We start from the raw sequence: 70,690 nt of genomic DNA on the forward strand, positions 1-70,690 counted from the left end.
TCTTCTGTTTAAATTTGCACTTTGTCAGATGTAATTTTGCAGATATTATAGAGACAGAGTTGAGGTATGGCTTAAATGTCTCTACTCACCAGAATGCTGTGCAGTCAAAATGGACCATCATCCACTTAGAAGGGTTGAAAACAAAAGAGTGTGCAAATTCAATGCCCTTCATTGACCAGCGGAGCTCCGGACAAAAGTAGGCAGAGCCAGCATACGCGGCATCAACATGGAGCCAGAGTCCCTCTTCCTCACCTGCAAAAAGATTTCAATTTCACTTCTAACTTCATCTTATGTATGCAAAGAAAAAAAATAAGTCTGACTCTGCAGTATGATTTGGAAGTAAAATTAAAAGACACACAGACTGGTCCCAGTTCCGATAGCTTATCGAAGGCACACGCTCCAGTAGTTCCCAGAGTTGAACACAGCTGAAAATGACAGAATGGGTCAGATGAGATCCAACATGCAACACGGGTTTGTTGTGTACTTTTGAAGCTAAAAATCACAGTTTCCTCATGATATGAGATGATATACAAGTGTCCCGATTAATGATGTACAACGTTTTGCTACTTATTTTCATATTTTTTTCCAAGTTTAAAAAGAAATTATTCGGACAACTTTTCAGTTTTAAAAGAAATGAAGCTGAACTTCAACTTCCAGACATTTGATTTTCTTTAAATGCACCATCAAAAAAATAGATTGTAAAACAGTTTCTGCATGCATCTGTGTTTGCCATGCAGCAGAAAAATCAAACAAAGGCACTGATTGGCTGATGCTACAGTCTGCCGATTCTGATTTTTATATACTGCAGCGTTAGTATATGCTTTTAAAAATGTGATGGGTATTGTGGCACATATTAGGTAAGCTACTAGATTCAAAACAATATGGGGATTCTTAAATTCTCTGCAGAAATGTCCCATTGAGGTTTCAAACACACATACCAGGAAGGGGACAAGTCCTCTTGCCCTGTCTTCTTGTATGGCTTGTTTCAAAGTGTCTCCTCTCAGAGACAACTCGTCATCGGTCGGCAGAAACCTGATCTTCACCAGTGAGATCAGTCCTGCCTTTTCAACTGATGAATGAGCCTATAAAAGCAACATCTGATCAGTTTTACGGTTCAGTTTATCAGGCTGATAGGAAGCTCCTGTGCAGCTTACCTGATCCGAAGCGTAGGCCACTAGTCTTGAGTTTATGACGGAGTCGTCCACGTCCTGGTCAAGCTCGGCCCGCAGCTGCAGGATTTTATCTTTCCTGGCTGCCAGCAGAGCAACCAGTGTGCTCTCACTGACTGTACTCTGACGAGAGAGCCAAGTAGGTCAGAAACACAATGAGGCCCCGAAAGACTGTAAACTTCGTGGCTCTAGAGCAAACAGATTAGGATGTTGCACACCTGCAGGATGCCTCCACCTCTGCTGTCAGGATGGTAGTGAAGAAAGAAAGAGGGGAGCTCTAGTGCTTTACACAGCCAGTCCATCACATTCATTTCCAGCTCTGTGCATGCTGGGCTTGAGGCCTGAAAAAACAAGAAAATAAGACATCACTGAAGCAGATGGTAGCATGTGATTGATTGTCTTTTTGGTCATTGCGTACCCAAGTGAACCCAACACAGTTGATTGCATCTGCCAGCATATCCCCGAGCATAGAGGGCCATGAAGTCAGACTGGGATAGTAGGCGTGCATGTGAGGGCTCTGCCAGTGAACCACCTGGGCAGAGAGATAGGAAAACACTCGCTTGCCATAAATGTATTTCATGATCATTTCAGTGAACTGAACAAGCAAGGTGAATTTAAATTGGGTTTTGCTGCGACACTTACCCCTGGCATGATGACCTTCTCAATGTCATTGAAGATATTCTCCCAGTCCTCCGGCTCCGTAGGTGCAGCCTCAGGAAGAAGCTGCCTCATGTAGCCAGGTTTCACATCAGGAATGACCCTCCTCTCCCTGATGGAGCCCAGGTACTTTGTGATGTAGTCCACCATCTCCTTACCTGATCAATAAGAGATCACTGCAAGTTATTCATATTCATTTTCTTTATTATGTGCTTGTTGGCATTTGAAGTTAAATATCAACATCATCCAAAATGAGTCCATGATTACCTCTGCAATTGTATTCCTCAGCTTGCATTTTCGGAGATGAGACCTCTTCGAGTTACTTTGTCGTGTGTAACAGGTGACTGCAGTGAGGCTTTGTGTATTTGGGAGCAGAGATTACACCACTATATAGATCCTGTTGTGAAGAACACGCCCCAAATTGGTGACGCATTTGAACCACAAGGCAAATGTCTTTCATGTATTTTTTCCATCACTGGCTTCACATTTGCACTAAATATTTACTTTCCTCTTGCAGCCGGAGATTTTATTTTTTTTCATATCCACGTGAAATGATACAGGATTAGAACAATATAATCAATAGTGTAATAGGTTATATAAAAGTTATGAAGAATTCTTTTTCACCATTACACCTGAATCCCTCTGTAATGCAGAAAAATAATTTATGTGTCAAATCAGATTATACAGAGACCCTTATATTTTCAAACTGGTGTTCAGGCCCCCTCACAAGGTTTCTGTTTTTTTTTTTTGTGTGCGTGTGTATAAATTATATATTTGGTGACATCTCTCTGACCCTTAATCTTTAGGGAAACACAATTCGATACAATTAACCTCCAGTCTCATTTCCTCCCCTCTTCTTACTCCAACAGGTTATGAATGATGATGGATCATGATGAGCGATATTTTCAATGTATGATGACTCTTCACAAAGTAATAAAAGTAAAAAAAAATAAACAAACAATAAATGTAAACACAGTAAAAGGTACTGGGATGATGAGGGAAAACCATTTATGTCATTAGCTTATTGCAGCCTTTTAAACCCTGACAAAAGCCTGAGCAGCACCTGGACTGTTCGCACACTGCACTGTTTACTATGCATTGTGCTCAGCATGTGATAGCTCTCATGTGGTGCTCTGGGGAAACCAGTCGCTGGATGACAATCGAGCCACAATTCAAACCTACAAAGCACGCATTATTGGTAAGTCACCGAGAGAGAGCAAGCACACTGAAATTAATAACATGTTTATCTAAGACATATGTAAACATATCTAATCAATCAATGAATTCATGAATCAAAAATGAATAACTGGCATGCAACAACGGAAGATTTATTTTTTTACTCTTTCATTTATTTTAATTCATTTGTAGTTATTTTTTGTAACACACTGTGCACGCTTGTACTTGATTAAACTTTACCATTAACCATTTACTGCTCTCTAATAATAGTATAATTCTTTCATTTAAAATGTCATTAGTTTTGTCACATAAGATGAAAAGAACCACACAAAGTTAAAGAAATCCATAAATGCACTTGCATCAGTGTTTATTCTATCATTTCCTTCATTAAAGCTGCGAACAAGCAACTTCGCATGGAAGCTTCTAATCAAATGTGCCTGGTTTGAGAGCAAGAAAAGGCTTCATCACTGAACTTCTCCACATTCCCAGCGTGGTTCCAGAGATACACACAGGCTGTTCTTTGCTGCAGGTACTGTGACACACTTTTAGTGGCAAAGGTGAGGTGGATCTTCCTAATTCTTACATACAACTGTCTGCTTGTGAATACAAGTATCTAATGAGCCAGTCACACAGCAACAACTCCATTTGACATTAGCATGACAGCATCTAATGGGAAAGAAAAGTGATTTAAATGACTGTGTGAGGGTTGACAGAGAAATGGTCTGAAAGAGGAAAATATCCAGTGAGGAGCACTTCTCTGGGAAAAGTTTCTTCACATCAAAAACTTGAAGCAGATGTGCTACAGCAGCAGAAGACCACACTGATACCCACTCCTGTCAGCTAAGCACAGGACATTGAGGCTACAGTTTGTACTGGATCACCAAAACTAGACAGCAGAAAATGTGAAAAGTGTTGCCGGGTCTGATGAGTAGATTTCTCCTGCCACATTCAGATGGTGGAGTCAGAACTGGGTGTAAACAACATGAAATCATGGCTCCTTGTGCACAACACGGAGCCTTTGGGGTCACATTTAAGTAGGTACTAGTAGGTACGCAGTGTTGGGAAGGTTACTTTTGAAATGTATTCCACTACAGATTACAGAATACATGGCCCAAAATGTATTTTGTAACGTATTCCGTTACGTTACTCAATGAGAGTAACGTATTCTGAATACTTTGGATTACTTAATATATTATCATGCTTTTTTACAACTAATGAATGTCCTGTTCCTGTGTGATTCATTACTATTACTGAAGGCTACTCAATAGCAACTAGATTTTTAAATCTTAATATAAAATGAGTAACAGTAGGGTGGACATTAGGTGAGGCTGCACTTTTTGCAGCGATCTCATATAGAAAACTATTCCGCGCGTATATAAAATAGGTCCGCAGCTCCAAACCGTAGTAAAGGGACCTCTGGCTAACACGTCGGTTTCCCTGTCGGGCTCGTAGCCGAAAACTAGCTTTACTTTGTTGTCTTGGTCAACTTTGCTGGCGAGAGACAGAGAGAGGCGTTGAAAGGCTGCTCCAGCGGAACTTATTGTTTCGGAGGAAAACAGGAACACAGTGTATACTCGAGTCTTAACAGCTTACTTACACCTGGGCTCGTCAGACACTCTTTTTTGGCTGCAGTGGTTATTATTATATTTACATGCTTCCAGCTCCCGTTTCTGCTCAGTGACAAGTCGTACTTTTCCACTCACCTTTTTTCTCCCTCCCTCGCTCATAGATACATAACGGGTATGGCAGTCCATTCTCCCTGCAGCACGGACTACACTGCCCATGAGGCTACATTCTTTAGGGCTATGCCTGTAACACTCTGCTATTGCCTTCATATTAAATCATTTTAAAAAATATTTCTTCACGTCATTATGAGACTCGAGATTGAGACACGGGCATTTGAGCCTCTTAATGCTGTTTTGTTTGGGTTTCCACCTGTGTGGAATTACAAAAAATAGAGAGGGCATAGCCTTACATATGAAACAGGAAAAGACCGCCGCGTAATCCCTTTATTTCAACAAAGTAACTGTATTCTAAATACCACCCCTTTAAACGGTAACTAACGGAATACAGTTACTCATATTTTGTATTTTAAATACGTAACGGCGGTACATGTATTCCGTTACTCCCCAACACTGTAGGTACGTACCTTTTCCAGTCTGCAGGGTTAATTTTGAGAATGGGTCTAGTTTAACCAAAATCATAATCTTTTCATGAGCTCAACCAATCTGAGAGTGACACAGGACATGAAACATGGTCTCTGGACTGGCTGCCTTGTGATCTACGTCACTGCAACACTATCTGCCCAATCTTTAAGTAACTGTTTATTAAAACATACATTTTTAAAAACGATCCATATGGTGTTACTAGATGAATTACAGTGTTTCTTAACCTCAGTTGCGAAGAAATGTTCATGGACAGTTTATAAGCCATTTATTAACAATTTTGTAAGTATCGTTTATTACTGTTAAAATGGTTAAAGAGTTTATGTAGATATATTTACATCTGACATCTGGTCTCCAAACTGTCACATAGGTTAACGATTCTTCTAAACTAGCCAAACTGGTTATTTAAATTTGATCAAGAACAAAGAGTTTTGATTTTATGTAGGAAAACTGGTAGCATGCAATGACTAATGGCAGGAGTGGGTGTGTTACTATACACAGAAATAAGTGTTATGTGATATGGAGCATAGTACACTGTGACTATTGTGCTCCTTGTGTGCTTTTAAATTTGAGAGGCTGAGCCTGATGAAAGCGGGTTTAAGCATTATTGTGCAATGAAGCCTGATCGCTGCCTTGTGACATCAAAGTGAGAGTGCTTCTTATTTGGTCTGATTCTGCTGCTTTTATTCAAATAAGCTGAAAATAGCTGTGCAACATAAGCCCGTCACAAAGAAAACTTTGAGCTTGATAATGCAAACCAAAAAAAGCAAAACAACAGCATGAAGAGCAGAGAGGAAAAACTAACGACTAATGATGAGACTGGCTGTGACTGAAGGTTAAAAAAAAAATTGGAAAAGCAACTAAGTGTCAGTTTAAACATGTTCCCCTTACATAGGAGGAATGTTGGAGGTAGAAAATAATGAACCAAATAAAAAATGTAATGCAGAAAGTCACTTATCTAATAACAGCTTTGCTTTTTTATTGTTTTGTTTCACTTTTTTAAAATCACTTTAATGTAAAACTCACAACTTAACAGGTGATTTATTAAATCATGGTATGAATGTGACAAAAGCAGCACTTATCCGTTCCATTTGAACCATTGTGTGTACAACAGATCAGACTGGTTTAACTGCAGACCAGTCTGGCATGGCTGTAAGCTACTGTTAATAGGGCAGTCCTAAGAAAATACAAGTACGCTCTGCTTTCAAAAAGAAAGATTCATTTTCAGTTTCAAAACTGACCATTACTACAGTACAGTACAATACATGATATACAATGTCCTTGATGTAAAAGGGAATTACATACTGTATATAGATGTGAATATATTCCTTTGTATGGGAAGCCCATCACAGTAGAAGAAAGAAAAGAAGCTGAAGGTCAGAGCCAACTTAGAAACAAGCTTTCTTTGTGTTGACTTCAACAGCTCATCATTTTCCTCTCAGCTGTCCATTTGAAGAGCAGGTAGAGTCTCTATGCAGCCTTGTGAAAACTCATTAGACCCCATGATTCAGCAGCTTGCAGAGCCCCCTTTAGCAGGAATATCTATTTTCTGTATGACTTTATTGGTCTCTCAGGAATTTTGACCCATTTTTCTTTACAGCATTGCTTCAGGTCATTTATGTTTGCGGACAAATATTTATTTTCGGGCTCTTAAAGTTCCTCCAGAGTATTTCAATCAAGTTGAGGTCTGGACTTTGACTGAGCCCCTGTAACACCAACAATTCTTCTAATCTGTGAACCAGTTTCAGCCAAGCTTGAGCTGTTTAGAAAGATTGTTAACTCATCATAATCTCATTATTAACTCCACAACACTTTGTATATGGAGTTCATGATTGATTAGTGAATGCAACATGCCCATGTCCTGTGGCTGAAAGTAAGTCCAAATAATCACCTTTCTACCGCTACACTGACAGTTGGTATGAGGTGCTTGTGGTGTTGTACATTATGGGCAAACATCTCAACTTTGTTTTTGTCTGTCCAAAGGTTTGTCCTGATGCAACTTTGTGAACCTAATCCTTACTGCTGTGTCCTTTTTTAGAGAGAAGCAGCTTTCAACATTTAACAAGCCAATGGAACCTGACATGTAGCCCTTGGTTTGTCTGTGCATTGCATGATCTGACCTTGAGTGAATTTACTGGGATGGTACTCCTCAGAATATGTCAGTGTAGCTTCTCAGTCATCCAGGTAATGGATCTTAAAAAGAAAAGAGACTGGACTTTATTAAGTCTCTTCGAGCCCTTTCGCCTTTCAACTGAGAAGCTTTTTCAGTTCTAAAACCAAATGGTGGGGAGTCCCAGGTATTTAAACCTTAGTGGGAGTTGTCCCTTAAGAGGGCTGTTGACCCACTAGTGATCACGTGCCTCATCGAACAAACCAAAGTGTGAAAAGGGGTGTGGATCATTATCAGCAGAGGTTTTGGGTGAAACCATCATGTGACTCATTGAGATTAACTGACACAAGGCTTGAGTGGGTGTTAAGGTGCCTGGGAAGGGTTCTCAAATCTGCACAGTAGGTTACATACAGTTGGTATCATTAACCACCCCCTGTAGTCAAAGATGGTGGTGCACAGTAGACATAGACGGCCTCTTTCACTCCTCTTTCAAACCATCTGTCCTGTCTGTCCAAAATGTGAACACTGGCATCCTCAAAAGAGTGAGCTGAGTCTCATCCTGCTGAGGTGGAGTAGCTGTAGTTTCTAGAATGTAGAGGTCTGAGTACTCCTGCTGCACTGCAAACAAATACTACGTGGTTTCGTTTCTGTTTGGGAGTTTTGTCATTGGGACAAACCAGTTTTTGTCTGACGGCGTGGCTGGGTCTGAAGTGCACTTTTTCACACGGCTCTATATATAAACAAAAGAACCAAAAACATATTAATCACTGGGCAGAATAAAACTGTTTTAACTATACAGAGTTATGGCAGTAGGATAGGATAGGATTCAACTTTATTGTCATTAAACATGTATAAATACAGGGTAACAAAATATAGTTTGCATCTAATCAGAAGTGCAAGGTGCATTAAGTGCATTAAGAGCAGATTATATACAGATAAGGGTAGCATGAAAGGTGGGAATAGTTATGTACAGATTATGTACAAATAAATGAAGTATACAGATGTTTATATAACTATACAGAGAGCAAATATACAGATGTACTGCGGACAAATGTATAGATGTACTGATGTATACATATGTACAGACATACAGATGAGGTGTATAGAATACAGATATTCTATATTGCTATACAGACGGGCAGATATACAGATGTAATATGAACTAATATACAGATATGCTACATATGTACATATGTACCAATTTGTGGTAAACAGATCTACAGAGTGCTATGAATATATCTACAGCAGTTGAAGAGTAGCGCTATAAACTATAGTAGTGAACAATGTAAGTACGTGCACTTAAAAGTCACGGAGCAATACAGATAAAATACAGGAGTCATCACAAAATATGTGGTTTGGCAGCAAAGATGTGGGAAACGGGTATCAGGAAAGAAAAAAATGACTCCAGAAGGTGGCGGTAGTGTGATAGTAAGGATGCCAACGTCTAAGAATTAGCTGAAGAAGAAGAAGAGAACGGGTTGGGGAAAAAAGGAGGAAGCGGAACAAGAAATCAGAATCAGCTGTCAAAAAGTGGCTAAAATGTAAGCAACGGATCATAAAGAGGTATTTTTTTAAACTAAATGTATATTGTCAAACTGTCAGACAGTAATATAGACCTCAGTGATATGGGGGGTGTTATGTACTCGACTGTCTCTGTTGTAGGGAAATAGTTCTCATAAGCTAACCTTAACGCGTAACTACGTGCGCTCCAAGCGCAGCTTGCTAACTGACGTAGCTAGCAGGCTAACGAGGAAGGTAACAACGCCAGGTGCACATTTAAGGGGCTAAATAGGTTTTTTATCAGCCAAGTAGTAGGTTTAAGGTTTAAACCGAATGCTGTCAGTTTAGTTGACCTTTAGCTGCTTCGTAAAAGCATCCAGCCGAGTAGTGGTTAGCGGCTAACATTAGCGAGAAAACTATGTTGTTGTCGTCAGTGTTGACATGCCCTGGGTCTGTTGACTACAGCCAAGCGCCGTGTCATAGCCAATAAGTGATTTATCTGCGAAGTGTCATCGTTTCGGCTTAGCCTGTCCTAATTCTAGACATTTCTAAATACTACACAACCGCCGACGGCACGGGAAAACTTTTTGAGACGTTTTTGCTAACCGTGGCTTAAATGTTCTTTTGCAGATTGAACTGTTCTATGAAACTAGAACAGCTGTTCTAGTATAAACGGCGTGTGTTTGTGTTTTTCTCTTTCACAAACATTTATCTAGAGATGTTCGGAGCTTGTCTACACCACTGACCCTTTTGCCTGCCAGTGACTTCTGACTCAACACATTCGCCAAGATGCCTGCAGTTTCCACCGGGGTCAAAGAGCTGTATTTGTCCACCTCTCTGGGGGACCTCAATAAAAAAGCTGAAATTAAGCCAGACAAGACAAGCACTAGAAAGTAATGTTACTATATTTTTTTTGGGCAGAAATTATTACCTAATAAAAAGACATTTGTCACTGATCTCAATTTTCTGGCTTCTGTGACTGAAGCACATTGCAGTCATGTGGAGATGAAAATCTTTAACTTACATATACTTTTTTCGTGTTTGTAGTTATGTCCAGAGTGCCTGCAAAATATTCAAGGCGGCAGAGGAGTGCCGTCTGGACAGAGATGAGGAGAAAGCTTATGTACTGTACATGAAGTATTTGACAGTATATGACATCATCAAGAAGAGACCAGAGTTCAAGCAGCAACCGGTATACCTAATATTTATAAGTTTGTTCATTCTTTTTGTATTGCTAACCTAATGTTTTTTTCACATGAAGGCAGATTATTTACTTGAAGTGTTCTCTGATGTGCACAGGAGTATTACGTGACTATGCTTGGGACAAACAGCTTTAAGAAAGCCATTGAAGAAGCTGAAAAGCTGTCTGAAAGTCTTAAACTCAGGTTAGAGGTTTCAGCTGTCATGATTATGCTCACTTTCTTAATTCAGACACTGTAAAATAGGATATTGATTTTGTTTCACTTAACTGATCTTTATTTCCTACCTATTTTGAACAGGTACGAAGAGGTAGAGGTGAGAAAAAAACTAGAGGAAAAGGAGAGACAAGAGGAGAAGAAGAGGAGGGAGGAAATGACAGAAAAAGATGGCGATCGGGGCTCTCCAAAAACGTCATTCACAAACAGGAAGGACAGCAAAAAGGTGAAGGTTTGAAATGAGTATACACACTGCTGCCAGTGTGTATACTCTTTGCAAAGTATATTGCTGGTTTTGGAATTATTTTTGAGGGCCCCATTTACGTAAGATATATAGGCTTTGCAATGGATTATTCTTCCATCCAGATGACATAGATGTGTCACCTTCTGGACATTCTGCACACATCACAAAAGGAATACTCAGATAATAGAGTTTGTCAAACTGGTCTGCCTGCATTCAAGACCTGTCCCCCATTGAAAACACTTGGACAACAAAACAGGCCAAAGAAGACTCTGAACTGTATGAAGCTGAACTCAGATAGTGACTGGAAAGCACTTTCCCACAGTAGCTGATCTCCTCAGTTCTTATTAGTTTTTTAAACATGAAATGTGATGCAAGAAAGTGGTGAATCTGCCACTATCCCAACTTTTTTTAGAAATATGTTGCAAATCAAAAAGAGTATTTTACTGTCTTATATGTAACTTTCCGATAGTTTACCAAATTTACGCTTACATAAAAACTGCATCGATCAATAACCCTCCCAAAAGGATCTAAACTAAAGCACAGTATAAGAGTTGAATTTTGCAGGTGGTTACAGGTATTGAGATATTTACTGCACACAGCATTTCTGTGCCTTTGAAAAATAAAGTGAGATATAAAGACTTCGAATGTTTTCTTTGCCCTACTGGGCATTACAGTGGATTTTAATAATAATAATAATGCAAACACCCGTAGCTTAATTAATATTTGAATGCCTGTATTGAAATCGTAATGATTCTTTTTTGTACCTTTAGTATAAGGGGAAAAATCCAGTTTATGTCAACATGCTAATGAGATGAGTCTTTGTGGATGTGTGTCGCAGGTGAAAGCTGAACAGAATGAACTGAAGAATGCAACCTCAAAAGGTAAAGTGGAAAACCTCAAAGCAGTCACTTTGTTTTTATCTTTGAATTTAGTTGATTTATTAGTGCTGAGTTATGAATTTTGTCTGACAGCTGCGCTGCCTGCTGGTGGGATCACGGCTGAGAAACTTTTCAACATGATGAAGGACCAGACTATCGCAATAATTGTTATGGATGCACGCAGCCATCGAGATTTTGAGGAGTCTCACATTCAGGTCCCGGCTCAAACCTGCATCAGCGTGCCTGAGGAGGCCATTAGCCCAGGGTGAGAAGCGAAGCTTCAAACTTGATTGAAGTTTGTTCTAACACACCATGTGTGATTCATTATCAAATAATAATATGAATGGACTGATCTTTCTACCTTCAGTTTGTTTTTGTGTCTGTGTTTTTTTTTTTTGGGGGGGGGGGGGGGGGGGGGGGGGGTTTGGTCAACCTGTGGATAATGAAATGTTTTGACTTTTCAGAATCACTGTGAATCAGATTGAGGCAAAGCTGCCAGAAGAGTCCAAAGAGCACTGGAAACGGCGGGGATTTGTAGATTATGTCATCCTCTTGGATTGGTTCAGTTCTGTCACTGACCTTAAACTGGGGACCACCTTGCAGAGCCTCAAAGATGCTCTTTTTAAGGTAACTGTGTCTGGCGGGTGGTTGACTTTATGCAGTAGCTTGTAAATATCAATACCTGTGTTTTCATGTAAAATTACAATGTTGTGTTTGATAACTGCACAGTGGGACAGCATCACAATCCTGCGTAGTGAGCCGCTGGTGCTGGAGGGTGGCTATGAGAACTGGCTGTTGTTTTACCCCATGTATACGACCAATGCTAAAATTAGACCACCTCGACAGACCATTACCAACACCCTTCCTCAGTGTGAGTATGAGTAGTACAGTTTATTTAAAAAATGGCCCTTTAATGCTATGTTTTCTCATTTTATGAGATAGAAAATAAAAACCACAATATACTTTATATAATTTTGTATTACTCACTTACTTCCTAATTGTGACTGGACTCTTGTCTTACATGTAGACATTTTCTTTGATGTTTTCAACAGTGAACTTTAGCTACCCATCCCTTGAGGAACCAAAACCTCCAACCCCACCTCCACCCGAGCCTGAAGTTTCACTTGAGCCTCAGGAACCATCAGCTCCTGTGCTGGTGAATGGGATCACACCAGCAGAACCTCCAACATCTAAAACTTCCATAGTCTCTGATAGGTTGCCCGACAGTGTTGATTTCTCTGTCACCGGCTCCACAAATTCAGGTCAGGACTTGGGTAAGAAGGCCCCTGCTGCAAGCACATCCAGCCAGTCACCTGCAACACCCAAAGCATTCCCTCAGGTATTGTTTGCCCTGATAACTGTTAAACCTTTAGAGAATGCAAAGCATTAAAGGACTCCAAATGTGTCTAAACATGACTCTTCTCCTGTCCCAGTTTGACCGTACCAAGAAACCTGAACCTAAGCCCAGCCAAAACGGGTCAGCAAAGGATTCTACCCAGAATGGCCCAGTTGTCCCAGACCGTTCAGTTAAACCACCCTTTGCTCCTAATGCTTCTCTTTCTAAAGAAGAACAAAGTCAGATACACTCCGAAGCAGTGGCATTGATGGAGAAAGCAAAGCAGGAGCAGGAGAAACGCATGCAGCAGCGTCGTTTAGAGGAGGAGAAACAGGAGTCGAAAGAAAGGCTAGAAAAGGAAGAAAGTGAGAAGAGAAAGAAGGAAGAGGAGGAGAGAAGACATCAGGAGAAGAAGAAACTGGAAAGGCAAAAAGCAGAAGATGAGGAAAATAAAATAAACAAAGCATGGGATGAAAAAGACAGGAGAGGAAAAGAGCAGAACTCTGACACACCCTCTAAGAGTATGTCTCTGGATTCCCCGGCTCCCAACCATATTGTTAGTGAGATTAAGGTGAGTCCTCTTCTCTGTCAGAGATAATTACTGTCACAAACAAATGAAAGTTTAAGGTCATCCCACAAGGTCCTAGTGTCTTAAATCATTGGTTAAAAGAAGATGTTAAAAATTCTTCGTCATAATTGCACATCCTAAACAATGTACTTTTTTTTTTTTAAACACACAATCCACTAAACTGTTTTAATGAGTTAAAGGATTAGAACCTAGTTTGGCTCCTAGAGCTAAAGTATAACAATTAGAGCCCAAATAACAATTATTTGTAAAGATAAAACTTCAAATAGTGTAATGCTCCTCATATAAAGGTGGCATGTGTAGGTTGAAACTTTAGATTCTAACCCCCCCATTTTTACTAACTAGTCCTGTTTAGGCTGATCGCTTCCTTCAGTTTAACCTGTCACTGTCAAAATGGAGGAACAGTTTGATAGAGAAGTGAAGCCACTGCTAAACAATTGTAGTTTGTCCTTTATTAAATTTGAAGTCCTGGACACTTGGGGTTAGTGTTGTCTGTCAAACTTAATGCGTTTGTTAGATTTCCGCAGGGCTGTGAGAGACTGTGACTCTCACAGCCCTGCTGTGACTGTGAAAGCCTTTACAATAATTTTTTTGTATGATCTTATTAAATAAAGTGTGTTTGTGTGTGTGTGTCTTCACAGAGGGAGCCTCTGACCCGAGCAAGGAGTGAAGAGATGGGTAGGAGTGTACCGGGTCTTCCTGATGGTTGGATGAAGGTACCAGATAACCAAACCTGAAATAAGTGATTCATTTGAAATAACTGAGGGTGAAAGTTCAAAGGAAAAAAAGTTTAAAGGTTTATGGTTAAATTTTACCAAATGCTTTTCTTTTCTTCCGCTTAATTTTCTTGGCTAGTTCCTTGACACAGTGACGGGGACCTACCGATACTACCATTCGCCAACCAATCGTGTCCACCTGTACCCTCCTGAAGTCACTGTTCCCCAGACCCCACCATCGACACCACCAACAGTCAAACAGAAAACACCACGACCAGCTGAGCCAGACACAAACCGTGAACAAGAGCAGGAGCAGTCTAAACTGAAACGCTCCTACTCTTCCCCTGACATCAGTCAGGACCTGAGAGAGGAGGCACAGAAAAAGGCCACTGCCCCGACCGCTACTGCTGTCATACCCACAATCAACAGAGAAACCAAGTAAGACACGCTGTGCACCTATAAATATGTTTTAAGTGAACAGATAATAGCTGCATATTATAAAGGACAATAGAAGCCTGCAAAATACTTCTTCTGGTATGAAGATGATGTGTTGGAGTGTCATAAAGGTGATTCAGATTGTGTTTGTGTGGATAGAAGAGTAGCTTTTGATAGTATTTCCTCAGGCTGTTTAGTTAAATGAGCAGAAAATGTGTGATAAGGTAGTAATTTCAGTGACTGTTCATGTTTAGTTTGAACCTGTTTTACAATTAAATATTATGCTTTTTGTGCTGTTAAAGCAACAATGGTATGTATGACCTGTATTCTTTGTATATATTACACTGTGGTACTTCCTTTGATGATTCATCTGTAGTAACTAGTCTGGCTCTCTTATTTTACTCTTTTCTCTTTCAGACCTGCACCTGCCAAAGTCTATTCTAAAGTGGAGATTGCGCGTCCTTCAGCAGCCAAAATTCGCAACCTCAATCCCACATTTGGGGGTTTCGGCGCATCACTGACTGGCCTTCGTAACCTGGGCAACACATGTTATATGAACTCAATCTTACAGTCTCTTTGCAACACTCCTGCCTTGGCTGAATACTTCAACAACAATTGCTACCTAGAGGATATAAACAGGTTAGATCCGAGATAAGTGGAATTGCTGGTCATAATGAGGTCTGTATGCGGGGGAATGTATAACACCGGAGCCTCTGTTCTCTTTCAGGCACAATATTCTTGGCCACAAAGGGGAGGTGGCCGAGGAGTTTGGTGTAATCATGAAGGCCTTGTGGGCTGGTCTGTACAAGTGCATCAGTCCACGTGACTTCAAGATCACCATAGGCAAGATCAATGAGCAGTTTGCTGGTTATGACCAGCAAGACTCCCAGGAGCTGCTGCTGTTCCTCATGGATGGGCTTCATGAGGACCTCAACAAGGTAGTGTGAAAACTTAATAAGGGGTATTCCACAGCCACCAGTGAGGCATAAACAAAGTCTTACAATGGTTACATGAAAAGAGAACCATTAACATCTAAATATTCTCACTCTTATTTAAATATTGACTAAATTAACAGTGCATCCTTTATTCTGTTGAACCACAGCTTTCTCAGGTTTCCTTTTAGTATCCCTGTATGTTGTTGCACACTTGCCTGTTAACAATGAAGTCCTAGTCTTTTTTATCATTTTCCTTCTTTCTGTTTTTTTCACTGGGTTTCATTTTGATGGCAAATTAGAGAGTAAGTAAATAGCTGTGTGTCTTTGGTCCTCCTGCAGCAGTGTGCGTGTGACGTGTCTGCATCTGTCTGGTCTGATGCTCTGTCAGAACCTCTGTGCATGTTGACCCAAGACATGCTCATTGCCTGTATCAACAGATGTCTTTCCTTTCGTTTATTTTGTTTTTACTGGCTTCATGTGCATTTAGATCAGGGGGGGATGACGACAAAGCAATTGTGTGATTGTATGTTTTTTTTACAACTCAGCTGTAAGAGGCTGATATTGTGGTCACCTACATTAGTGAAGCAATAGATCGAGAACGAGGTGATGTAAGACCTTAAAAATGATGCTGTATGTGTATGTACTAATAATCTTGGATACATTTGAATCTCAATGACCTTGACCTCAAGGTTAGAGTACTTCTGATAACTGTATTTCTGAAAATCTTGTGACTGCAATGACTTTTTGAAATTGATACCCTAGGTGTGTCTACTAGGAGGCTGAGGAGTCACCAGTATTTTATATTTTTAAACTTACTATAACCACAAAGGTAGTAGGGGTTTTTTTTCTGAGTTATTTTTCCTATTGAAGGTCTTTTATTTATACTGTTAGAGTATCAGCTGAGTGATACAGTGACAATTGTCTCCACCTGGGGTTAAGTTGCAGAAGTACATCAACCCATTTTCTTTTTGAGCATAGGATGCCAATTCGATTGTAGCAGCTGGTGATGTGCATTTGTCATCACGCACGCCATCTCATCATGTCCCTTTTGTGTGATCTTCTGACCTGTGTGCCATCATGCTGGCCCAGTCCCAGTCCACTCTGTCTCTCTGGGATAATTGATTATTTTTTTTTTTTTTTTGTAAATCATACTAATTAATAAGGTATTAATTAGCAAGTGTTAACCTGCCATATCTTCCTGCCTGTCATACTGAGAGTGAACTGGCTGAACTGCATGCTAATAAGCTGAACAATACTCGAGAGATGAATACAGAGATTATGGCTTGAAAATTCTTCATGTAGTTTTTAGTGAGTTTTCACTTCTCCCTGCAACGTGATATCGATAGGTGGTATAGTGAACATCTGCCATTATTCATTGATTTTTAATTGAATCACAAAGGCAGGTGTCTCTAGCCGTTAATTTGGGCTTGTGTCATTTTAAATTATTTTCTTTCACTTCTGGTCAGGCGGACAACAGGAAGCGGTACAAGGAAGAAGAAAATGACCATCTGGATGATCAAACGGGTGCTGACCTGGCCTGGAGCAAACACAAGCTTCTGAACGAGTCCATCATCGTAGCACTGTTCCAGGGGCAGTTCAAGTCCACTGTGCAATGTCTGACTTGCCATCGCAAGTCACGGACATTTGAGACCTTCATGTACCTGTCGCTGCCTCTGGCCTCCACCAGCAAGTGCTCCCTACAGGTCAGGGCATATCAAAGCATGTTTTTGCTCTCGTGTCAAGCACACATATTGTTATCTAACATATTCACATCGTGACAGCATTTGTTTCTCTGAATTCATTCGGACAAACTAGCCAATTAAATGTATTGTGGTTGTGTAGATCATATTACTCTTGATTAAATGCATAACTATGGTTAATAATTAGTGATTTTTCTACTTCCGGGTAGGACTGTCTGAGGCTATTCTCCAAGGAAGAGAAGCTGACTGACAACAACAAGGTGTTCTGCAGACACTGCAAAGCCCACAGAGACTCCACCAAGAAACTGGAGATCTGGAAGGTCCCACCCATCCTCCTGGTGCACTTGAAACGGTCTGTAATCAAAGCAGTAAAACAGTTTTTATCTGTCTATTTTCACTCCTCACTTTATAAGCTTTACAGGAGTGCTATTTTTGACATTAACATTATTTCCTGTTGTGGGGGTTCTTCCTGCAGGTTCTCCTATGAGGGTAGATGGAAGCAGAAACTGCAGACATCTGTAGACTTCCCTTTAGATAGTCTGGACCTGGCCCAGTACGTCATTGGACCCAAACAGAGCCTGAAGAGATACAACCTTTACGGAGTGTCTGTAAGTGAAACTGAAATGACTGCTGCTGTTTTTACTGCTCTGGTGTAAAAGATTGATGAAGTATTGTTGTCACCCCGCCAGGCAGGCGGGCTTCATGGACACCTAAATTTGTGAATGCAATAACTCGAGAATGTAGCTGTGAGTAGTGAGCAGTAGCTTCAAATTGATAACATGGGAACATGTACAAAAAAATCTCTTCTAATCTCAGTGACCTCAAACTAAATGTCAGAGGTCACATATTCTGAACATCTTTGCACCTGCAATAACTTGAGAAGTAAGTCACCTAGGGTTTTCAAACTGATACCATTGTGGTGTCTACTAAAAATCTTTGATCACTTTCAATCTCAGTAACCTTGACCTCAAGGTCAAATCACTGGCCTTTGCCAATATTTTTAAATTTATGCACTAAACAAAATTTTAACATAAACATTTTATTCTGAAATAACAGTCTGCTCAGGAACCCTCTGAGCCGATCTATATAAATATGATTTCCTGAACTGTATTAAGTTGAGGCATAATGCCAACGGGTCCTGTGACCTGGGCAGTAAATTCAGCAGGTACCACCATGATACCATTTCTCTATTTTGGTGAGAAAGAAGTGTTTGTATGTAGTTTGGTCTCGGTATAGCTGCTTCTACTGACAGACACAGGATTCGTTAAAGGTCTGGCTGAATGACCAAATTATTTATATATACCAATTAGGGCTGGGCGATATATCGAGTTTTTAAAAAATATCGATATATTTTCATACGAGATATAAGATGTGACAATATCGTTTATATCGATATAGTCTGTTACGTTATAATTATACTTGTGGAGCCGCAGGTTTGCCTCTCTTTCGTCCACTTTTGTCTCTACGCAACGTTACTCGGCCTCGCCTCTCCTGCACTGAACACAACTCCCCCATAGCTTCACCTGCAGGCAATGACAAGATGAAAGCGGAAAATCTCCGTTAGCGAGTTACCGTGCGTGGGGCTGGATGGCGTCAACGTGTTAGCGAGCTAACCGCGCTAACGACATGCAGCCCAGAGGGGCTGCACGGCCTAAAATCCTTTCCTTTTCTCAAAAATCGACAGTGCGCCTTATGTATGAATTCTGGTTGTGCTTACTGACCGCGAACCGATTTTATGTGGTACACAGCGCTCAGCAATCTGTCAAAAAATGTTTTAATATGACTTTGCTAAGCTACGGAGCTGCACCGCTTGATGGATTGTCGGAGAATTACGGCTACAGAGGAGGAGCCTCGCGGAGTGATACGTACTGTGTGTGTATAAGGACCACAAATGGCACCTGTTCAGAGACGTGGTGCAGCTGTGAAATCTGTCTCTTTGTTATTATGCTCAGCGTCTATTAGTTTACATTTTGACTGCACAATTGTGAGCTTTTTGTTATGCACAAAAACAACATTGTTTTCTTTTATTTATGGACCATGATTATTTAATATATGCTGATAATTTATTTTTGAGTAATATCTACGCTGTATGTAAATAAAAGTGCCCGTGTGACATCTGGGACACAGTGTGACTAAGAACTCTCTTTTTGTTCTTAACTTATGGCTTAAAAAAAAAAAAATCGAGATATATATCTTATATCGCCATCCAGCTAAAAAATATCGAGATATGAATTTTGGGTCATATCGCCCAGCCCTAATACCAATTCTGATATCTTCATAGTCAAAATCTCAAGTTGTATATGGTATCATCTGTGGTAAGATCAGCAGATGAGCAATGATTACAAACTGCTACATGCAAAGTTTAAGGTCTGCTTACTGAACAAAACTGGTGAATTTTTAAAATTATTTTGACATGGTGCAATATCTTTGGTCCCACTCAGGCTTCAGTAAACGTTAAATCGATAGATCTAGCATGGGCCATTTAGTTTTGTATGATCAATCTGTGAAAACCTGGGCTTTCTAAGAACACTTTTTTTTTTTTTAAATGAGTTGTTTGGTTTCCCAAATATAACAAATGTAGGGAGCAAGGTGGATGTACAGTTTATCAAAGTAACATCAACAATTGTCTAAATGATAAAACAATGAGTTGGATCTGCTTGGGGACTACAGCCAGTCTTTTGGCAAATAGGCAACACAAGAGCTGTACTGGCTCAGTAGCTTTGGTACATAAATGTGTTTGGTCCCTAAACAGCAAGACAGGATAGTAAAATATTTATACAGGCAAGATTGGAAAGAAAAAACCTGGTTTAAAACATTGAAAACAGCAGCCTGTAATGCTTAAGTAACAGTTGATTGTCGTTTGCTTTTCCACTACCAGAACCACTATGGGGGTTTAGATGGTGGCCATTACACAGCCTACTGTAAGAATGCCGCCAAACAGCGCTGGTACAAGTTCGACGACCATGAGGTGTCTGACATTTCCACCTCCTCCGTCAAGTCCTCTGCAGCCTATATCCTGTTTTACTCCACCCTGTGATGGTGCTGTGGGACATAAAGGAGGCACACTAATACACCAGAGCAGCAATGCTTTTTTCTTTTTAGAATCACAGCTCTGAGGACCTGGTGCACAAAGCTGCAGTTAACTTGTCGGGGAGTTACTCGAGCGAGTGGCCATGAGATCTCGTCTGTCCCAGAAAGGAGAACGGTGCAGGCACACTGTGCAACGCTTCAGCTACTAGAGGAGCCATAGCTGTTTAAAATATGCCATCTGTTCACGTTACTGATCATCTAGAGACTAAATGGATCCTCCTTTAAATCTGACTTCTCTACCATAGTTGTGCTGTAGGGCTGACCGCTGGTCCAGACGCTCTTCACTCGCATTTCTTTCACACTCGGTGTGGACAGCGCTATCGCAGAACTGATTTTCAGCTTTCTTGTACTGTGCATACACAGGATTAACAGTTAGGTGGCATGTACATACCTACCTACGCTGATGTTGCACATTACAAATGTAAATACTTTAGGGCAAAATATTTATCTGTTAAGTGACCAAATTATTATTATTTTTTTCGTGAAAGTAGCAGCCATTATATTATCTCCATATTCATAAAGGCAAACCATATGTTTTAGGGGTTTACCTGTAGAGCCTTCTCTTGTTTATTAACGAGGGGTGTTGAAGAGACTGTGACTGATTTTTAGCATTCTTCCTGAGGTAAAGGACGGAGTTTTGCTTGTTCATATTAGCCACATTCTTGCACTTATCCACTTATGCAATCACATTAAGTTGTTTATGTAGAACATATTTGTTTAACAGCCGATTTCAGCGCTCTACTCAGAATGCTTTAAACTGATGCTGATATCTTCTCTGTCTTGCTCGGTTCAGCTAATGAAAGGAAACCCTACAGTCTTCTGTAAAGGTTATTGTCAGTTAAACATACTTACTCTTTACATGATTATACTCAAACACTATTTAGAGGCAAATGTATCAGGATAGATTGACATCCTGTTTGGTTCATACTAGTGATTTTTGGTCTTTATTTGTTTGAGGCTTGGTTAGATTTCTTTTTTTTTTTTTCAGGAATTACTTTAATGTTTAGTATTGAGCTGGAGAATGTGAAGACGTGAGAAATTGACCTTAGCCACTTACACGAGTGTGATAGGGTCAACGCACTCTGCCTGACTGACCAGCCGACTGACAAGGGCAAGCACAAAGTAAGCTGATTATTTTTTTAGAATGGACCAGAGCTCTTAAGGGGTAGGATTAGACTCTGAACTTCCTGACTGTTTTTATTGCCTCGCATGAGATCATGTGCTATTTTCTTTTCACTTGTACTCCCCCCCCCCCTCAATGTTCTGAAAGTGTTTCAGATATAACGATTATATTAATCTCAAACAACTCATATGTCTATTTATTAAAACTGCTTCAAATTAGTTTCTGTGTGTGTTTGTGAACAAATGTTCCAAGATATCTTCAGCATGTATTAAGTACTGTCATAAAGCCCTTATCAACCTGATGTCCCTGTCTTCCTGTGGTTTGGAGATAGTGTGATAGTTAAACATTATACATTAACACTGAACTCACAATTTATTTCTAATTGTTATGGAGATGCTAACAGTACAAAGAGCAGCAGAGATGTTGAACCAAATGCAGATGATAAGAAACATTTTCAAGAGGGAAACTGATTTTGGTCTTCTATTTGCAAAGCTCACAGTCCTTGGATCTTTGGCTTCTGGAAAGGCTTGCGGCTGTAGAGCAGCATGTAGGCGTTGGGAGATTGCACCAGGGTGTCCTGTACCTCTCTGACAAGCGAGTCGTCAAACAAGTGCCAGGTCTGGGCTGAGGCGTTGTGGCACAGAGCCGTATAGTGACCCATGTTCAGATGACCTGTGTGGTTCTGTTAAAAAATATGAAATGAATACATTAAAAAAACAGATGTGGTGAAAACTCCATGGTTTTCCACACAGTTTGTCATTTCATGTAAATATTACAGTTTTAATTACATAACAGGTGCCAAGTCCTAAACATTAAACCCTTTGTGTTGCCTGGGTGATCTTAAAATGATGCAAAGCACATTGTGGCAATGCCAAAAGTTTTTCTGTAATGTTACAGATTTGTGTTTTATTATTTAAGCCCAAAAAAGTTGGGTTTGTTTCATTATGCAGCAGCATTTCTTTATCACGTATTAAAACTGGGACAGTTTATTGAAGCTGCACTTCATTTTCCTCATACTGAGTTATCTCACATTAAATTATTAAACTACTTTACACTGTTAGAAGGGGGATTGGTTCACTGCTCCAGCCCACATAAGATCAAATTGGCCCAGGATGAAAAATGAGTTTTGCGCCCCTGCCTAAGAAAAAGTCTGGCACCAGGGGTGTTCCTAGGAATTTTAAAATGGTCTCTTTAATATTGCAGCTGTTGATTATTTTAATTATATAATAATGTAATTTATCAGGAAATTAATAACCAAAGATTTAAAAAGCTGCAAAATAAATAGTATAAATACAGTAATTGCATCCAAAATATAGTGGAGTAACAGAAGAAAGCAACAACACGTCCAAATAAGTCTCAGTAAATCACTGGAGTAAATGTACTCCGTTACATTCCTACTGGTAGTATTCATGCTCTTATATAACAGTGTTGGGGACTGTAAGATTAACAGTACTCTAGTCCAACCTGCCAAAGATGACTGTCCTCAAGGGCCGAGGGCAGTCATCTTTCAGAAGGGGCTGTTGCCACCCCATGCCCCCCTTCTAGACATACCCCTGACTGCCAAAGTGGCGTCATGCATTTCATTTACAGCCCTGAGCCTTCGCGGTCTCGGCAGTCATGCATCCCCAAGTCTTTGAATCTACGAGTGTGGATGTTTGCAGTGCGCTCAAATATCTTTCGGCAAAACACAAACATGACCTCACAAATTCATATTACGATCTTCTTCATGTTCACTCACCACAACAGCATAAAGATGGTATGAAGAATCTGAGACATTATGCACTGAGCTCGACAGAAATGGGGTCAAGTCGAGCTTCATGGGGAACGCGACATTAGTCCTCAGTTTCACCTGCTTCTTCCCCTTACAGCCAAACCTGCGGCGGAGGAAATAAGTTTAGTTTGAAACACTGACTCTTAAAAAACAGTGGGGGTTATTGATTTATCTTAGCCTTCCTGTATCTCCGGGGTATTTGGAAGCAGAAACACTTCATAATAGAATGCATAACGAGTATTAAGTATTCATGATGCCTGCTGAATTAATGCATGCATGAATACATGTTATTTGTAGCAAAGGTCGGTTACTCAATACTGATAAATGGCGCTATTCGTGTTTTTGTACTTACAAGCAAAAAGACCATTATTGGAAATCAGTTAATTAATTTTTTGAGTCTTTATTGTCTAATAATTTAACAAACTCAGTCCTTGAATTATTCAAATGCATATTGTTGCTTCTCTGTTACTGTCATGACCTTTGTTGCTGTAATTCAAATAGACCAAAAACAGACTGAAATTGGTCACTAAAAAAATGAATGTCTCCAGAGCAGTGGCGGATCTAGAAAATTGTACATGGGGAAGAACCGATTTATTTAAGCATCTGTTTTTTTCCCCCTCAAGCCTATAAAGCCTTCTTGGTTTTGCTCAATTTTGGTCATGATGATATTAATTGTATCATGTGACGTGAATGTGAAAGTTTTGTGCACTGCCGTTTTCACGATCAACACTGAATCTAGGCAACATCGACTAAGTTCTTTAATTGCTTTCAAACAGCACCCTGCTGAAGTTCATCTCCTTCTAAAGATCAAAGATCTCAGAGCAGCTACACTCCTGAGTGGACCTTAAAGTGAGATTATGCTCTGCTAAATGTTACACATCCATTCATAAAATTTAAAGATTTTATCGACTGAACATATACTCTGTAAATAAAGTATCTTAAGAGATGACGATCCATTCCTTCTCACCGTTTTAGGTGTAACATGAGGATCTCTGGAGGTTTGTCCAAACTAGTGATGACCGCCGTTTCTCTCCTCATCCTGCACACTGAACACAGCAGCTGCTCTCCCCCAGTTAGGACAGTCTGCTCGAAGAACAGCGACAGACAGTCCTGCACAACATGAAACGAGAATAAAAGACAAGCACAGAACTGCAGGGATGAGACCGTCAGTATATCAAATGCAAACAGTCTGAATGGTGTTTAAAAAAACCTGCCTGAATGGAGCACTTAAGGATGCCGGCAGGAATCGGAAGTGACAGCACAGTAAACGTTTGTGTGCTGTACGCCTGCTGATCGCAGTGCATGCAGAGGGTTATGTAGCTCAGCTGGCCCTCAAACAGCTGTGACACAATGGTGCTTTCAGTGGTGCAGTACCTATTGTGTTCTTGCCTTTGCTGTCGTATTGAACAGTGCATCTGGTCCTTTGCAACCTTGTAAACAATCACATACGCACAAAAACACACTCAGTTATGGTTTCCGTAGGTTTATATTACAGAGAGGAACAGGCTATGTGATGGTGCAGATGCGCAGGTGTCTCTGCACCTTTTTCAGGTCGTCGTGTAGCGTGTTAAGGAGAAAGAGGAGCAGTTCCTGGGCGTCCTGCTGGGAGTAGTTGTTGAACTGGGGAAAGATGGAGCACAGCACCGACCTGGCCTCTACGGGGGCACAGCTGGAGTTCGTCCCCAGCCACATCTCCTCTAGCAGGCGGACAAACACCTCAGCGACAAGGCACTTGGACCTGCATGAAAAGAGGTTAAACTACTGGAAAAAAACATGACTGCCAACCCTCAGGTGAGTCCGAGAATAAAACGAAGATGCTCAGTCTTAGTCTGTGAAGGTTCTCAGTCATCCAGGTCATGGTAGTCAAAGGAGCTTGCAAAGAAAAGCGTCTGGACTTCTTTAAGTTGCTTGAAGACGTTTCACCTCTCATCCAAGAACTTCTTCAGTTCTAAGGTCAAATGGTGGAGAGTCCCAGATTTAAACCCAGTGGGAGTTTCCCCCCAAAGAGGGACAAAAGGACCCCCTGATGATCCTCTACCTAATCACATGAGCCAAGGTGTGAAAACGGGTGTGGGTCACAATCAGCCAGGGTTTCGGGTGAGCTCATTGTGAAATCTGGCCCCACCCTATCATGCGATTTCCTGAGGTCAGATGGCCCAGGATGTGAGTGGGCGTTAAGGCGTCTGGGAAGGGAACTCAAAACTGGATTATAGATGGCAGACAGTTGGTGTCGTAAACCACCGCCTCTGTTCAAAGACGGTCGCTCACAGTGGACATAAATGGCTTCTTTCACTCCTCTTTCAAACCATCTGTCCTCTCTGTCCAAAATGTGAACATTGGCATCCTCAAAAGAGTGACCTTTGTCCTTTAGATGCAGATGGACTGCTGAGTCTTGTCCTGTGGAGGTGGCTCTTCTGTGTTGTGCCATGCGCTTGTGAAGTGGCTGTTTGGTCTCTCCAATGTAGAGGTCTGAGCATTCCTCGCTGCACTGTACAGCATACACCACATTGTTAAGTTTGTGTTTTGGCGTTTTGTCTTTCGGATGAACCAGTTTTTGTCTGAGTGTGTTGCTGGGTCTGAAGTACACTGGGATGTCGTGCTTGGAGAAAACTCCTGAGTTTTTCTGATACACCGGCTACATAGGGGATGACAATGTTGTTGCGTCTGTCTTTCTTATCCTCCCTCGCTGGTGTCTGATCTTCTTTTCTGTGTCTCTTTGCTGACTTTATAAACGCCCAAATAGGATAACCACATGTTTTGAGTGCTTCCTTTACATGTATGTCCCTTATGTAGCCGGTGTATCAGAAAAACTCAGGAGTTTTCTCCAAGCACGACATCCCAGTGTACTTCAGACCCAGCAACACACTCAGACAAAAACTGGTTCATCCGAAAGACAAAACGCCAAAACACAAACTTAACAATGTGGTGTATGCTGTACAGTGCAGCGAGGAATGCCCAGACCTCTACATTGGAGAGACCAAACAGCCACTTCACAAGCGCATGGCACAACACAGAAGAGCCACCTCCACAGGACAAGACTCAGCTGTCCATCTGCATCTAAAGGACAAAGGTCACTCTTTTGAGGATGCCAATGTTCACATTTTGGACAGAGAGGACAGATGGTTTGAAAGAGGAGTGAAAGAAGCCATTTATGTCCACTGTGAGCGACCATCTTTGAACAGAGGCGGTGGTTTACGACACCGTCTGCCATCTATAATCCAGTTTTGAGTTCCCTTCCCAGACGCCTTAACGCCCACTCACATCCTGGGCCATCTGACCTCAGGAAATCGCATGATAGGGTGGGGCCAGATTTCACAATGAGCTCACCCGAAACCCTGGCTGATTGTGACCCACACCCGTTTTCACACCTTGGCTCATGTGATTAGGTAGAGGATCATCAGGGGGTCCTTTGTCCCTCTTTCGGGGGAAACTCCCACTGGGTTTAAATCTGAGACTCTCCACCATTTGACCTCAGAACTGAAGAAGCTTCTTGGATGAGAGGTGAAACGTCTTCAAGCAACTTAAAGAAGTCCAGACGCTTTTCTTTCCAAGATCCTTAGACATGCTCAGTCTTACTTTTCCAGTTCTCTGCGTGTTTCCTGATCCAGGAGGTGCTCTACGAGGGGCACGGTGGAGCACAGGCACTGTAACACTGCATTTAAGTAGCAAGAGTTGCCAGAATTGTCTAACCCACACACTCCTGGTCTGTTCCAGTTGTTCTGCAGCCTCACTGCAGAGCTGCACCTGTGTTTTCCTTTCACCGTCACCTGACCACAGATGTTGGTGTTTGTCCTGCAGGAAAATTTAGTCAAGCAAAAATATCAAATATATCAATGACAGGATTTATTTGTTCAAATCTTCACATTAAAAGGTCACAATATTTGTTATCACATTAGAATGTGGTGTGTCAAGTGGTGGGATAGATAACACAGGAAATTAAAAATCAGCTACAAGTAGCAGTAAGGCTCTATGGCAGGTTATGTGGGGTGATGAGCAAGGAAGGAAGACAAAGTCAGAATCGGGTTATGGGTGCTCAAGGCTCAGTGATAAGTGTGGGGATCAAAGATCTAAAACACACACTTATAAATTAAATACTAAGCTAAATATAAAGTTTTCAGAATTTCGTTTTTTTCTGTTTGGCTTATTTCATTCATCAAACATTGCAGCAGCCATAAGACGTTGCAGAAGATCTGTGACAAAAAGCGGGACTAACCTTTGCTTACAAATATTTGAGACATTTTTCTCTTGGTATGAGCTGCTGTTCAGTCGTGGCAGAACGGGCACGGCGGTGCTGCTGTTCATGGCCAGCTGAGAGGCCAGAGTCCTGGTGAACTGTGTCAGGTTGACCTTCTTTCCTGAGCTCTGGCTCTGCAGAGTGTGGAGCACAAATGTGTTGATGCAGATCACATGCAGCGTCACCCAAAGGCCTGGGAGGAATACATCCACCCCTGTTCCTTTTGGATCAGACAGGGGAACGAGGGCAGGTCCTGTCCAACCCTGCAGGTGGGCAATGAGTTCAGACATCATGGAGCCCTCAGGTGGTGAAGATGGTGGCCTCTTAACAGCGGGAACAAAATGAATGGTGAACCCTAATCTAGACAAGATGTGTGTGAGCCTTTCCTCCATCCAGGCAGAGCTATCCAGCTGAACCACACACCTGTGGTTGCAGAAAGGTCTCAGCAGGTGTCTGACCACCTGCTCGACAACAGATTTCTTACTCTGCCTCTGGAGCTGCTCTGGACAGTACAGATACATGTTACAGATGAACCCCGAGCTTGGGTCACAGAGGAGAGCGAGATAAACAGAGTAGTGCTCCTGCTGAGAGGACAGTCTGTATTTCTTTACAGCCAGGTTTGGCCCCGGCGTATGGAGGGCCTGGTAGCGCTGGGTTATGTGGCCACAGAAAGCAGAGAGGACTTCCAGCTTTTCTCCATCCTCCAGTCTGGTCAGAGACAGCAGGTCGGCCTGGATGCTGTTTCTCTTTAGCACGCCCTGCCATCCGTCTAGTTTCACATTTAGATCATGCCCAAAGTTGCAGTTCTCCCCCAAAGACAGGCCGCTCTGCAGGACCACAGAAAACCACGTCACTGCATCAGCATACCCCTCCTCAGACACATCTGTGCTCTGCTCCCTGCTCTGGCAGTGTGACTGCCGATTTGGCCCTGCCTTCACACCGGCAGCTCTCCTGATCAGCTCCCGGATCGCTTCTCTGTCCAGCACCTCCAGCAGAAGCTCCCTGGCTGTGTAGTAAACCTGGCAATTGGGGCTGGGCCGAGTCTTTGTCAGAGGCTTCACCTTTTTGGACTTTTGGAAGATATTCGGTAAGCAAAGGGTGTCCCTCTGGGTAGCTTCACGCGGTATGTCCACCAGGTGGCAGTCCTCGGACATCCAGGCGCACTCCTTCACTGACAGAGCTTTGGCCTTCATCGTTCAACCTGTGCGCGCTAAGAAAAAGCCATCTCAAAATATGTATTTGTTTGGGAGCAAAAGGAGGAGATAGCCTCAGACGGCGGTATTTTTAATATCCTGTGTGCTATCCGGAAAACTGTGTGTGCTGTTCATGTTCATCTGATCCTCAGGTGAATCCAGCGCTCAGGAGAATCCGCTTTTAGGTAAATCACCTGGGATCCGCAGTAGCCAGACAACTGTGTCCTGGCAACGTAAACACAGCGCTCGTGACGCGCTTCTGGCTTGTGGTGCGCGTGACTCCAGGATTTAACTTGTCATTTAGCAAAACACTAAGAAGAACTAACTCACGGAGAATGTGTTTACTGTGTATCTGTCGGGTATCGTTTGAGCTACATGCAGTTCTTCAGAGTCTCCACTAGATGGTGCTCTGTGGTGAACCAGTGCGGCTTATGGGAACCTACCAGGGACGTTAAACTGTGTGTTTTCAAAACAAAACAGGAACTTTTCTGTAATTGTTATTGTTTATCTATTACTTAATTACTTTGGTGTAGTTTGAATGGCAGTGATTGAGGTCTTTATCAGTAGGAAATGTTGTAAAACCTTTGAAACTACAGTTCAAAGTCCAAATTCAATGCCCTCTGTTACATTTTCCAAAGCTGCCCTGTGGGCCAGATTGGGGTCTTTGATGGGCCGATTCTGGACCACGGGCATTGTGTTTGACACCCCTGCTCTAATCTGTTTTTAATAATTAATTTTTTTAGAACACCTGACCAGGTGTGGCAGTTTCTCTTCCGCTGAAGTGTCCTCACTGGTATTGCGTACTGGTGATGGCATCCAACACGTCCCTAACTCCACCCTATATCATAACCTCCTGAAACAACCCCTATACTGCCGGTAAAACGTCTATAATGGGGCAGGGGTCTGGAAGAGACCCCAGAAGGTGCAAGAAAAGAGCCGGAGTCCCTCCTTCAGGTAAAAATGTTGAGGATCTGTTTTGAACAAAGCCATGTAGCATATTAAAAGTAAAGACTGTCAACCTGTATGCACAAAGGCAAAGGGATCAGCATCCAGGATTGTACCCAGATCTCTGCAGTAAAGGTGCAGTTGAATCCATTTTAAGTATTGAGTTGGCCCATTCATTTTGTGTGCTGGTAATTGTTGCTTTGTTTTGCGGTTGGAGTTGCAAAGGTATGATCTTAGGTCTGGATTACTGTTGCAAAACAGTGAAAGGGCCAGTGATGGAAGCAGATACCGGTAAAGCTTTGTGGTTTTGATGGATCATATGGGTGGGGTGTTCAACCAAAATGCTTTTTTTTAAACCTGAGACAAACTATGAGTGTAAATATGTGTTAATTTACCTGTGATTAAAACTCAATTACTGGGCTCTTAAAAGAACAAATGGTAGCCGAGCTCTGTTTGGTTGCCTTTTTTATTAGTTATTTTGTGGCTCCAAGCAATAGGAAAAAAATACATATTTAAAGTGAATGGCTGTGAAAGCTAGTCGTATGATTTCAGTTTTTTTCTTATCCACACAGCAGCCTGGAGAAACAGACCTGAAAGCTGCAAATAGCTTGATCTGTTTCCCAACAAGCAGAACAGCTCAAGTTCATGTGCCTTGCTCAAGGGTCACAACTTGCATCAATAACAGCAGGAATTGGGAAAGTTGGGTAAAGGTGACACCACTTTGGATTAGAAGGAATTGAGGAAAAGTGTGGGGGTTAGCACTGCTGCTTCAGAGCAAGAAGGTCTTGGGTTCAAATCCACCATGTAGTTAGGGCCTTCCTGTGTGGAGTTTTCATGTTTTCCCTGTGCCTGTTTGGGTTCTCTCCGGGTGCTTCGGTTTCCTCACACAGTCCAAAGACATGCAGTTAGTGGGTTAACTGGTGATTCTAAATTGCCCATAGGTGTGAACGTGAGTGTGAATGGTCATCTCTCTGTGTTAGCCCTGTGAGAGACCGGTGACCTGTCCAGTGCGTATCCACCTCTTGTCCTAAGACAGACAGGATCGATTCTATGCTCTGTGACCCTAAATTAGATGGATGGCATTTCTTACGGGCAAAGAAATCAAATATAGCTCCCTCAACTGTGACATTTGTTGAGGGAGCACACACACACACACACACACACAAAAGGGTGTGACCTTGACCCAGTTTTCACCCAAATTAAGTCAGCTTGAGGTGTTACTGGTGTCTACCATTCCACAAAATTTTAAAATGACATCTTGAAGTCTGTGGCTGCTAGACTCCTAACAAACAGATAAAGAAACCACAACTGATCGTATACTCCCTCCCTTGTGGGAGAGAAAAATGTTACTCCAAATAGTTTTTTGTTCTCCACATAGTAAGCAGCCATAAAGTCTACAGTTACCAATTCTGGGTAAGTCATTGAAAAAGCTTAAAGGTTTTTCAGGATTGAGTTTTGGTAAAACATTAAATGGACTGCTCATATTATCCAAAAAGCAAACCATCAAGCGGGAGACCTTGTGTATCTGTCTCCAGGATGGCAGACATGCAGGCAGGCGCATTTCTGTTGAATATGTCCCCGATCAAACAAAGATTTAATATTTAACATATAAGTCCCTCAAGAGCAACTAGAAAAAGATTAACTGCATCACAAGTGGCAGTGATTGCCCTGGTGAATTATCTAAAACATAACAAGTTCCACATGAGTGGTGAATTAAAGGAAAAACAAAACAAAGAACAATGTGAAGTTTCTTGGGAAGTGCTCCAATGTGCCACTAGGACAACTTTACTGCACCTTGGCACGATGCTGTGACTGAGTTTCTAGTAATGTATTTGATGAATGGAACACCTTTTTACAAATGATGTTCCCTTATTATTTATTTTGACGATTCTGCACTACAGATGGGGGCATTTCCATCCTAGAAGAAACAGCTCCCATTAGGATAGAAGGGTTTTATCACAGGATGAAGATGATTTGCTCTTTTTTTTTTTGCCACCAGATCCCTTTTCCATAGTGATTTAATGGTTCAGGTTTTTCCTTTAATTTGTCACCCATCTGTGCATTTGTGTAAACTGTCTCTACTGCTGCTTTTCTTATCAGTAGGTGGTGCGAGGTTGGATCCAGAGGTGCAGACGTGAACCGGTGTGAACCTGTGAGTTCCAGTGTCATGGATTTGAGTTCACCATCCTCAGTGACACTGGTGCTGTTGTTTCACAGAGCTGCTCGCAACAGCACCAGATCAGTTCAAGAAATTAAGTCTGCTCACTTCCAGCCAAATTACTCAGCCAACATTTTGTGTTTTGACAAAACACGTATTTGCCTTCGTTAGAGCTGATCCAACATTCGCCATATGTGAACAGATAATCTGCTCGAAACCCTAATCACAGATAATATCACAAGCGATCTGGCTGTGAAATGCAGATAAATTTGGCAGAGAGGACGAAAACGAAGAGGGTGTCGCATCTCTATCTAAATTGCAAACACGAGCCTCACGAATGCCCGCGTTCATTTCACGGCAATCCTGCTTTCTGATTAAAGCTCGCCTGATTTTTTTACCTGTAGCCTCTGTAAAATTATAATGACGTCATTCTTTCTGAGAAAGTGGCACATTTCTTTTTTTTTTTGTAGGAAAACTGCATAATTCTAACTCATGAGATGAATTTTAAAGGTGTTTTTCCACAGCGGATCTAAAGTATATGCCGAGTGTCGTGATAATACCCTGCCTTCTGTCACCGGGGGTGGAAGAATCGCACAATTACCTCGAGGGCTCGGGAAGCTCTCTTGCATAAATCACATCCACTTTACGCTTAAAATATGTTAATCCATTAATATCAAAGGGCATCGTCTCTCCTTCAGCACACACTTTGAGCTTTGTCTAATTTCTAATTCATTTAGACCCAAAGAAACATAATCAAATAACCACTGTTTACAAAATGTGTTTCAGTCTGAAGTGTCCACTTCAAGTCTCCCACACACCGAGTAGAAAATACTCCCCCAAAAGGTGATGATTTTATTTCATGTAGGAGTTTGAAGATAGGCAATAGTTTGCATCGTAATACCACTCAAATCCTTAAATTATCTTCTGAAGACATTATTCCTGCCCCCATTCTGCTTCTCCTTTGTTCTGTTTGTGATTGAAGACAGGTCAGAAAATCAGCTACCCTGCACATCGTGTTTCTGGAAACTCTTCTGTTGTCTGCAAAATACATGAACACAGATTTTAAACCAAGTAAATATGATCCAGAGTTGTCTCTTCATTTGAAAATGACAGGCTAGTTCTCTTTCACACATGCCCATGTCCAACATCACTTATACTGTAGATTCATTTTGAGATCTTTTAATTTCTAGTTACATGAGTTAAATATTTGTAGGAATCAAATCCCTGCTTGCACCTGACTCATTTTAGATTAGACTAGAAAAAGAGAAAATGTATTCTTTGTTTTTGAGTTTGAGTTTGTACAATCTTGAAAGTCAATAATTGGTAGGGCTCCATCTTTTTTGGATTTTAACTGCCTTTTGTTCTACTTTCTCTCAACACGATCACACACTGCTTCAGTAATGTCGAGGTCCAGGCTCTGGGGAGGCCAGTCCACAACTGATAGTGTTTACTGTGTGATTTTTCTACTGCATGGTGGATCTGGGATCATCTGACAGCACTTTTCTGTGATCATAATTCCATCAGTTTTCTGTCATACCTCTCTCCTGACCTCCAGACATCCCCCAATAAGACCTGTTGCCACCACATTTTCAGTCAGTTCATGTGTAATTTGCCATAACTCCAACTTTTCTTCCTGTTTCCCTTCTTTAGGAATGACATGATGATTTCTGGCGAGGCTTCAGTGAACAGTAGACGGATCAGCTGAAGAGCCAGATGCATCTCTCACATCCTGGTGAGATATCTGGTGTTTCCCACATTTTCTCTATTTATTAAGGACATGATTTTCAGTTCTTCTGCTGCAGATAGTTCTCAGTACTTCCTCAGATTTTTTTAGGATGCCATGCTAACACTTGCCAAGTTTTCGGCAAATTTCATGTCTGCCAGACTGTGTTATCTTTGACATTCCTCATGGACTAAAATAGAAGAATGAGAGCAAAATATCTGTTTTTTGAGGGGGTTTTGGCAACAAGCTGTTGGTAACAAACTGTCTAAAGATAATCTAAAAGATTACATGTATTTATCTGTGGCTACTCTCGCCCGTGTTTTTCTTAATTGCTGTTGTGTCATTTTAACATGTGTTTGTCTCACTTTTTCAGTTTTTTGTAAACAGCTCTCTTTGGAAAAAAAGACATCTTGATTTCATTGAGAATACCTGTTTAAATTAAAGATTTATTAATAATTATAATAATAATTACAGAAATAGTTAGGCACAGTCCTTTGACGTTGTTATGAAAGAAGATGTGTTTATGCCTCAGTCAATAAGAAGGCAGTAAAACTGATGATGATGATCCTCGGTCTAATTTAAGAAAACTGGCGTGAGAACGACTCAGGTCACGATCGGATGGAAATATTTACCAGAAGCAAAATTACGTAAACACTGGAGGTGAAACATAATTTGTGATGCTTCCTCATTTTTTTCTTTTCTGTCTTTCTTTTTTCTGGATGAATCAGCAGAGAACATTGCATCGCTACGTTTTTCTGTAAAGTGCAGGTGTACCCTGGTAGGTTTTATAACATGCACACACACACAGACACGCACACACACACAGACACACACACACGGACGCGTAAGCGTGTATGCATGTTTAAGTAGTACTCTTTTGTGCCTTCTGTGGTGGAAAATGCATTATGCTGAGCTTCAGTCAGATAATACAGTGTAATGTGCGTGGCAGTCTGCTGCCGAGATACGCATCAGCTGTGTACCTCTGTTGTAAACTGAGCTCTCTGTGTGTCTGTAATGACACCGCAGTGGAAAAAAGTCCACTTCCTGGACAAGGTCAACATTGTTTTGGAAAAAATAAGGACTCATTATTATGGCAGGAATGTGTGCAGGTTTTTGGGGTTTTTTTCTTTAGCCCTGCTTGGAAAACTGGCCACTGTGTGGAAAATGAGGACTGATAAGACTCTCTCTCCGACTCACTCTTTCACTTTCATTTTTTTTCTCAGTCATGCTCAGCCACATAAATACAGATCTGCCATTACTGGTCAAAGGCTTGGGATCACTTCAAAAGATCCTTTTTTGATAGAAAAGCACATTTATTATTGTCTAATGGAACAATATATTGATTAGAAATTGTTTAAATAACAATGAATTCCTAATGGAGTCACAATATTAAAACCATTGACAGATGACTTGAATAACAGTCATTATCCTCTTACAGTGCAATGTTCTTCTGGGGAACTTTGGGCCCTGTCTCTTTGACTGAGTGTGCAGTGTTTTGGTAATCATGCTCCCTGATGGCAGCAGCCTTGCCCAGCTGGACAGCGTTGACCCAGCTTCCAAACATCTCAGATGTCAATGCAAAGCATCAGTGGGATGCTTTGGAACAAACCCAATCCATGGAGTCCCTAGACCACAACGCCCCAAAGCTGGACACCACAGAACAACCCAACGGGTCATGTGTACATGGGTGAGAGCACGAGGGAGGCCTGCACAATATTTATGTTTTCAACAGAACGGCAGTCAGACAGTCAGCAGAGACAGAGCTGCAAAAACCAGTGCCATGTCTGAGGCTGACAAATAAAAGGAAAAGTTCTTAGCACTCTAAGGCCACGTTCACACTGCAGGCGAAAGCGCATCAAATCTGACTTTTTTGACCCTATGCGACTCATATCCGATCATGGTATGACAGTGTGAACAGCAAAAAATCCAATATTTTCAAATCCGACCTGGGTCACTTTCGTATGTGGTACTGAATCTGATACATATCTGATGTTTTAGAAAGCGACTGCTGTGTGAATGGTCATGTCGCATTAAATCCGTCTTTTACGTCACTGACACAAGACAGACGCCTATTATCAGCGCCCGAGAAGACATCGTGAACGCTTCCTGGCCATCCAGTCTAGATGTTAGTGAAACTGTTGGAAAGACAGCGTTGTGGAAACGTGAACATTTTATTTGTACTGTATAATCTGCAGATTCTGACAGAAATCTGCAACTATCCTTTGAAGCACCGCTCCTCTAAAACAGCAATAAGGATCATTATTAGGCCATATGTAAATAACAACATAACTTTATAACTTAAAGCAAAATTGGAAAACGTAAAGTCTGAAACAAGTGTTTCATATTAAGGCCATCAGTCAAACAATAGTGTTTGGTCTGGGTCTAAACAGAGCGCGTTGTGTGTGACGTCTTCTTTTGCGCATGCAGGCCGCTTTGAGGGTTCACACTAGAGCGCGTTTGCTGTCACATTTTATTTGTAGTGTGAACAAGCAAACAAAAAAATCGGATTTGATCAAAAAATCGGAATTGAGCATTAAGACCTGCAGTGTGAACAGAAGGAGGTAGTTTTGCGGCTATTCGGAGACTGTAATCATAAACCATTCAGCCCAATGGTTTAATGATCAACTAGCCATCTAACATTATGTACTTGCATAACACAATGTGCCATTGAAACACAGGAGTGCAATATTCCATTAAATATCATAAACAGTTTATAATTAGTGATTGTGTAATTAATCAGAATTGTTTATTCTTTACACAATTCTAAGAAAGAAAAAACATACCAAGAGCGCTGTGCTAACACTGCTCCATAACAGTGGTCTAAATTTCATAGGTACCTTAAAGTAGCACCAGCCAGAAGAGGGTGTGCATATAACACAAACGTTGCATCTATGACTCAGCGTACCTCATCTAAAGCATCGCCGTAATAATTGATTATGAACGAACAGTCGACACAGTGAGAATCTGTAGACTTTCTGAGACCTGAACCTTTAGTCCTGCACACAGCAGGTGATTCCTTCTCAGGGACTCTTTTTGTTTTCCTTGCAGACACGCTGAGAGGGAAGTGAGGAAACTCTCCCCAGAATGCATGTCAGAGATATTATAACAAAGAGAGGGAGGGAGAGAGCATGATGGCACCTAAAGAATCCAACACTGGGATTTATGGGAGAACTGTGCAACAGCAAAGATGGTCTCCAAAAAGAACACGGATATATTTAAAACCTTATTTGTGGGCCAAAGTCTGCAAACCTGTTTAAGCTGTTTCTACTCAGAATACATGCTTGAAATTAAAGTTCATTTAGATCAAGCTTCAGCATAATTGCCCAAGTAAGTGTTGGGAAGCATTTCAGTAGTGGCAGACTAGTTTCAAGAAGCACTTTGGTCCTAATAAATCACTTTATTACTACAATCTAATTTAGTAAAATGGAACATGTTGATTGTATAACACCACAAAATGTCATATTTTTGTCCTTTCCGTTGCTTATGCACACACACATGCACACAAAAGAAAATTGTTTCATAATGGACCCTCTTCAGCTAAATTGGTCGTCTCTGTGTAATAAATGGGCTTCACTGGGAACAGCTGTTGCTACTCTGCAGGCACAGGGAACATTTTGTGACGAGGACTCTGTGAATATCAACGGGTTTTTAGATTGTTTTTCTCTGATTAAGGGCACATTATTATGATGTTAGCTGCTGTTGTTTATCACAGCGGCCCCAAAAGTGCTTCGAGTCCTAAAGTGAGTGCCGGTGCGTTTTCGTTCTCTTCTTAAAACGACGAGTATGAAAACGACTTTTATTTTGCGTACTGTGACTTTTTCTACAGTTTGGATTTCAAGTTTTAAACAACACTGAAAGACTGGCTGCTGTGCATCCAGCAGTCTCTCCAGCACGTTTCTCCTTTAGGAGGCCAGAAAAGGGTTCGTGTCTCCCCCCCTGCCCTCCCAGCCACACAATGACTGCTTTAATTTCCATTACTGGAGAAGCAGCCAAGCTGGAATGTATTAATATAAAGTGCATGATTCAAGTCAGAAGTACTGCAAATATTCGTTCCCCTCCACTATACAGTGTCTCCCAGTTTGAGGAGAATCTGTAACTGTGATGTCAAAGCTTAGAAACGACACATTGATATCAGTGGTCGGGACAGGCTGTAATTTTGGCCAGAGTCGAAGCTTTCAAAGTGGCGACGTCTATATTTATAAAGGCACTTTGTGTTCTAACTTTAGTGACCGGTGCTCAGCACAGCTCTGGTCTGAATATGGACACACATCCTGACACCGTGCAGCCATAATGAGCAGTCTCGATTTGTGGCAGATAACTGCCGGAAGCTTTGTCCCCACGTTTGTTCAGCCCGAGTGCAAAACCTGCAGCCAGTGCCAAGCAGGTCACCGCTTTTACACGAGGTATTTTAGGGCTCGCCGTTGAAGGAAATTCTGTGGAAGCTTAAGCAGTTCCTCATCTAGGAGTTTTAATTGGCTTCCCAGAAAAGAGAATAGCATTCATAACCTTGAATTAGGAGGCGATGTGGTAAGCTACTGTCAGCTGATTGATGGTGAGTTGAGCTGCTTATCCTGGTGCTGCTGGATTTTATTTTTAACCTGGTGGCACCTGACAGGCCCAGGGCATGAGGAAGACCTCGGGTGGGGAATGACAACAGAGGATCGACACATAAATCTAGGCAAATATGAAGCTGCAGTAAAAAGAAAAAAAATACTGCAGAGGGAAGATGTGGAATACGTGCTGTTGTGGTGGAAAGAGTGCTTTCTTCAGAGTGTTTGGCCTACATTTGGTTGTTGGGCACGCCTCTTACTCTTGAACTTGATGCAAATCAGGTGTTGGCTTTCATCTCAGTATTCAAGCAGGGTTTAATCACAGTGGCCGCGTCTTGTGTCGTTACTAGGAAGGCAGAAAAACAAGACAGAGCTGGCCTAATTTTTTCGCAGCATGAAGTAGCTGCGGTGAAAAATCCAAGCCCAGCTGTAGCTGATTACTGAGGGACAACGAGTTCCAACCTTTGTACCACGATTCCCCCCCCCTCACTCTCTAATATTACTTTAAATTACTTTAAAATAAAGACTCTTGCCTGCTCAGAGGACTGTGCACGCTGTAAGGCAGTATTAAAGCAGTTTGCCCTCAATGGGCAAACAGTAACATATTAAGAGAAGCCTTGCCACTCAAAACAAACGCATTCTAGCCAAGAGTCAGCCAGAGGCTCGTGAGCTCTGGGTTAGAGACGTGCTTAACTGGGTAAAACAGCTTCTGCGTGACCAGACTTTATATGCTTCACTTCACTTTGTGGATCACATTTAAAAATGTTCAAATGGGGATTTCAAGTTTTATAAAGAGAAAGAGCATTGGTGTGTACTGTGACCTGGGAGGGGCTCTTTTACCCTCTAAGGGTGACTCAGTACTGTAAACTAGCAACACAAGCACTGCACATAACTTATATAGACCACGAACATCAAAAACACACACTTTGAGAACAAACCACAGGGATTATGTGTGTGCAATAGTGTATTACAGTAACAGTGCCGGGTATCACGGGACAGCCTGTCACTCAATCAGCCTCACACCCAGTGCTGTCCCTCTGCAGTGTAACGGAGGAAGAACCGCCGTTTACGCAGCATCCCTCGCGTCGGTTATCTGTCCTTCGCTACACCACCACACTCCTCTTCCCCTATCACAGACAGGCTGTTTCCCTGTGATATGTTCATCCAACTGTTGCGCTCAAGTTCTATAAATGTTTTTTTACAATGTTCACGTTCATGACTTGGCACGGAGTGGCATTGGCAGATTTTGACAACTAGATAAACTGTTCTGCATGTGATGACATACACAGTGGATTAATGCTGCCATGTTTTGGAGAACAAAGCGTTTCTACTGCCAGAGAATAAATGAATAAAAACTGGGAGGCGCTGTCACAGCAAGAGGATCTCCAGGCGGGGTCCGGAGTTTCTCCCAGTCCCCGTGCCTACACAGAATCTCTCCAGGTAGTTTAATTAAGATGTGAATCGTCTCCGTTTTCAGCTCTTCGATAAACTGGAAGTACCCTGCCTTTTGCGCCATGTAGCTGGGATAGGCCTCAGCTCCACTGTGATCCTGGACATCATAAGCAGTTAAGAAAATGGATGACTACAAACTGTAGACAACCGTGTTTAGCGACTAAAACATTTTCCAATGCTAAAAGAGAAATGCCCATTCTCGTGCACAAGTACTAACTTGTTTAGAAAGATTTGGCTTTAAGACAAAATCATGCCATCCAAGAATATGAACCAAAGCATCCCAATCAGCCCACTGGTTGATTAAAACTGGCTCTACCTCACTTAGAATCACTGCCTTTAATGTGAGCCAGACAAGCTTGTCTTTGCACATTTTAGTACACCCACCCCCCAAAAATCCAAACAACCCTACGATCCTGCACGATTGATGTGAAAATGAACTGTCAGAGTGACTTTGACAATGTCACCACACCCTACAAAAACCTATTATTTCTCCACAGTCCGATTTCATCTCGTGAAGTTGTTCCCTAACAGGAAGTTTGGAAATGTAGTTATGCTGCGTCGGTGTTAGAGAACAGGACTGTAGAATGGAAAAGTACTTGTCGTGTAATCCTGCTCGCTTCTCTGTAGCATTTTATATGAGAAGCAGGTGGAAACCAAGTTGGCAGCTTTGAAATATGGTGGTCTCAACCAGAGCTACATTTAGCTGGTGATTCAAATCCCGTGTCCCCAGCACTTCCAGTGAAATCCAGTCTGCTTACTTGGACTTTAAAAGTGGCACGTAGATTTGGCGGCACGTCTTCTCCAAGGACCAGGTTTATGACGGGGCCAATCCCCGATCAAGAACAAGGAAGAGGAGGCTAAACTCTCTGCCAATAATTTTTATTGAGATATTTTGTAGAACAGGGGAACCAATGATTACAAAAAAAGTCCGTAAGTGTTCTACATGCTACACCTTAACCTAATTTCATCATGCTTGCCTGGAAAAAGTACATAGAAATTTAACAAACAAAAAACAAAAAAGTACAATTAAAACTGACGTACATTATACTCACCATTAACTGTACCTTTCTCCTGCCTCCATGCACGCAACTTTAATTTTATTTTATTTTTTTACATTTGGATAAAAAAAAAATTAAGACTTTTAGGCGCTTCTTTAAACCATAAAATAATTTTTTTCTCCACTAAAGACAAAACGCACCCATTTTTTAAAAAAAAGAAAAAAAAAAGATATCCATTAGAACAGTATTGATGGAAAATGGAAAGCCTCGACTTCAACATAACACATGAATATGCATCCTACCTTAAAACAAAAGAACACTTGCACGCCCGTATAGTGCCAAAAATGAAAATGGAAGTCTGCCCAACTCCTCAAATCTTCAATAATCACATTGAAATAACACATTTTGATAAAATAAATAGCGCACATTTTGCTAGAAATAAATAAATGATTACTGAAACACCTCACTATGTTAATTGCTAAAGTGAGACAGATTTCATCTACGCGACCACTTCATTTCATGGTATGAGGATGGTCATGTGTGTAAAGCACTAGTGCGGCTTCGAGTGTCTCTCGCGGCTGTTACCTTGAGGTAGATAACACATTTACATTAACGCCTACGATAATGGTTGCTGCTGGCATCATGTGTCAGATTTACAGTATGAAAGGGTTTTCAAGGAAGCTTTCTTCAGGGAAAAAAAAAATGTCAGAAGGTCAAAGAATATTTTAAAAAGAAGGAAAAACAAAAAAAACATGACGAACAAGACACCCCACCCCAGGAAAGGCTGTTTGAGAGCACTTTAAAACCCCACAGCAATGTTAGCGTCTACCTTCCTTCTTTATGTCACACCCAGAACGGCCAAACTTCATCTCTTAAATCCTCTCTACCTCATCCTCCCTCCTCTAGATACTTCTTTCCCGCTCCTCTTTCATCTACAGTACTTAAATGTGCGACTGACATGCCAGTATAGCAATGAGGGTGTAGACATTAATCCATGAAGGCCTGGTGATCAAGGCTCAGAGTGATGATCAAAACTCTTTAAATAAAATCACCCTTTTCGACTCTTTAAAAAAACAAACAAACAAACATAATAATAACAAAAAAAAGGTATGAAATGATTCAAGTACAGTATACCATATTATTTAAAAAAAAAAAAAGCAACATAAAAACAAAACTGCCTAGATTTTGCACTGTGAGGAAGATATACATTTCCTTAATTAAGATGTTTGAAGATGCTGCTGTACGTTTTGTGGGCAATTTGTGGGGAGCATTTGACAGCGCAGGGGGTGAGGGACGCCTGGATGGATTTTAGAGGCAGTTCATCAGTGCTGTCAAAGCCAGGAAGGGCCAGAGAGTCCAGCTGCATATTGAGCACAATCTCCGTGCTTCTGTCAAGGAAGCTCTCGTCTAGCTCTCTCACCACCGGGGACCCAATCTGCGGGCTGGCAGTCTCGGAGACGGCTTCTTCCCTCCTGCTGAACAGGTGGTCCAGGTAGCTGGTGTAAGGGCTTTCCTTCTGGAGGTGGTCCTCTTTGCCAATGTCCCAGCAAGCTTCGTCTATCAAAATGTCATTCTCTCCGACCGTGTCCCCAGAGCTCTCCCAGGGGCGAGCAGGCCAGACGCAGTCCCCGCCGACCACTCCCAGCCCTCCGCCACCTAGCTGGGCGAGATTTACCAGGCACTTCTCCTCCTTCTCCTGACTTATGGACTTGGACATAGAGGTTGAGCGAGGAGCCTCGAGCTGGGAGACAGAAAAGTTGAGCTCGTTCAGGAGGCCCACCTCATTCAGGAGCCCCACATCGTTGAGCAGGGTCACCTCCTGACAGGGCTCCGGCTGCAGGCTCAGCTTGATGGTGCTGGCAATGAAGGAGTCAAAGTCAAAGCCTTGGTTCTGCTGGCTCTGAGGCTTTTCCGTCTGGTGTTTCTCTTGCACTTTGTCCTTCTCTACAGGGCTCTTCTCTGCCTCCTTTAATGCGATCTGAGCCTTTACCAGCCCGTTCTTCTCGCATTTGCTCTTGGACTTGCGGTCTGCCTTCTCCTTGCTCTGCTGCTCCTTCCAGTTGGAGAGGTCGATGATAAGCTTGGGTTCGTAGTAGTGGTTGACTTCACTGTCTCTCCAGATGAGGTTGTCCAGGTAGGAGGGCGACACAGCCTTGTAGTTACAGGTGTGGCTACACTGCAAGTCACAGTATTTGTTCTCGTGGTGGTCATCCTGCCAAGATCTCTCTAGTGGGAATGGGGTTGAGTAGTCGAAGGACGGCTCGTCCAGGAACTTCTCTCGATCTCCATCAGCATATTTACGAGGATCCACCTAGAAAAAGACAACAGCTACCTTTCAGAATCTGATCATTTAAGTCAGTACTGATTTAAATCCAATTTATATTAGTAAGGAATGAGCTCTCTTGCACCTAGCTTTTTTCAGACATGGATTAAGCCTATCCAAACAAAAATACATGTAAAATTCAAGGAAGGCCGCCTCTGAAATAATGTTTATTTATGTTAGCAATAAAGCTCAATCTATGAATGGGAACCCGGCCTTAAGGCTTTTATTGATGTATACCGCTTTAAGATCAATCCAATACTTGCTTCCTTGCCCAGAATTAATCACCCTTAAGGTTCTGAAAAAGCAGTGAAAATAGTTTTGATAGTAGGTTTGAAGCGTTTGTCAAAAATAACTCACCTGGACGACCTCTTCGTCCGTTACATCGGAGAGTGCCCTTGGGTCAACCTGAACTTCGTCTGGGTCATGGGTGCTGTGCAAGTGCCAGTCAGCTTCTGAGAACTGGCTCTCATGATACCTAATGGATAAAGAAATAGAAAGACTTCATTAGCAACAGTCATATACAGACTAAGTTTGCAAATAAACTCTAGTCAAACAGTGAGAGCTGCTCACTTGCAGCAAGCACAGCAAAACAAATTCCGCTGAAGTTAATCCCAAGAGAATATGTGAGAGGGAAATAAGTGAGAAGGCACACCTGTCACAAGTGTGGCTGTGGCTCTGGTCCATGAGCAGGATATCATCTACCTCATCCTCAATGTGAAAGGGGTGCAGAGACACAGGCTCATCCAGGGGGAAGGAGTAGTCAGCCATATAGGGGTGTGCCAGGGCCTCTTCCGCAGTCAGACGATCCATGGGGTTAAAGGTCAGGATCTTCTCCAGGAAATCAAGGGCTGTAAAGGAGAAGGACAATGAGATTATCAAGCTGGAAATACGAGATGTGATCTATGAAGTACACGACCATGACCCTGGGTTCACAAGCACTTCATAAGGCTCCAAGTACTTCTGATTAATTAAAGTGGTACTTACCCTGCGGACTGACATCAGGCAGCAGTTTGGCCAATGGTGTGTGAGGCTTGGTCATGTCATTGCGGATAAAGACGGGAATTACGCTATGGAGCTCCTGGCGGTCTTCGTCTCGTAGTACAGGGATTGACTCCAGGATCAGCTGCATCTGTTCCAGTTCGTGAGCTCCTGAAACAGCAAACAGAAATATTATGGAGTTTTTTTAGAAGAGAACCCATGACTCAACTTCTGCATGACTGAGGGAGCTTGAGTGAGGCAGCCTCGATTCCCATGATCTGCTTCAGATCATGGGAATTGAGATTTCATTTGCCTTGTGGTCAGCTCAAGGCTGTTTTAACAAGAACAGTCTCTCCCTGCACCGGCTGAATACGCAAAGTCAAACCAGACTGTCTGGTTTACCATGTGTTTAACAAACAAAATTAGCATATGTGTCATCACACCTATACTTGACATTTAACTCTGTCACTTGAGCCACCTTAAAGACTGATTTTACACAAGGTGTGAGGAGTGAGTCTGACATAACAAACTGAGTCAACATTTACCTGCAAACAGGGTTTTCCCTGTGAGCATCTCAGCAAAGATGCAGCCAGCAGCCCACATGTCGATGGCTTTGGTGTAGTTGTTAGGAGAGAGCAGCAGGCGAGGAGATCTGTACCACTTTGTGACAAGACCTTCAGAGAGATGGCCCTGTCGTGGTGGGAAACCAGACATTAATTGTAACCCTCTAAAAAATACATTACAGTACTGGAAATAGTGCAGCATTATCATTATTATTATTGTTATTATTATTTTTTTATGAGTGACAAGTTACTTTCAGTTTGTTTTCATTCAGAGGTAAGATGCTCATAAGTCTGCAGTGATTCACAATAAAAGCTATGTAGAGCTGGGCGATAGAACGATAACGATATGTATCGCGATATAACTTTTACTCGATAGAGAAATTAAGCTATCGCGATAGACCTCGCCGCTCTTGTCCTCAAAAAAAAAATAAAATAAATAAAAGGTCAGCCAATCCAAATTAAGTAGCGCAGAGCCGAACCAATCACAGCCGCAGCGTCACGTCGCGTGACTTGTTACGTACAGCACAAGTGCCAAGCCGCACGTGTGTTTGTTTGGGAAGCAGCCAGCGGGTAATGGAGCCAGCGCGTAATGGAGGAAATGAGTGTGCTGACTAGAAAAATCAACCGAGCGTGACCGAAGAGAAAACAGATGATGGTTCCAATGCCGGAGAGATTGTCAAACGGAAGAGCCATAGAAGTTCCGTAGTGTGAAGGTATTTCGGCTATTTCAAGTCTGACAAAAAAACAGAGTAGCGTGCACTGTAAATTGTGCCGAAAGCAAGTCTGGAAATACAATAAACTGGTGCATGCGTCACACTGTGCGCCACGTTATTGTTTCGGTGAAATGAATTTCTACAATACTGTTACTGTTAATTCTACTCTCTGCACTGTTTAAATGCTTACATATACACACAGTTACTGTCCGTCCACACATACGACTCGGTTCTGCTTCTATGCCCCAGCTTTGTTTACTTTTTCCCACCGAGGCTTCTAGACTTCTGATTGGCCAACCTTTCTGCACGGTTAGGAATCTAGCGCCACCTGCTGCTTTGGCATGTTCATAGCAGCGTTTTCCTTCATTTCTGCCTTTATGTGTGGACGGGATTATTTTTTAAAACGAAAACGGAAAATCTCAGTTTTCAAAAATACCCGTGTACGTGTGGACGTAGCCTCAGTCTCTGACTGGAAGCGCTAATTCGTCATTCGGCTTTTGTCAGACTAAAGTAACTGTTAAAACTGTTTGAAAAGCTAAGATATACAACAAGGAGAGATTGAGAATTTCCTTTTAGTTCTCAGTTTATTTGATATTGACAAAAGTTAGTCAGTTTTGTCTGTTCTTCTGTAAAACAAACTAAGATTTATTTTTAGAATTAATATTTTGTTTCTAAGTGGAATTGACAATTTAGTCTGTTTTGTTTGTTCTATTTTGAAACTTAAACGCTTTAGCGGCTGCCTTTTGTGTAGTTTGCAATATTTGCCTTTATTTATCTGAAAAAGTCTCATGTTCCTTAAGTACATCTACCCTGTTGAACTTATTATGGGAAATAAATATTTAAATAAAAACAAGCTGCTGATTATTTCACATTTTACTTGTGAGCAACGGCACATTTAAATCTTACAAATATAGTTATTTGGCTTATATCGTGATAGATATCGTTATCGCCTGAAATGAAAAAAAAACAAAAACATATCGTGATATGAAAAAATCTCATATCGCCCAGCTCTAAAGCTATGATTACCCTTGTTTCATGTACCTCCACGTTTGCCACACAATACAGGTAACAGGAGATGTGACACTATCCTGCAAGTCTGTGCTAAACATTCAGAGCCCTGTGCCATCTCCTTAACAGCCGTACTCTGTGCTGGTCACGTACACCACACAGCATACAAAGACCCCCCGCCCAAAAAAGAAGAGACCAATGAAAAGAGGGGAGAGCAGGCCATGTCAGCAGTCTGAGCAGGATAATACCCCACTGCCACTAACCTGCACTCAAACAGTGCCTGACTAGTCACAAGGCCAGGAGGGCACCAAGCATAAAGGAAGCTGACCTCTGTATGTGTGTCTACACACTCAATGGGGGGAGGGGGAGTGGTAAAACAACACCCTTGCTGCGCTCTTTTTCCCCCCCACATGGAGTGGTAGTTTGTGGGACCAAAATGGACTGCTCACCACTGTGGGAGGCTCCCATTTCTGCCCAAATTTAGCCACAAATACTTGATGTCATCCTATCCTTAAGTGCCTGCAAGCCCTTGTTTTGATGGGACCTATAAATGACACGACATGTATTCCTTCCTACAGGTAACCAGCTAATCTGTCTGTCCGAGAGAAGATTGTAAAGAGGTGGGGGGAATTAAGAGATAGTCTGGCACATAGACAGGTCATACCTAGTGACTGGGACCAGAACCCATTCTGAGAAGCAGCTGGTAAAGCCGACCTGTGAGATTGTGTTTACGGGGGAGAAACACACACAACCAGCTTAACAGAGAATGTAAATTAGGTTAGCTTGAAAGAGTCATTGCAGAGAGTAAGGACAATGCGTAATGGACTCTGAACTAAAAGGAACAGATTAAAGTTTGCCTACCAGCTAAGTGCATAAAGTGCATTAGGTGAACCTTCCAGCTCAATTCTTTTACAGATTTTCAAGCGGACCATTCACCATAAAGCTTTAAAGCATTAACAATGTCAGTACCTCCAGCAGCAGCTGGTGAATAACTTCACTACTGGATCTACAACAGCTCAGGCTGACATTTAATGATTCACAACTAGGCCTCTCCATGTGACAGGCTGTGGTTAGTCAGAGCAACCTCAAGCAGGTTTAACCAGATGTCAGTAAAGGTGGCTTCTGGAGAATCAGAAAGATCCTCCCCCACCTCCCAATCCAGGATAAAGCTGTTGACCGAAAAATAAGTAATCAATTTTGTTGCCAATACAGATTCACTTCCGAGTTCAACTGTCAAGTACTAAATGAGGAGGATGTGCGCCTAATAAATAAGAAAAAAAAAAAATTTCCATCTGGATCTTTGGCTTCTCTGAATAATTTGTGATACATCTGCTTGCTGCAGAACAAGATTAAACTACTGTTTAAAATCAAGAAAGTACAGGGTGGAATAATCAAAACCAGCTCTCTAAAACTCATTGAGCCTGAAGTCAACTTTGCTGCATTTATTCTGAATCTTGTAAAGTCTGGCACCAGACAGGCCCAGTGGTAGCTAAATAACTGGGTCAAGTATGCTTTTTATTGCAGCTGTGGCTTAGAATTGTTCACTTTGATGAATGTGTGGCAGAAACAAACCTTGTGAAGGTCTTTTATAACATTCCTAACAACGTCACGGCTATCACCTCTATAGCATCTCAAATTACTGAAAATTATACCAAACCACAGGCAAGCACAAGATCACACTTTTTCAATATTCAATAGTCTGACAGGCAACATGCAAACAACTGTTTCCACAGCATAAAATTATGCGAATGTCTGACAAGTTTGCCACTTTTTTCTAGGCGTCATAAAAAGACAAACCTTTAAATGGTTTGCCAAGCCAAACGATCTCTCAGTGATAAATCACAAGAATAGCGAAGACTAGACTGGATGTCACTTCTAGAGAATGTATTTTTGACACACTCAAACTGCTTAACTTAGACACACAGTAAAAATTGTTAAAGCCTCAGCAATTCTTGTTTAAAACTGTTAAAAGCTTCTTTGACTGACTTTTGGTTCAGCTTAGTCTCTAGCTAAAGTTTGGGACAAGACTGAAAGCGAACGCAGGCTTTAGATCAGCTTCAAATAAGGCTCTGAGCAAGGCTCCCACAATGAGACAAAGGGCTGGCTGGGAAAAGGAGGGGAACTGGGGTTGGAAAAGTTGGATGAGTACACGTGAATTTTTGTCATTCTTGAGTATGAGCCACTATTAGGCGAGACCTCAAAGCTCACAGAGACAGAAACTGTTTCCCCACAGAAACAGGTAGTTGTGCTTAAAACAAAGCTATGCAGGATTATTAAAAGCCTAAAGGGAACCATGAGCTGTTGATGTCTTTTAGCCAAGGCATTATAAGAAAGAAAAAGCGTGGGAGGAAAGGATTAAACAAACGCCTGGTGAATGCACCACTGATGCATGAATCCAAGATCACATTACCGAAGCTAAACTAGAAACTGAAGTTCACTTGAAAAATAGAGCTGTTTTTTTTTTAGAAATGATGTTATTCAAATACATTGCACTCCAGCACTGCGTCTCGGACCCTATGCTCTAAGTAGAGGGTGGTCGTGAAAGAGCATTTGCCCCCCAGTGAATGTGGCATGTGGTCAACAGTAAAACCAACTGTTTTTTTAACACCTTCACGCTGTGCCACTGGTGTGTTATCTGGGGGTGCCAAGTTCATTTTTAAACACGCCTCATTTGTTCTTAGACACTCACTTTAAATGAGTCTAGGAGCCATAAAAAGGTGGTTGGTAAAGATACTAGCTTAACTTTGCCCCTTGGTACAGCTATTATCACAAAAACAATGAAAAAACCCAAAACAAAAACACAGTAAGGAGAGCTTCATGGAAAACCAGTTAGTCAATCTGACTATAGCGTTTCCATCTTTGAGCAAAACAGCAGTAATCTGCTGCAGTACATCTTTGAGCTCTGACCCCAGGCAAGCAGCTTAAGGAGGGAAAAAATAAAAACTTCTCTAAAGCATCTGGCCTGCTACAGACACTAAACTGTGAAGCTCTCATTCCTTCCCAGCAACTATTACCTTACTCTTCCTAGTGCGCAGTGACATACTGTCTCAAAAGACATGACTCATATGAAAACAGTCAGAGCTGAAAATGTGACTACATGACCAAAACGCAGTTTTCGTATTTAACTGGCAATTAAGCCAGTTATGGTAAACAAGGGTGCGTAAGTCTATTTCGAGGGATGCATTGTGTGGCAGGAGCCTGGATGAGTAATGGATATGAATGAGACAGTACCATCCAGTGAGATCACCCATCACTTGAGCCCCATTTCCCTTCTGTGACTAATCCGAGACACATGCAAGCATCTGACCACCTTAGCGCCTCAAGAAGATCCGGGCAGAGACACAGAGGGAGGGACAGGCTTCCCAACCTAGATTTCCTCACATTACACCACCATATGGCCATCAACTGGAATTTCCTCATCCCTTTATAAAGGTGACAGCAACACACAAGAGCTACACAGGCCTCCCACGTGGCTGCAATTACACAGGCTGATCTATACTCTTCTCACACTGAAGACAGAAACAGCTTCTTTAATGCTACAATTACATTGCTTCACAGAACAAAGGTGGTTTTATAGAAAGCATTAAAATGTGTGCATTCAACAGATGGCGTGCCAGCATTTGGCTTTCTAAGCACGTGTTTACAGTAAGCATCTTTCAGAAACCAGTGAAAAGCCATGAACAAAGAAAACAGCAAGGGACACAAATGTCTTCACTTCTAAAAGTCTCATGCATGAGAATTTGCTTATTGGAGCAATGACCTCATGCAAAGAGAACTCATGCAAAGCATCCTCCTTTCAGATGTAACAAATCCTCAATTTTTATTTTTTAAGAGCAGGATGTCCACAACAAATTTTTGCAGCCTCAAGCCTTCGTCAGTTTTCTCTAAAAGCTGATGGAGGCGCAACGTTGAACTCTTCCGGTTTTGTGTCATTGTGAAAACATTACACCCCCCCCCCCCCCACCCCCCCACACACACACACACACACCCTCCGCTGGAGATCCTATTGTAGCACGTCTTAATTAAGCCACATTATCACAAACTAATCTCCAATTCTTATCGTCTATACTTTTACATAATGGAAAAAAATGTTTCCCACGGCTTTGTTTTCAACCCTCACTTATGAGAAGGGAAGGCGAGGCCTTACCTCAAGGAACCACATCCTTTCTAGCTCACTTCCTGCTCAAAAAACTGCGTCACCCTGGGGAGTACCACATTACTGGGCAATAAACATCTCGTGTCAGAGCAGCAGAGCACTCGTATATGGGCAAAGAGTTCACCAGCGCTGCTATATTTGTTCTGCTTTGCGCTGTAGCCTGTGCTGCATTATAACCACCCATCATAAACCACAGCAGACCAGCAAAACTCTGCAATTGGTCTTACCTTGTGAGAGTAGTGAGGGTCCATAATGCGTGCCAGTCCAAAGTCCCCGATTTTAAGTACCAGGTCCTCCGTGTTGACAAACAGGTTGGCAGGCTTGAGGTCACGGTGCAGCACATTGGCAGAGTGGATGTATTTAAGGCCCCTGAGGAGCTGGTACATGAAGAGCCGGGCGTGATCCTCTGAGAGAAGGCCCCTCTCCAGTAGCTGACACAAATCAGTCTCCATGTACTCTTGCACAATGTAGACCGAGTTGACCTCCGTAAGAGACACCACATCCTCTGTTAGCCTGCGACCGCTGGGGCCCAACGTCTCAAACACCTAGTTCCATAAAAAGGAGGGTATGTGTTGATCATGAAGTCTTTTCATTTTCTGTCACAGCCAGATAAAAAAAAGATAGCAACGTTTTCTTTTTTTTTTAAACTTTGAACCTCCCAACATACCTTGACAATGTTGTCATGGTCGAGGCGTCTGATAATCTTGATTTCCCGGAGGGCGTGCTTGACGCTCTGGGGGTCAGTCAAGATAATTTTCTTCACGGCTACACGCTTGTCACAGTCAGTGTCAACTGCTGAGAACACGAGGCCATTCCCTCCATAGCCCAGAGGCTTCAAGTCCATGTAGCGAGAACCCAGGTCAAAGCCGTGGATGTTCATCAATGACTCAAACTTCTCTGCCATGACTTTTTGTTTTTGTGGGCTTCTACACCAAGCTTCTGCTATCTCTAATGTTAATCCTCTGGCCCGTTTCAAGCCCAATTTTCACACTTAACAGAGGAATCCCCGCCCCCCCTTGCTTCAGAGGTTCCGCTGACCCCTGTACAGACGACTACCAAGTCACCCCCTCTAGCTGTCACTGTCAGATGCAAGGTTTTAATGTGTAGTCAAAGTTTCCTTCCATTTTGAGTAAGGAGAGAAAATTTTAAAGTTGAATTCATCCTCCAATCCTGAATGTGTGGATATATTTAAATGAACAGCTCTAAGTAAACTAGTGTTTGTAGACGGCAAATGGAATGGTCTTTGAGGCAAATTAAAGCGCACTGGCACGATCTTAAACTATAAAAGCACGTAATTGCATCCTCACAGTGCAAATACATTCAGTGTATGACTGGTCCTGAGCAGCTTCATGTGAGTAAACGCACTGCTAATTCTTTTCTTTCTTTCTTTCTTTCTTTTTTTCCTTTGTAAATATATGTATAGATCTGTCTGTGTAGTTTTCCTGTCAATTCACGTCGTCTATAAAAATTGAAATGAGTCTGGCCTTTAAGTCTCTAAAGTAATTCCTCAGCCTCAATGATCTGGTGGCTCTAGCTCGCCACAGTCGCAATCAAAACTATCCTCCATTTTACTTGGATATAACCTGAAAGACAAAGAAAAACAAAACAAAAAATAAGTGTGAGAACACATGTATTGTGCCAGAGCAAACTGGGTTTGAGCCCATCATTTGACACATTGTTTCCGTCTTCTATGAAGATGTCTCACTCTGTAAGGCTGACATGTGTTAGGGATTTCCATTAAGCAACAAGCTGCCTCGCTCGGCCGGCTTTTGAACGCGGTGACATTACGAGAAGCTAACCCCTCCCCCGCTCCAGTGACGCGCCTGCTAGTCCGGTTTTCTAGGTATCGTTAAAATTAAAGAGATAACATTTAGAAGCTTCACGAAGATCAGTATCCACGAGAGTACACGAATACTACACATTAAAGACGAATAACCGTGTTCACAGCGCCTACTTTTGGCCCTCGCCCGGTCTCTGTTGACTAGCTCGCGGGGGAGAGAAAAAAAAAGCGAAGAATGGCAGAGTAACGGCAAGCAAGCGAGAGACCGCCGTTGATCTAATTTAGAACATAACCACGACCACCCTTTGACGTTAACATGAGCTAAATTATATGTAGAAAACATATCTCACTACATCACTCATTTTATATACTTAAAAAAAACATCAAGCCAGCGAGAAATGTGCCGACAGCGCGAACAAAGGGGTCGTTGTTGGCGGAGGCTTCTGACTACGTGGTACAGCTTTCCTAGCGCTAAGCAGCACAAAGCCGACGTCGATTAAACGGCTCGAATAACAGCGAATCCAACATAACATGTACATAATAATCAGAATCTATATATAACATGTTACTCACGGTCCTTGTTTGTTGCATTAGGCGGGCTATAGTTTTAATCAAACCCAGACGAGGTTTGACTGCGATCCGCTCCCGGTGCTATGCGGATCTGTTGCAATCGCCATTTAGGCTAGGTAGAGAAAGGCAGCAGCGACGTCACAAGGCCACCTTCACTGACTGTCGGAAAGATGTCTACTACGACTACGAGTCTTCAACAAACAATTTATTTTTACTTATTTGTTGTTTTCCCCAGCTTTTAGTTGCATACTAGCAGTTATTTACAAATAAATATTCCTGATTTATTTTTAAAATTATTATCAACCCACTATTACATTGATAGAGTACTGTAATTATCTCTAGTTCTAATACCCTAACCCCACTCTGGGTTCACTGGGTTCATTATTCAGACAAGAACATGCAGTGAGTTGGCACTGCTTCATAAATAATGAAGTTTAACTTAGATCATTTGCATTATTTCTAAAAATCATGAATTAATCACCTCATGTTTCTGATCATTTTTATTATCACAGAAACACAACTGTGTCATATTACTCATAATACATGTATTGATATTTTAGCAGTGTAATGAACAATTAAGTTGGTAAGCAGCTGAAATGTCAGCAACTGGTGATTGAATTGGTTAAAAAGAAATAAAAATAAAAACACAAAAAATAATCTATTGTTTCCAGCCCAGAACTTTGACAGTCAGATATATCTGTATCTATATTTATAGGTGGAGCTGTATGCTTCGAGCAGTACTTGAATACAGCAGGAATCATTCAAAACATTTGAAGTTGGAGTTCATTCCAACTCAGTGTTTGTGTTTATAGTCCAAGTGATAGCAGCACTGTACCACAGGCAACCTCACCATCACTTACCTCATTATCACCTCTTGATGCATGCAAAGTTCAACCAGCCGTAACTGCAGGCCATTTTATAATAGACCAACCCCCAGAAGTAACAAACCTCTAGAAAGAGTTTTTTGTTTTGTTTTGTTTTTTGTCACTTGCTCTATTATGCAACGTAAAATGAGGATGCCACAAGATAATGGACCAGGAAGAACATTCTTTACCCAGCCTATTTGATCTCCTATCTGGAAATCTGGGGGGTGGAAATACTGCATTATAACCTGCAGAGCAGATACAGCTGTTCATTTTAGTTGAAACACCTCAGTGCATCATTTGCTTACACTTTGCTCTTTAGTATTTTACATTTAAAATTTGAGTTGTCCTCCAAATAGAAAATCATTGCCTATTTATTGCCTCTCAGAATTTCTGTTGAGAAAGCGTCATCCCTCTATTTTCCAACCATTGTTAAATTTTACTCAAGGCAGCATCAATAGTACGAATGGTATTATTTGTCTTTTCTTTGCAAAACGAAGCTGTTTTCTAGCTTTTTGTTTCATTTTATTTATTTATTTTTAGTGACGCGCAGTAGTGGTCTTGTCAGTGACTTTAAAAAAAAAAAACCCGGACAGGTCACTCACATGCGCCATGCGGATTTACTCCCTTTGGCACCGACAGGGTGTTTCTCTTTTAGCGGCCCGACATCACGTCACATCAGATCTCCGCGAGGATTACACATCCCGAGGAAAAGAAGTGAAGAAATCAAATACGGCACTGATTTGATTCCCTCATTCTACGGATGGTCCCGCGGAGCGCCCGGTCCTCCCTCTCTGTGGATGCTGTGAATGGAGGGATGGAGAGGGAACGGGTGGGTGTGCAGGAAGGAGCATCATAGCCGCAGAAGTCTACATCAGCATCCGCATGCAGACCATGTGAGTGCCCATGTGTCCGACAATGCGGCTGGCTCTTACGGGCCGGGGTGGGCTCTGCGATGGAGAGAGAAACTACATGCTGCCGGAACGTGATGCGACTGAGAGAGAGAAATGTTGGGAAAAGACATGATATAGTTCACCGCTGCTCTGAACATCAGATTACGATTGGGCTATATGTTACCCCGTCCATTAATGCTCCCAAAGACGTAGAGCTATGTAATTACGTACTTTTATCAGCTATATTTTAAAAGCATAAAGACCTAGCTGAGGTGTATTTATTTATTTATTATTTGTTGGTTTGGTAAATCTATTATTTATAAGCGGCTTTTCTAGAAAAGATGAATGAAACTGCCTTTAGAAATTGCATTGAGTGTGCTTGTAAAAAGTGATGCAAATGTTCAGGTAGCAGCTTCACTGTCTTTGCTCCAAGTCACTTCCTTTGAGCTGATCAGGTAGAAATCAGAAAGAGAGAACTTCTCTTTACTGACATCTAGTCCTTTTGCACTTAACTCACTGATTGTGTGCGATATGTTGTCCCTCACCCCCACGAGTGCTCTTTTCTCTGTTGTATAGAGCCAAGAATGGAGGTCAGAAGATAAAGTCACATATTGTGTCTTTCATGAGACCCTGCCCTCACGTTTTGATCACGTTGGAGACAGAAGATCCGGACTTCTGTTACTTACATTTCAGTTATTAATGATATATCTCCGCAGGGTCATTACACTCTGTGCTCCGGGCTTCCTCTCTTTTATCATGAGATATAAGAGAACTGTTTCTCCAAGTCTTACACCGAAACGTCCGACTGAGATGTTTTTAATTTACTTCTGTTTCTGCCAGTCTTTTAATCATTGGCCCAACACAAACACAGCACTATTGCAGTCCATCAGTGTTGTTTGCTGCGCACAGAGTGTCTCATGTATGGAAAATGAGTGTGTGCACATGCTGTCAACCTGCTTGCAACAGTGGTAAGAGTCTCTTACTAAAACACACACTTTCACCTTTAAAGAGTATCTGAGTTTATCTCAGCTCCATTTCTGGACATTGCTATCCTCCTGCATGCATCCCCTGTTTTATTATGTTGAACCTGTTCTTCATTTATACAAAGTCTGCACAAAAACTAAAATGTCCTCAGCTCTTGTCACTCTCAAGCTTGCTCATTCCTTTATGAAAGAAAAAATCTTCTGATCTCTTACCATGGCTGAAATTCTCCAGTGACGAATGGAGCAACATGGTGCCTGAGTCAATAGTCCATTCAGAAGAGTATGTTTTATGTCCGTCACTCCTAGTCCGAAAGGCAGAAAGCTTGAAAGACCCAGTGCACTCCACCGTCCGTTTATATGTGTGTGAATGTATTCTCAGAGCCTTGGCGGTGTGTTATCCTACTCCATGTGCCTCTGGTTGTGAGGTGGAGCTCCATGGAAAGTTAATATAGGCCAAGCCGGAGAGGGGAGGAGACTGCACTGTGTATGGCTTGGCCTTAGACAGAGCAGTGTGTCAGACACACCGAATCCACCTTTCTCTGTCTCTCTCTCTCTGCCACTTTTCTTACTCTTTTCTCATTCTTAAAAAAAATCCCTGTTATTTTCAGACCTGCTCACTTGTATTTTGTAAAAAGAAAAAGAGTTAATTATCTGTAGCCTGTCCTGAAATAAACTGTTGCTTCTAGGCAAGACACTCAGGAGTTATTTGTCTTTTTTTTTCTTAAAAAAAAAAATCAATTTGCTTAAATGGGAGAAAACAGTTTTTGGTCACACATTTCAAACCTTGACTATCAAGTCATTGTTTGCAGACAACCAGACTAGATACATCTGCACAAAGAGACCCTTTTATGTGTGGGCATGTGGTGCATCCTTGGATGTCCTCTGGGTTTATTGCTCTCTTTCATTGTCTGTTTCAGTAAGGGTGTTCGTGAACTTGTGAATTTACAAATGCCAGACATCAGTCTCTGCTGATTCTACAGGAAAAATCATTTCCAGTTTTTCTCTTGCCCCACAAATCTGGTTTTGCCTTCCCTGAAACCTGTGTCTGTTCTCTGCCTAATCACAGCATCTCCCCAGGTCTGCTACTTTTTGGCGGTGCTCCTTCCTCTGTCCTGTCTACTTGTCGTGCAGCACGTCCTGGTGTCTTGACAGGCTGGTATGTTTGGACTGTAAGGAAATACGTGCATGCACATTTGTTTGATATCCAAACCAGACCGTTGCAGAGTCTGGACCAGCTGTATGTTATCAAAATATGCATGTGAGAGCATGAGGTCAAGCTGTGGGTTAGGGGTTGTTTGCCTATATTTTGCTTTCTAAATCGTCACTTGTTTGCGAGGAATTAATCAATGGAGTGTAGTGCTTATGCTGCAAACTTGTGCGCTGCCATGAGCATTGCCTGCGCGAGCAATGCTGCGCTCACTTGATAAACAGCATTGATTAATTAATCACTGATTACCCTGCCTGAGTGCAGTGAAAAACCGTTACATAGCGCAGCTTACAGAAGCAATAAGTCCTGCTCTCGGTAGACTGACCAGCACTAATCTCTGATGCTTTTCACTACAGTGTCCTCTGTTATATAACAGTCTGCCTCACCGGAGCTCAAACTAAGGTGCAGAACGGCTCACAAAGGAGTTTCAACTCCCGCACCCTTGTAAATGACCATATGACCACAGGACGTGTACAGCAGCTATATAATCCATACACTGTCTAATGCTGCGATAGTCTGGTATTTCACAGTGTTGTGAAAGAGGCTGTGAAGTGTTTGTCATTGTGTCTCCAGTGCAAGCGGCAAATGTGTTTATGCAATGGCATGACTTGCATATCTTGACAGAACAGGTAGTTCTGTGTTTTAAAACCTTTTTTTTTCCTTTCGTGTATGATCACTTTATTTCCAAAGCTTGTTGTGTTTAAATTGAACTGAACTTCACTGCTGCACTGCTGCTCAAAGGTAAAGCAGCCAGCTGTATTGAAAAAGCACATTTCATGCATACAGGTAGTTTTGGGGTGCTGTAAAAAAACAAAACAACACAGAACAAGTCAACAAATGCACTTTTTTGAATTTAAAAGGAAAAAACTTCAACTTAAAACCACATGAGGGCACAATAAAAAAAGTATGTTTATATAAAACTGAACAATAAAAATAATAATCCACTGACGCTAGAAAATCCAAGTGTTTGTGAACTGTCGGTCTGTCTTCAGTCTGGATTAAAGGAGCATATTTAACGACACTTAAGTTCATGTCAAGGACAGATGAGTTCTCATCCAGCTGTTCAAACGATTTACTCCAGCCGGAGATTGTTAGTGGGATGTGACAGTACGATTACGCAAGACACAATAGTGCCACCACCACTAGCATGAAAATCAGGCTGTTCTTTTTATTTCGTGGTTCAATTCTAAGATGAGACCACACCATGTGAAGCGTGTCTTCAGTATCAAATCAGCTTTGAAATTAAAAGATTGCAGAATGATATCTCTAGTGATTTTTAAATTAACACAAATTTCATTCATCGTATCAACCGCATGAACAAAAAGTGTGTCAGAATGAAATCTCTGCTTTCCACAAAAGATAGATTTTAAATAAGTCAGAAACTAGAACTGCGTGTCTGCAGATCATAAATGTGTAATCGTTTTGTTTTTTTTATCAGCATCTTTTCAGTGCTGTATTTTTGGAAGCAAAAAGTGCGATGAAATGCGAGGAGAGGAAAAGACTATCTGCCTTTCCTTTTCTTTTTCTCTCACCATCTGTGAGTGGAGAATCCTCACACGCAGGATTGCTGGGGGTATGAGCCGTCCGTTCTCTGATGTGATATAACCTGTTTTGTCTGCTCCTCGCCCGCCAGAGAAATGACAAATAGTACATTCTTGGGATACTCTGAAGTGAAATGATTAAGTGATCTGGCAGGTACACTGTGCGTATTGTGTGTTCTGTGTGCTTGATGTGATTGGATTTGTTTGTTATGGGGTCAGAGATAAAACTGGGTGTTTGGCGGTGATGTAAGAGGATCAGAGGCCCTGGAATCTGGAAGTTTCTTAACAGCACTAATGCAGAAAGCATTCACTGCTTATGTGTTTGAATGTATTCAACAGGTTCAGGTGAGACAGATTATTAAAAGTCACTGTCCAAACATCTGAAGCCGTATGGCAGGATATTATTGCATAATAGTAATCAAAAGCAAATAAAAGAGTAACCGCTGTATTGAGCAAGAGCATGTTGATTATTAATAGATTAAAATAATTCCTCTAAATGAGCCGGGATTCTGAGTACACCATAAACCTGAGACGAGGTTCATTTCAAGGTAAGTTGCTAAATGTTTGATGACACTTGAGTGGAAAGTTTGTTTTTTTTTCTTTTCATGGCAATAAAAGCGTAAAGATTAGCAAACAAGGTCAAAGTCAGATGCTGACCATGTTTTACGCCACAGCAGTGCCAGAACAAATCCTGAAGGAGATCATAAAGCCGAGATAAGAGCATGCTGTCCACAGAAGACTGAGGGAGAGCTGGACTATGATAACCATATGAAGTATGACACACCTGCAAATGAAAAAGCTGCGTTTAATATCAGACATCTCGATGTGTGATAATGATACAACCACACACCTTTGTCCCGTCACTGTCTTTTTACTGTCTACAAGGTCTTATTACTCATAATATTTGGGTTTAAAATAAGACCAAGGACATCCTGTGCCATCAGTAACTCTCTCCTGTCTCGAACTTCTGCATTCATCTCCTTCAGTGTGATTTTTTCACGTTTACAAGCTGAATCAGATGATTTTCTAAACTCGTCTATCTTGTCTTGTCTTGTCTTGTCTTGTCTTGTCTTGTCTAAAATGTGTTTATGCTTATTTATGCCCAAAGGGGTTATGGTGCAGTTAGAAGACTTAATTTTGAATAATTACATAAGATCATCCTCATCTTTCCTCTCTGACTTTCCATCACACACACATTTCCATTGTCTGACTTTAGCAGCTCTCTCAAATCCTCGGCAGCCGCAGCATCAAGCTTCTTATCACACATCGGGGTCACAGCAGCGATGGGCATGGGATTAATTGGCTTCCTCTGTCACACCAGCATTCTTTAAAGACTGATCCCAGATGAGCCTGAATCTCACTTCAGCTTTCCCATCAACTAAACCCTCTCTTATAATATCTCAAAATTCAGGGGCATGGCAGAGTGGCTGGTGTGTTGTTGAGAAGCAATACTGGGCTATGAAGCCAACCAAAGCGTTGAGATTACTAGCATATAATCACACCTCGCTGTCAGTGAATAACGCTGCAGCTGCTCTTACCGCCCCGCTTTCTGAGCCCCCCTGCTTTGGCTCTGTGTGTCTGTCACTGCGGATCTGCGGATCGATGTAGCATTGGGGGGGGGCAGGGTTAATGGGAAGCCCATCTGGCCAATCTTGGCCTCACCTAGCTAGGCTGTCACTGGCATCATCCCACCTTCGAATACAAATTATTGGATAAAAGGGTTTCACATTCCTCTGCTGGGATTGGCCAATCGCATCGCTGGGATGACATCACAGGCCCAGTGCTGCAAGAAAATGCTTAGGGGTCCTTGTCTGAGACAAATCCTCCAAGGATATGCTGGGGTTTGAAAGTCAATATGAGCTTGTTCTCCAGTGACCGTAAACACAGGCTTGAAAGGGTAAGGATTAGCCACAACAGGCACGTCTGTGACATCTGATTGATTGGCCTGTGTAAATCATCAATTATTAACTTGCTCTACTATGGCACGATGTGACCGGAAGGTGGAAAAACACCTTGCTGTTGTTTCAGGTCGATTGCACTTCATCCCTCTCTATCAGAGGACACTGAACTCGGGTTTGTTTTGCAATAACATGTAATCCTGTACCATGGAATGCCACAGCTCTTGGACCAACTGAGGTGTGTGCTCATTGGGTAATTTAGAGCCTTGAGAGTGTGCTTTACATGCGTATATATTTTCTTAGCTGCACTACATGCTCCACAGTACACCCTAGTGTGGGCTGAAAGCTTGGTGCAAGGTTTTTCAGTGGATAGGTCATTGCAGTTCAGTTCATCTCTGTTCCTCTGCACTGCTGAGGAATATATTGCATAATTAAAGAAATACAAGTGAAAAAGGATTAGGGTTCTTCTGTTGGACCCTTGTCTGCCTTATTCTTATCAGGGAGGATTACATGAGGCCATCAGGCAGTGCAGACTTCACCCAAAAATCCATTTAAAAGCTCATATGAGTTTGCAGTAGATTTGGGTTAGATGGGCTATAGGATAGTCCAGTAGTTACATAATGCCAGACGACAGCGAGTGCCCTGCCTACCCTGCAGTGCTCCCCTCTATTCACCAGAACCATTTCTCTTTCTGTTGAAATGAGCGAACCTCCACTGACGTAAATGCCCCGGTAATGACGGACAGATCAATAGAGAGGCTTTTGCTATGTGAATGTGCGGTATGCAGTCATGCATGCCTGGATGTGTTCTATATATAGCTGCTAATGAATGGGTGACTTTGTGGATAAATCAAGTGCCACAGACAAATCAAATGCTGAAGTGGCAAGTGAGGACTGATTCCATCATCCGTGGTAAATCCATCCACAGACCCTCAGGCAATGCAGACACATTATAAATACTTTCTCTCTATTTGTCCACATTTAAATTGTGAGGTTTTGCGTACCTGCAAAGAAGCTCAGGTGGTTTTATAGAAAAAAATTAATAAATAAGGAAATCCTGCCTTTCCAAGGGCATCAAGTCTTTTTAAAAAAATATTTTTTCTAGCGTTAGATAAGAAGATCAGTATCACTCAAATCATTGTGGTTATAGTGTGAGGCTCATGCCAGCAGTTTGATAGCTTAGCTAAGCAGAGATGCAGAGGAACACAGCTAGTCTGGTTCTCCCCAAGGGTTAAATAAATTAGTAAACGAATAGAAAGCTATTAAAGCTACTAATTACCTCCAGCAAGGAGTTTATGTGTTATATTTTTAAAGAAAGTATTGTCAGGATAATACAAGCTACCTGGTTAGTTAGAAACCTGCTGTAGGATAATACTATAGAATAAGACCAAGATAGTTATATCCAGTTACCTACAAATCAGTAATTATTCATCACTTACTCCTACATGGCAAACTGCTTTAAAAACAATAAAGAAAGCAAAATGAATACATAAAAATTACAATACTATTGGCTTAAAAGTAAACACTGCCCAGACAGTGAGCAGGTTTGTGCTCTCAAAATGCTCCTTGTTAACATTTAAATCTTGTTGGTATAATCTGTGTAAAATAACAATAATAACAATTGTTGTATAAAAATGATAGTAATGATAGCAATGAAAAAGGCAACCCGGGCAACATCATTGTATTTTCTGGTGGGAAGTACTGTTATGTAAACTTTAGTTATCAGACAGAGGTAACATCACATTTGTTCTAGGATAGGATTTTATTAAGTAATCCAAATCCAATATTTTATTTTTTTTTGCCATCAGTACAATGATTTTGGGGTTTTTTTGTTGTTTTTTTTAATCCAGTTGGGGGTCAGAGGATATCCCTTCTGACATTGGGCATAGTGGGGCACGTCCTGCACATTTCTTTATAGCACAGAGAAGCACATGGCCACTGCTAAGCAATTTTAGATCAATTTTAGATTGTAATTGATAATTGCAAGTTAGCTAACATGGATGCGTTTAATGTGTGGGAAGCTGAAATCTAAAGAAAACCCACTCAGGCACAAGGACAACATGCAAACTCCACACAGAAAGGTAAAAACCCCAACCAAGTGCACGAAATCCATCCATCTTTGTTTCATTGCATAACTGGCCTTAATCATGCATGAGCAGCTGAATTCTGTAGGCTGTGCAGAGGAGAGGAAGGCAACAAAGGTATGTGATGTAAGGTGGCAGCAGCGTTTTGTGTAGAAAGCTGAAACAGACACAGACGAAAATTCCAAGAAGGGAACGATCATCACTTTCTACACTTTGAGGTACACATGCAAATTGCTTCGGGTGATGCGTTGAGATTCAGTCTTTCATCAAAAGGCCAATGACAGCCTGTCTTTAGGTTTATGTGAAGGCCTGAGACTTCTTTAGCACAGCTCTGCTTCTCTGCTCTTGCAAACAACTATTACCTTGCTATAATGCTTGTGTGGGAGGAGAGTGTGAGAGTCTGTGACCTAGAGACAGACTTCATTACTATGCACAGAAAAGAAATGAGGAACTGGCCCTTTTTTCACCATCTTTGAGCATCTTTTTCATGTCTGCTCTAACAAAACGTCATGTTAATTAACATATTTTGCAGGAAACTGTTTGCATAAAGCAAAAGCAAAGAAAATATTTTAAATGAATAGGAAGACCATTACAACACATTTCTTTAGCCCAACACGTCCACAATACTTGAACATACATGAGGTACAAGTGGGATTTTGGCTGCATCTGTTATTTAACAATAACACCAGCAGATTACGCAGTGTAACGAGACCATTTACCAGAGTGTTAAGCAAACATATCCTCAGGAGTACTAATGAGGGCCTGAGGGAGCGAATGATGAGAGACAACAGAGACTGATGTGAGCACACCATGTCTGTGCGCTGCTCTTTGCTTGTAGACAAGCATCCTCGTTCTTACAGAATGTCCAGTTTGTCGATTTAGCTGGAAACAGAGCTAAAAGCTGTAAGCAGTCTACTTTACCAACAACATCTAAGTCCTCACCATCATGTCTAATGCAAAGTGTATTATACCTACACACTGACCTTTACAGAGAAAGCACTATACACTATACATCCCCACACAAACTTATATTAAACTCATATCCTGTTAAAGAAGTTAAAAAAGCACTTTCAGAACAGGCAGGACAGCATTTCATTTCCTGCTTTTTTGTCTTTGATGCTTTTTTTGTGTTAGTCAGTGTTCCAGTTCATTTTTTAACCAATCAGCATTCAACTTTCAGAATTCACATTCATCAGGCTATGCATTTCCCCATAATCCTTCATTTTGTGTAGCCAAATACCCACAGAAATGCACACAAATTCACTACCATGAATTCCACTTTACAGTCATTGCTGTTCTTACGTGGTAAGTCATATATTTGCATTGGCACCCTGCTTGAATCATCTTTTTGTCACGGTTTGCCGGGGCAAGCCGTGTGGAATATGAAATAGGACCCAAAATGCGGCAGCTCTGGTGCAGATGAGTGTTTATTTACAGGGGTGTGAGTACAAACAGCGGTGGCGACAAAACATGAAACCGGAAACCTAAACTGGGTAAACTAATAAGACAAACCAGAATGAGGATGCAGGGAGGTCCGGAGAAATACATACGGGGAGACGCAGGGAGACCGAGGGGAAACAACACAGACGAACCAGCGATTACCAAGACAGAAAATACAACTTAAATACACTCAGAGAACACAGGGAGATTACACACAGGTGGGAGACACAGCTGGGAGTGATTAACATGACGAGACCAGGGAGGCAAACTGAAAACACTCACATAAGACGCAGACCTTCACAATAAAACAGGAACACACGGGGGGGAACAGGGTAAACACCAATTAGAGAACAGAACCAAAATCGCGAAGAGAAAACACAAAACGCTGGGTCAAAAGGACCCAGGATCATGACACTTTTATTGGACCAACAGAAACACATCAGAAATCATACAGTAGCTGTAACAAGGACATTCATCTCTGTCTTTGGTCTGAATTCTCTGTCTTTGGCTTGGGCGTGGGTACTTGCAGATAACTCCATCCTCTCTCTCCCAAAAAAATGTGGCCACACAGATTCGATAGCTTTGTCTACTACAGCACGGCGTTAGGCCCTCTCTCTAGGCAGAAGCATACCATGAGAACATGGAAAGACAATAAAGTGAAGTATAATTACCAACCTGTCAGACAGACTTGGGCAGACTGGCACAGACTGGGGGGGGTGTGAACGACAGGGTTTTTAGCCAAGGAGACATGTCATTGCTGGCAAGAATGTGGTCTGTCTGATTAATCTGGTAACCAGCCAAGAGAAAGAAGTGCTGACACAGGAGTTGCTGGGTAGTACTGGCACTTTTAGTGAGCAAACACGACAAAGAAAAAAAATCATTTTAGGACTGAAGGAAAAAAATTAAATAAATTGTTTGTCTATTGTAGACAATGAAATAAAAGGTGTGGCTGCCATATCTTTTCTAAGAATTGCAACCACAAACAGTATACAGTATAGCTATTTTTAACAATTTCCCATTTGCAACACATTGTAAGAGTCCATAAGAGGTCACACGGGTGGCGACCTGCAGCATTTGTGGTTGTTTAAATAATCATGAACGAAAAAGGCAAAGAAAAAGGTTTTTTTAAGAACGTGAAAGGTTACGCTTTCTGCACAGTTCAACGACCAGCACATCCTGGTCCTGGTTCACACTGACAATGACACTAACAGTTATAAATAGAAAACAAGGCTTCTGTGTTGCTTTCAAGTGCTTGTTACATAAATGTGAACATCAAGTTAAGCAAAAAGTAATAGTGGAAACTGAGCCCTCTGCAAAACGTGCTGCTCTTCCGCTTCAGGCTTGCCTCGAGGATTCCTCAAGTAAGACAGAGACCAGAGCTTGCTTGCATTTGTTAGTCACTCAGCCAGTCCCCTTTCATGTCCCATAAATGGCATACACTATAATCAGTGCTTCTTTTTAAAATTCTATTAACATGTTAATGAAGATATTGTGCCGTTTTGTTGCTGTTGTGCAAACCAGCAAAAATCCACATGTCCAGATTTCATGAAACTATTTGAGATGTTTCTTCTACAAAAATCTATCTTTTTAACATGATGCTAAAATGTAGATTTCATGAACTTGTATGTATGTGTGAGTCCTGTTGTAATGACCCGAGAGCACTAATATGATGGTGAAAGAGAAAATCCCTTCACAAAGGTATGTAACCTCACAGATCAATCCTCTTAACTGATTAAAGCTTTACCACAGGCTGCGCTCCCTGCAGCCATTTGCAGGTCAGCCTCCTGCTGTTACGGAACAAACTGGCATCGACACTGATTAGGATCTTTAGACCTGTTGCTATCTTCATGGAAACAATTAAGATTAACAGGTGAAAGTGCAAAATGAAGGACTCCAGGACCATTAGATTCATTTGCTTTCAAATTGACTGCAGTACTCAAACAAGGGAAACAGTCTCATTTCATTCTGTATTACTAGAATGACAGTGCATTACTCCAACAAACACCATCCTGATGTTATTGGTCCAATTATCTTTTGAAGTTCTTTTCTTTTTTCCACCTCAATTTTAACCCAGTTTGTCCACTTCAGCGACCCAGCTATGTACTTGTGTCCACACTTATCCGCTGTGTCACAGCTGAGGGGAATAAAAGTAGGTCAGACTGAATATGTAAAGGGGCCCTTAAAAGGGGCTACCCAGCAGGATAGATCATTGTCTCCTAACGGAAGGTATGATAAATATGTGTAGTCCAGGTATTAAAACAGACAAAAGTGTGCCCTCCTTATATGAACTACAAACAAGCCACCTTTTTTTTTTTTTTTTTTTTTTTTTTTCTAAATGACATCAGAAACAGCAGTATGCGACATTACGTGATGGCAGAGCTTCAGTTCATCCTTTGTCATTTTTTTTTTTTTTTTTTAATAAATAGGACAGGGGGAATGAATGAGAGAAAGAGGGGGAGAGAAAGAAAGAAAACCAAAGGGGAGAAGAGACGGTGAGAAGGGGGGGGAAGAGAGAGAAAAAAAAAAAAAGAACTCCTGGGTCACCTGTATGGAGAAAAAAAAACAAAAAAAACAAAAAAAACAAACAGAGGAGACAGCAAACAACAAAGAGCAACATAATAATAGAGAAAACAAAGCACCATCACAATAAACTAGCTAGTCATAGATATCAATATTTACTAAATAATAAACGATATTGTGCAGCACGCAAGATAGACAGCGCACAGTGTGCTTTGAGGCAGCAGCCAAGAAAGCTTTAGTCCGCGTCTGTGAATACCCATGTGTGCATACCTGTGTGGATCAGCATGCTTGCATTCCAAAGGTTTCTCCATGTAATGATCTGCTAGGGAGTGTGGGGGGGCCACAGCCCCGTCCTCCAGGGTGTGAAGCGGGTATGGAGGAGATCAAAACTCCAGACATCCAGAGGCTCCCAGAACACAAGAGACCATGGAAGACCAACAGAGGGGCAGCCGCGCCACTGTTCCAGTAAGAGCTGAGGAGAGTCCCAGATGAGGGCTCGCCCAGCAGCCGCGGAGCAGAAGTCAGGGGGAGTTGCAGTGACGCGCCCGTGAGCTCCGCCGGCCCCCAGCTGTGCCTGAGTGACCGAGCCCCAGGCCGAGAGGCCGGGGGCACCCCACCTCCAAAGGGGCCCGAGCGAGCCCCAGGCCCCAGGCCCCGACAAGCGGCCGCCAAGGAGTGAGCCGGTGTGTACCCGGACGCCCACCCCCAGACACAAAGAACCACCAACACACCGACACCTGAGGGAGTCCGCCACCGGCAGGGGAAGTGGTGGTGGGTGGAGATAGGCCTCCAAACCTTGGAGGGCCTGAGGTGTCCCCAGAGAGGTGGCGTCTGATACCCAACCTGACATATAGACACAGACATACAGGCACACACAGACACAAACATCCATTCCCACCCTCATACTCTCATATGCACTCACTCCACACTCAACCGACGTGGAGACAGACATAAAGAGACGCTGTACACACAATCACACTCCCCAAGCATACTCTACAAACCGGGTCTAGGTACCCTTGCCCCTGGAGGGGGGAATTGCACCCAGACCCAGGTGGTGTTACCCTTTTCCCTGCGGTGGGGAGAGGCAGACCACCCCGACTCCGCAGCAGCAGGGAGGCCCCACACCCCAGACCGCAGTCGGACGGCCAACTCCTCCTACTAGCCCTCCCGCTCCAGCAGGCCGCAGAGAATGGGGGTGGGAGAAGACTCCAAACCTCCCTCCACCCGCTCATTGTAGTGTTGATGCATATGTGTTCTAAGGTGCAATTAAAACCCAGGAGGGCATGGAGCTACCTGCCAAGGAACAGCAGGTAAGCGCATGGTCCCTCCTGCTAGCCCTCAATGACTAAGTGTATTTAAAATTGAGAGGTGGGCAACGACGTCAGGGGTGAGGTGTACACCCTGATGGTAATTTGGACTCCATGATTGTGCCCACCCCCAAGATCCTATATGTATGTGTAATGAGAGTGTGAATAATGTGAATGTCTAAGTTGTGGGATAAAATTGAGGCAGAGGCAGCCAGAAGGGGACAGGGGGGGGGGGGGGGGGGGGTAGCCTCCTCTGCACCCTGGTGACATACCCCCACTCCAAGGCCCTGCATGTGTGGGTGGTTGTGGAGGAGCGGGAAGAGGGAGGCAGCTGGAGATGGGGAGGGAAGGAAGGGAGGGGCAGGTAACCCCTCCCTCTGCACCCTGGTGACATACCCCCACTCCAAGGCCCTGCATGTGTGGGTGGTTGTGGAGGAGCGGGAAGAGGGAGGCAGCTGGAGATGGGGAGGGAAGGAAGGGAGGGGCAGGTAACCCCTCCCTGGGGCCAGCTCCCCCGCTGACCCCAGTAGGCACTCCCACCCTTCGCGACCCGCCAGGGAAGGGGGGCCCAGGCCCATCAGACCGGGGCCCAGTGCAGTAGCGCCCTCCGGCTCCACAGAGCCCTGGACAGTCCACCCAACCCCACCACAGAGAAAACTGCACCCACCCCACCATCCACACATCTTCCAGACTACATAAGACGGTAAACGCCCAGGCTGAGATCTTCCTCCACCTCTCCTGTATCTCCCCCTCCTGCAGAGAGTTCCTGAAGAGAAGAAAGCTCCTGCAAGATGTGACCATCCCCCCCACCAGTTGAAGAGCCCCCCAGGCGGCTCGACGCACCGGCAGCACCCTGCTCCAGGGCCGGGCCCCCATGCACCCACCCGCCCACAACCCCGGCAACACACCAACCAGGACCCAAGCCCCCGAGGCCCGGCCCGGGCCCCAGCCCAGAGACGGAGCGCCCCCAGAACCTCACGCCCATCCCGGACCCACCCAGGGGCAGCCAGGTTGCCAGGTCAGTAACCCACGTCCGTCAGCACAGAACCTCCCCTAGCCCCGCTGCACGCAGCCGCGAGGAAACAGTCACCTGAGAGCCAACAGAGCCCCCAACCGGACGTGACCGCTACCCCGGGTTGAGCCCCCCAAGGAAGATGCCTCCGGGGAACCCCCCGACGCCCTAAGCCTGTCCCTACCCCCTCACCAATCACAACAGTGAAGGCGGGACCAAACTATGACCCCCCACCCCCACTAGGTGATGGAGCTGATAAAAGGGGCCCAGAGCAATTGATCTAATGTGGTGGCAGAGGCTGTGTCAAGACTAATGTAATCTAATAGATAATTTCTATATTGGTTAGAATTAAGATTATTTTTATTTTTCCAGTTCATGAGGACTGTTTTCTTGGCTATGCATAGGGCAGTGAAGATCATATGGGCTATATTCTTTTCTGAAGTGACATTATCTAAGCTGCCCAGTAGACACACTAAGGGGGAAGTTGGAATGTTACATTTCAGACACTTTGATAAGTCTTCACATATCTCGCGCCAAAACTTTTGCACTGGTGGACAGAACCAAAGAGCGTGAATGTAATTGTCTGGTGTATTGCCTTGACAGTGTGAGCAGTTGTTGGAAGATGTAAAGCCCATCTTGAACATCCGATGACCTGTATAGTGCACTCTATGAAGTATTTTGTATTGTATTAATTGCAGACTGGGATTTTTAATTAATTTAAAAGTTTTTAAGCAAATCTGAGACCAGAAGTTTTGGTCTAGGTTGACTGATAAATCTGCTTCCCACTTTGCAGTAGGAAGGGATATTGATTCATCTAATTTAGAAAGTGTTCTGTATATTTTAGATAATAATTTGGGGGATTTAAGAGTAAGAAAATGTGCCGCACTTAGTGGTGTTTGTAATTCAACTTGACTGAGGTTAAATTTCTTTTTTACTATGGATTTAATTTGTTGATATTCTAAAAACCTTGTCCTGTTGATCCCATATTGTTCAACTAGTCTGTCAAATGGAATAAATTCTGTTCCCTCTAATATATGTTCTAAGTATTTAATTCCTTTACAACTCCATTCTGTGAAATTAATCATATTATTGTTTTGTAATATGTCAGGGTTATTCCAGATAGGTGTACGTTTGCATGGGATTAATGAAGACTCCGTTATTTTTAGAAACTCCCACCATGCTGTTAGAGAAAAGCTGATGTTGATACTTTTAAAGCATTCATGTCTTTTGATGTTTGAGCTAATAAATGGTAGGTCTGAAATCTCTAGATCCTTGCATAGTGCCTGTTCAACATCTAGCCAGGGCTCAACTAAGAAGGTATGTTTTAACCATTCTGAGATGAACTGAAGCCTGTTGGCTAAGAAGTATTGGTGAAAATTAGGCAGATCTAATCCTCCTCTATCCTTGGTTCTTTGTAGCGTTTTTAAGCTAATACGCGGGGGTTTATCTTTCCAAAGGAATTTGGAAATATATGAATCCAGAGATCTGAACCAATCTTGTGATGGTTTGTTAGGGATCATCAAAAATAAGTAATTTATTTTTGGCAAGATCATCATTTTTATAGTGGCGACCCTTCCCATGAGTGATATGGGTAAAGATTTCCATCTAGTCAGATCGCCTTCTACTTTCTTTAGAAGTGGGATGTGGTTTAGTTTAGTTAAGTCTGAAAGCTTAGGAGAGACATTAATACCTAAATATTTAATATTTCCGGATTGCAGTGGGGCAGAGGAAGAATTATGGAAGGAGCAGTTAATGGGGAGAACTGTAGATTTTGGCCAGTTAATTGAATAATCTGAAACTCTTGAAAACCAGTTTATTAAAGTAATTACCTCAGAGAGGTTGGTTTGTGTGTTTTGCAGAAAAAGCAACACATCATCCGCATAGAGACTGATTTTATGTTCTATGTTCTTACATTTTATGCCCTTAATTGTTGTAGCCTGTCTAAATGCTGCTGCTAGAGGTTCGATAAAAATTGCAAAAAGTGAAGGGGAGAGTGGGCATCCCTGTCTGGTGCCCCTCAGGAGACAGAAGCTGGAGGATGTCTGGTCATTTGTTCTGATACGAGCCGTTGGGGAATTGTATAATATTCTTATCCGCTGTGTCACAGCTGAGGGGAATAAAAGTAGGTCAGACTGAATATGTAAAGGGGCCCTTAAAAGGGGCTACCCAGCAGGATAGATCATTGTCTCCTAACGGAAGGTATGATAAATATGTGTAGTCCAGGTATTAAAACAGACAAAAGTGTGCCCTCCTTATATGAACTACAAACAAGCCACCTTGATGTAAATAAACATTTAAGGTTTTTTGTTTTGGATAAAAGGATAAGGGTTGGGAAATAACTGTAACTCCGCATTTTCTAAAGTCATACATGTGCTGTTTTGTGTGTGTGTGTGTGTGTGTGTGTGTGTGTGTGTGTGTGTGTGTGTGTGTGTGTGTGTGTGTTTGGCTTCTCCGTAATGCACTGGGTGCTCTTATTCAACTGATGCTCTATTTGTGGAAGTATCCATGGTGATAATGATTTGCAGTCATGGAAAAAAGGGCGGATGGACAAGTGGATGCATCTATTTGGCACACATGTGATCTCTGCTCTTCC

At 42.2% G+C, this 70,690-nt stretch overlaps 4 protein-coding genes across 8 annotated transcripts in view; 1 reads left to right on the forward strand and 3 right to left on the reverse strand.

Annotated features, from left to right (window-relative positions):
• hdc (histidine decarboxylase) overlaps positions 1-2,121 on the reverse strand; it is a 3,709-nt gene extending 1,588 nt beyond the window's left edge. Inside the window, 8 exon segments of the mRNA XM_085356804.1 lie at positions 90-252; positions 359-425; positions 939-1,082; positions 1,155-1,292; positions 1,388-1,510; positions 1,588-1,701; positions 1,812-1,984; positions 2,094-2,121. Coding sequence (XP_085212930.1) covers positions 90-252; positions 359-425; positions 939-1,082; positions 1,155-1,292; positions 1,388-1,510; positions 1,588-1,701; positions 1,812-1,984; positions 2,094-2,121 — 950 coding nt within the window.
• Positions 2,122-8,748: 6,627 nt separating this feature from the next.
• Positions 8,749-21,517, forward strand: usp8 (ubiquitin specific peptidase 8). Its single transcript, XM_085356816.1, has 19 exons — positions 8,749-8,840; positions 9,494-9,670; positions 9,825-9,969; positions 10,077-10,162; positions 10,277-10,418; positions 11,275-11,317; positions 11,408-11,579; positions 11,779-11,941; positions 12,044-12,185; positions 12,367-12,653; positions 12,748-13,221; positions 13,878-13,952; positions 14,092-14,390; positions 14,805-15,026; positions 15,115-15,325; positions 16,789-17,025; positions 17,232-17,374; positions 17,498-17,630; positions 19,901-21,517. Exons 2-19 carry the CDS (start codon positions 9,567-9,569, stop codon positions 20,057-20,059), a joined length of 3,237 nt encoding a protein of 1,078 aa, XP_085212942.1. The 5' UTR covers positions 8,749-8,840; positions 9,494-9,566; the 3' UTR covers positions 20,060-21,517.
• A 211-nt stretch (positions 21,518-21,728) lies between these two features.
• Positions 21,729-28,433, reverse strand: LOC146639964 (uncharacterized). 2 transcript variants are annotated; one of them, XM_085356835.1, is made up of 7 exons: positions 27,220-28,433; positions 26,583-26,744; positions 24,549-24,744; positions 24,221-24,436; positions 23,974-24,116; positions 22,974-23,109; positions 21,729-21,917 (listed from the first exon to the last, which is right to left on the reverse strand). In XM_085356835.1, the coding sequence occupies exons 1-7, from the start codon at positions 28,431-28,433 to the stop codon at positions 21,729-21,731; spliced, it is 2,256 nt and encodes a 751-aa protein (XP_085212961.1). The 2 variants fall into 2 exon arrangements, with proteins under 2 accessions (XP_085212961.1, XP_085212955.1); XM_085356829.1 differs by having other exon boundaries at positions 26,583-26,798.
• Positions 28,434-40,105: 11,672 nt separating this feature from the next.
• mapk6 (mitogen-activated protein kinase 6) lies at positions 40,106-55,565 on the reverse strand. Of its 4 annotated transcripts, none has more exons than XM_085349406.1 (9): positions 55,303-55,565; positions 52,354-54,016; positions 50,668-51,583; positions 50,228-50,545; positions 44,106-44,250; positions 43,567-43,731; positions 43,235-43,430; positions 42,940-43,057; positions 40,106-42,570 (listed from the first exon to the last, which is right to left on the reverse strand). In XM_085349406.1, the coding sequence occupies exons 3-9, from the start codon at positions 50,902-50,904 to the stop codon at positions 41,473-41,475; spliced, it is 2,277 nt and encodes a 758-aa protein (XP_085205532.1). In that variant the 5' UTR covers positions 50,905-51,583; positions 52,354-54,016; positions 55,303-55,565; the 3' UTR covers positions 40,106-41,472. The 4 variants fall into 4 exon arrangements, with proteins under 4 accessions (XP_085205532.1, XP_085205426.1, XP_085205487.1 ...); XM_085349300.1 differs by having other exon boundaries at positions 52,354-54,207; XM_085349361.1 differs by lacking the exon at positions 52,354-54,016.
• Positions 55,566-70,690: the final 15,125 nt, after the last annotated feature.

This window comes from Diplotaxodon limnothrissa, linkage group LG1 (genome assembly GCF_057381915.1).
Source record: "Diplotaxodon limnothrissa isolate DT_005_m linkage group LG1, D_limnothrissa_male_GT1.1, whole genome shotgun sequence".
NCBI lineage: Eukaryota > Metazoa > Chordata > Actinopteri > Cichliformes > Cichlidae > Diplotaxodon > Diplotaxodon limnothrissa.

What these genes read in the sequence shown, in the direction of transcription:
- usp8 (XM_085356816.1), top strand. Translation starts at nt 9,567, where the DNA reads ATGCCTGCAGTTTCCACCGGGGTCAAAGAGCTGTATTTGTCCACCTCT. An exon ending in CACCCAAAGCATTCCCTCAG is followed by an intron (nt 12,654 to 12,747) that starts GTATTGTTTGCC and finishes CTCCTGTCCCAG; the next exon opens with TTTGACCGTACCAAGAAACC. An exon ending in CTCCTGGTGCACTTGAAACG is followed by an intron (nt 17,375 to 17,497) that starts GTCTGTAATCAA and finishes TTCTTCCTGCAG; the next exon opens with GTTCTCCTATGAGGGTAGAT.
- LOC146639964 (XM_085356829.1), bottom strand. Translation starts at nt 28,433, where the DNA reads ATGAAGGCCAAAGCTCTGTCAGTGAAGGAGTGCGCCTGGATGTCCGAG. An exon ending in CTCATGTTACACCTAAAACG is followed by an intron (nt 23,110 to 23,973) that starts GTGAGAAGGAAT and finishes CCTCCGCCGCAG; the next exon opens with GTTTGGCTGTAAGGGGAAGA. An exon ending in ACCATCTTTATGCTGTTGTG is followed by an intron (nt 21,918 to 22,973) that starts GTGAGTGAACAT and finishes ATTTTTTAACAG; the next exon opens with AACCACACAGGTCATCTGAA.
- mapk6 (XM_085349361.1), bottom strand. Translation starts at nt 50,904, where the DNA reads ATGGCAGAGAAGTTTGAGTCATTGATGAACATCCACGGCTTTGACCTG. An exon ending in ACCATGACAACATTGTCAAG is followed by an intron (nt 50,546 to 50,667) that starts GTATGTTGGGAG and finishes TTATGGAACTAG; the next exon opens with GTGTTTGAGACGTTGGGCCC. An exon ending in GCCTGATGTCAGTCCGCAGG is followed by an intron (nt 43,431 to 43,566) that starts GTAAGTACCACT and finishes TCTCCTTTACAG; the next exon opens with CCCTTGATTTCCTGGAGAAG.